At 54.7% G+C, this 62,322-nt stretch overlaps 1 protein-coding gene and 2 long non-coding RNA genes across 3 annotated transcripts; 2 read left to right on the plus strand and 1 right to left on the minus strand.

The window, feature by feature from the left end:
- Nucleotides 1–5,137: 5,137 nt before the first annotated feature.
- On the plus strand, nt 5,138–17,369 carry LOC135972330 (sialic acid-binding Ig-like lectin 15). Its single transcript, XM_065549926.1, has 4 exons — nt 5,138–5,440; nt 15,192–15,587; nt 16,116–16,463; nt 17,344–17,369. Exons 1-4 carry the CDS (start codon nt 5,401–5,403, stop codon nt 17,367–17,369), a joined length of 810 nt encoding a protein of 269 aa, XP_065405998.1. The 5' UTR covers nt 5,138–5,400.
- A 454-nt stretch (nt 17,370–17,823) lies between these two features.
- On the minus strand, nt 17,824–25,330 carry LOC135984170 (uncharacterized). The gene is made up of 2 exons (XR_010602066.1): nt 23,370–25,330; nt 17,824–20,634 (listed from the first exon to the last, which is right to left on the minus strand). It is a non-coding gene; the product is annotated as an uncharacterized LOC135984170 (long non-coding RNA).
- A 4,003-nt stretch (nt 25,331–29,333) lies between these two features.
- On the plus strand, nt 29,334–42,340 carry LOC103307243 (uncharacterized). The gene is made up of 4 exons (XR_010602061.1): nt 29,334–29,570; nt 32,095–32,295; nt 32,856–32,897; nt 34,177–42,340. It is a non-coding gene; the product is annotated as an uncharacterized LOC103307243 (long non-coding RNA).
- The last annotated feature ends 19,982 nt before the right edge of the window (nt 42,341–62,322 follow it).

A 62,322-nucleotide genomic window follows, 5' to 3' on the forward strand; every position in this document is an offset into this window, starting at 1 on the left:
GCGCTGGCCTGGGAGGGCCGTACCGCGGGAGGGGGCAGCTACCGGTGAGAGAGGAAGAGAGCTGCCCCACTACCTGCAGCCGCTGAGGGGATCCGGTGGTGAGCAGACACCCTTACGCTGCCTTCACCCAGACGGCGACCTGGAGACGAGCGCGGGGGGCTAGGACGAGGCCCGGGGAGGGCAGCCGTACGCACTGACAGCCCTCGTGGGGCCTGGATCGGAGTCCAGTGGAGCGGGAGGGTCCAGGCTCCCCTACCATCAACCCCCCGCACGTCACAGGCCTAAGCCCTGACCACTAGGTGACGCTACATGACCAACACCCCCCGAGCGAGGGGGCAGGGGGGGATTTTACCTGTGTACTCGGCGTTGGGGGACCGACCCTGGGCCCTGCGCCCAGGTCTGGTGCCCACGGCTCAAACAGGGTGTTGAGATTGGAGGGGGGCAGGAAAGAGCCACCAGGTGACTGGCCAGGCAGCGAGTGCGAGAGACAGACAGCCGCTGGCGAGGTGACGTGCTCAGGGTGTGACGCCGGCACAGCCAGAACCCCCGGCGCTGCCCTGGGCGCTTGTACCCAGCCGGGAAAGGCCGAGCTCGGCCCCATGGCCCAGGGCAGCTCAGCAGTGAGCGGTGGATTGGCAGGAGGGAGGCTGATGATCCCTGGGAACAGGCTGCCGGAGTCTCCGTCGCTTCTTACCTCCAGAGCCAGGCCGGAGCCGGCTTCAGCCACACACGAGTTCTGGGCGCGACGCAGCGGGGCCGGGAGGGGGGCAAGGGCCTGGGCTACCAGCAGACCAGACTGGGTGAGCTGCCGGCCCCTTCTGGCTCTGCCGGGGGACGGGGAGCTGCCCTGGACCCCAGGCTCTGCGGAGGGGGGGAGCGGCTCTGGCCCCCAGCATCTGTGAGGGGAGGGGTGTAACGAACTGGGCCTGTTCTTACTGTGGTGTGTGAATGCTGACAGGGGAGTGTGGCTAGAATAGTCTGCATTGGGGGATGGGAGTCTGAGTCTGCCCGAGGGCGAATACCTGAGCGTGTAACATGAGAACCCAGGAAGGGGTTGGAGGCCAGGTAACACCTTGGCCCGGGAAACTGAACAAAGGCTGTGGGAGGGGTCGCTGAAGGCAGAGTGCTGGAAGCGGGCTGGAGAGATGGCTGGGAGGCAGAGATGGCTCTGACCCCCCCCCAAAAGGGGGGTGGGCTGGGATGCCCTGGGACCCCAAGCTGGACCTAACTGAGGGGGGCCCTGTTGTCTGTGCCTGCAAGACCTGTCTTGGACTGTATTCCTGTCATCCAAATAAACCTTCTGCTTTACTGGCTGGCTGAAAGTCATGGTAAATCGCAGGAAGCCGGGGGTGCAGGGCCCTAAGTCCCCCAATACTCCGTGACAACTGGTGGCAGCGGCGGGATCTACTGCACCCCGTGGACGGCACTTCCTGCAGTAAGTGACTGGGGAGCAGTAAAACGAAGGGGGATTGACGGGAACCAGGCGTGCTAAAAAGTGAGAGAAAGACGGTTATTACCCCTGGAAGTGTGTGACCAGCAAGAAGAACTTTTGCAGTAACAGGGTCCCCCGGGGGGATCGCAGCGAGTGGTCCCAGGGGCGGAGAAGTCTGCAGCTCGATCCTGGCAGAGAGGTGGTGACCTTGAGAAGGGCTGGCACACTAGGGGTCTCCCTGGGAACTGTGGGGAACTGTGAGCACACAGGCCGGTGAGTGGCCAGCAGGAAGATGTATGCCAAGCGGCTTAAGAGCGACCTGGTGGAGCTGTGCAAGCAGAGGGGGCTGCGCACTGGGAGGCTCACCAAAGAACAGCTCATTGCCCGGCTGGAGGCGGAAGATCGCGCGAATGAACTGATCCCTGTGTCTCAGGGAAGCAGCCTGGCAAATGCAGCGCAGGCACCAGAGTCTGTCCCAGCTGGGAGTGGTCAGCCGGCTGCTGAGGGCTTCCCGAGACCCCTCCTTCCTATGCCTAGGGGAAGGGTGGGGAGGAGCCCAGCAAATACCGAAGGCGCCGTGACCCCCCCGGCCAGCAGGGGATCCTCCCGGCGAAGCTCGCCGGCCAGCAGAGGATCCTCCCGGCGACGTTCGGCATCCGTGGAGCGGAATTGGCTGGAATGGGAGAAAAAGCTAAAACTAAGAAAGCTGAAGGATCGTGAACAACAAAAACAGCGTCAGCATAAACGGAAAAAAAAAGAAAAACAAAGACAGCATAAACTGAAACTGGCAAAATTGAAGGGCAGCGAACCCCCGGCTGCGGTGAGTGAGGGGGGACCCAGGACTGCACAGAGCTTTGATAAGTGCATCCTGGCCCCACGCAAGGAGGGGGAGGACATGGATGACTTCCTGGAGGCCTTTAAGACGGCCTGCGAGCTGCACCGGGTTGATCCCGCGGACAGACTCCGGGTCCTTACCCCCTTACTGGACCCCAAAGCCGTGGCATTGTACCGCCAACTGGAGGAGGCAAAGAAAGGGGACTACGAACTATTCAAAAAGGCCCTGCTACGTAAGTTTGGGCTGACTCCTAAGATGTACCGGGAAAGGTTCCGGAGTCAGGATAAAACCCCTGAGATCTCATATCTGCAACTAGCCGTCCGCATGAAAGAATACGCCAGCAAGTGGGCTGATGGGGCCCAGACAAAGGAGAACCTGGTCAAACTGCTGGTACTGGAGCAACTGTATAAGCGGTGCCCATCCGACCTAAGGCTGTGGTTGGTGGACAAAAAGCCAGAGAACCCGCGACATGCAGGCCGGCTGGCCGATGAGTTTGTAAAGAGCCGGTCAGGAAATAAAAGGGAGGAGTCCCAAAGGAACAGTCCCACCACAACGCAAAAAAAGAGTCACCATGGAACCTCCCTGTGAAAAAATACAGAAAAACCCCATCAAAGGAAAACATCCGGCATCAGAACCATCCAACCCACTCAAGGGGACCCATGGGACATGGGCTGCTACCACTGTGGCCAAAAAGGCCACATACGGGCCCAGTGCCCCAGGCTCAGGGACAGACTGAGCAGACCGAACCCACAGAGGGTTGACTGGGTAGAGACCCAGCCAGGCGAGAGGCAGCATTCCCAGGGAAGGGGGGCTGGCAGAGTACCACCTGCTAAGGAGGGAGGAGAGCTCCAGGCCAGCTCCTCTAGGGGGCTGGATGCTCCAGACTCAGGGTTTTTGGTTTATACGGTGGGCGCGGGGCTATCCCTCCGGAGAGAGTACCTTGTTCCCCTGGAGGTGGATGGAAGGAAGGTCAATAAATACTGGGATACAGGCGCAGAGGTGACGCTGGCCCGGCCCGAGGTGGTGGCCCCAGATCAGGTGGTGCCCAACACCTACCTGACCCTGACGGGGGTGGGCAAAACACCAGTCAAAGTGCCCGTGGCAAGGGTACACCTGAAGTGGGGGGCCAAGGAGGGCCCCAAGGATGTGGGGGTACACCCGTATTTGCCCACTAAGGTATTGATGGGGGGACCTGAAGAACTGGCCAAGCAACCCCCAAAGGGCACTGGTTGTGACCCGCGGTCAAAGCCGGCAAGGGGCACTGCGCCCTGGCCTTGGGGGGGGTGCCTTGCCTGAGGCGCAGGACCCTAACCTGGTGGGGAGGGAACGCCCAGGGACGCGGCTCAGGGAGGCTGCAGCTTCAGCCCCAGCGGGCGAGGAAGAGCAGGTGGCCATCCCTGTCCCAGCTGCTGAGTTCCAGGCCGAGTTACAGAGAAATCCCTCCTTGCGAAAAATAAGGAACCTGGCTGACCTCAATGCGGTACAGACCATGGGACGAGGTGGCCGGAAAAGGTTCCTGTGGGAGAAGGGGTTCCTGTACCGAGAATGGGCTCCCCCAGGGAAAATGAAGTCAGGGGGAATCAGGAGGCAGCTGGTGGTACCCCAGAAGTATCGCCGCCAGCTGCTGTGCCGGGCCCATGACATTCCCCTCTCAGGGCACCAGGGAACCTGGCGTACCCAGCAAAGGCTGCTACGAAGCTTTTACTGGCCTGGGGTCTTTGTTACTGTCCGACAGTACTGCGGATCCTGTGACCCCTGTCAGAGTGGGAGAAAGGCCTGGAACAAGGGAAAAACAGCTTTAGGACCCTTGCCCAGCATAGAGGAGCCTTTCCGGAGGGTGGCCAAGGTTAAAAGGGCGGCTCTAAACCAAGAGAGCCCAAAGCACAGACCTCCAGACTGGAGCGCTGGAAAAAGACCACAGCCCAGTTGAAACCCCAGAGGTATGGGGGTGGGAAAAGGGCACAGGCCGCATAAACCTTCCCACATGCAAACTGCAAGGGCCATCAAGCACCCCCGACCTAAGGGGGGGTGTAAAACTGGAGGGGCCTGGTGTAATTCTCACCAAGGAATGGGAGGGATGCGGGGGCATCCATGGGAACGGGGGTAGGTTCGAACTTCCCCGGGTCACTGGCTAAAGTGACCCTGCTCAGTTCGGTCTCGAAGGGGGGAGATGTGACGAACTGGGCCTGTTCTCACTGTGGTCTGTGAATGCTGACAGGGGAGTGTGGCTGGATAGTCTGCATTGGAGGATGGGATCTGCCCGAGGGCGAATACCTGAGCGTGTAACATGAAAACCCAGGAGGGGGTTGGAGGCCAGGTGACACCTTGGCCCGGGAAACTGAACAAAGGCTGTGGGAGGGGTCGCTGAAGGCAGAGTGCTGGAAGCGAGCTGGAGAGATGGCTGGGAGGCAGAGATGGCTCTGACCTCCCAAGGGGGGCTGGGATGCCCTGGGACCCCCAGATGGACCTAACTGAGGGGGTCCCTGTTGTCTGTGCCTGCAAGACCTGTCTTGGACTGTATTCCTGTCATCCAAATAAACCTTCTGCTTTACTGGCTGGCTGAGAGTCATGGTGAATCGCAGGAAGCCGGGGGTGCAGGGCCCTGAGTCCCCCAATACTCCGTGACAAGGGGGAAAGCTGCCCTGGCCCCCAGGCTCTGCGTGGGGGGAGCTGCCCTGAGGCCGGAGACAATTCACGCCTGGTCACTGAGCGAGTGTTTCTGAGAAGCAGCAAAGAGTGAAAAAGGGAAGCACCCTCCCTCTCCGTCCCCCTGGGCCCCAGAGTGTAACACCCCCCCCACACAGAGCTCTGCCACGGGGATGGGGGGGGGCGTGCCCGGGGCCCCACCACGGCCTGCCTGTGCCCGCTCCTAGACCAGGGCTCGCGAGGCAGGGACAGGCTGCTCCTGCCTGGGTTGTGCGGTGGGGGCGGGCGTCTGTGCCCCTCCGTCTGTGGGCCTCTGGTTACCCCCTCCCCCTCTCGCGCTCCAGCCTCATTCCCCGAGAGTGAGACTGTGGTTTTGCTATCTCACGGGACAGGACATAATGAAATAACCAGTCAGGGACTTCCCTTTCCGTCTGAGCCCAGACCCTCCGGCGCCCGGAGCAGACAGCGCCCAGCCCCGCCCGGACCGATGGACCCCCGCTGCCTCTGGCTCTGGGGTCTGCTCACAGGTAGGTCCCACTCTCCCCCCGCCCGGAGCAATGGACCTGCTGCCTCTGGCTCTGGGGTCTGCTCAGAGGTGGGTCTGGCTGGTCCCTGTTCTGTCCCCGGGGGGTGCAGGCAGGTCAGTGCTGCGGGTGAGGCTGGCAGTGGGGAGCGAGGAAGGGTCTTGGGCAGTTCCAAGGTGCCCAGGGCAGGTGGCTCCTCTGGACGGGGGGGGGGGGGGATGACGGGGCCTTGTGCACACGCAGGACGTGAGGGTGGGAATTCGCACGCACGCTGGGGCAGGAGCGGAAGGGGCCTAGTGCAGGTAGCGCAGGCCTGACTGGTGCTCGGTCCAGTGCCCCTCGCAATGGGGGCTGGGGCCAGGCCGGGCCCTGCGACTTGGAACGAGGCTCCTTGTGCTTCTCTCTCCACCTCCCCCAGCCTCGGCTGAATTCGCATCAGTCTGCAGCTTGTCTCTGCTGAGGTGGCTGTGGCCGGGGGGTTGTACACTGTGTGGGTCCGCATTGTTGCCGGCACAGGGGCCTGAGGACAGCAACAGTGGGGTTCATTGCCCGGAGTGCTTCGCGTCAATAAACATCCCGAGGTGGAGAAACAATCAAAGTTTATTTGAGATCTCAAAGTGGTGCAAGGAGACAGGCAAGTCTCAAATCAAGGACACCAGAAAAACAGTTTCTCTCTTTGTCATAACTATAAAGGGAAGGGTAACAGCTGTCCTGTGTACAGTACTATAAAATCCCTCCTGGCCAGAGACTCCAAAATCCTTTTCCCTGTAAAGGGTTAAGAAGCTCAGGTAACCGGGCTGGCATCTGACCTAAAGGACCAATAAGGGGACAAGATACTTTCAAATCTTGGGGGGAGGGGGGGGAAGGCTGTTGTTTGTGTTCTTTGTTTGGGAGTGTGTTCGTTCTCGGGACTGAGAGGGACCAGACATCAATCCAGGTTCTCCACATCTTTCTAAACAAGTCTCTCCTATTTCAAACTTGTAAGTAAATAGCCAGGCAAGGCGTGTTAGTTTTCCTTTGTTTTCTCAACTTGTAAATGAACCTTTTACTAGAGTGTTTATCTTTGTTTGCTGTACTTTGAACCTGAGACTAGAGGGGAGTCCTCTGAGCTCTTTAAGTTTGATTACCCTGTAAGGTTAATTTCCATACTGATTTTACAGAGATGATTTTTACCTTTTTCTTTAATTAAAAACCTTCTTTTTAAGAACCTGATTGATTTTTCCTTGTTTTAAGATCCAAGGGGTTTGGATCTTGATTCACCAGGAGTTGGTGGGAGGAAGGAGGGGAATGGTTAATTTCTCCTTGTTTTAGATCCAAGGGGATTGGATCTGTGTTCACCAGGAGTTGGTGGGAGGAAGGAGGGGAATGGTTAATTTCTCCTTGTTTTAAAATCCAAGGGGTTTGGATCTGTATTCACCAGGGAATTGGTGAAGGTTTTTCAAGGCTTCTCAGAAAGGGAAAAATTGAAATGGTGGCAGCGGAACCAGATCTAAGCTGGTAGTTAAGCTTAGAAGTTTTCATGCAGGCCCCTACATTTGTACCCTAAAGTTCAAAGTGGGGATCCAGCCTTGACACTCTTCTTTATACATTTTACAACTAAGCCCCCCCTACTCCCCCTCCCCTCTCTACCGAAGGCATGTTTATACATTTAAGCAATTAAATCATTCTAGGGCTATAAATCTAGCTTGTTAGTAACACTCCTCTAAACAGTTATTTGGTCCTGTTTACCCTTAGTTTATTACCCCTTCCCCAGCTAGAAACATGCAAACCTCATCATTATCGTTTGGTACCTGGTATGAGCAAGGTCGTAATTGCTAACTGGCTCTTTACACATTCCAATTCCTGTCCTTGATTTTTGAGGTCGATTAGAGTTAAACATGGAAGGACAGAGTTTAAACATGGAAGAACTTTGGCTCAGGCAGGCCTAGTAACCCCAACAGCATTGTCTCTGGCTTTGTACTGGGTCTCCTTGCAAAAGTCCAGTCTCGTCAACTCCTCTGTTGAGTTCCTCCACCTTTCTCACTAGGCCCATCATGGCTGCCGCGCTGCGGCTGAGAAGGTTGTTGGGCTTTGATCCTTTCACCACATGCACAGTGAAGGCTTTGTCTCTGTAAGTTATCTCTGTGGTGAAGTGGCCCCTGCAGATCAGAAACCCTCCAGGGCGAGTCAGAGCTGGGCCAGGGAACGTCAGCTCTGGGAAGGTTGAAGGTGATTGTAAGTCCCCTATGAGAGCACTGTGACATCAGCTCCTGAGTCACTGTTAACGGTAATAATCTTGCCAGGATGTCACGGAGTCACAGACCAGATGCTCTGGGACTGCTCTGTTTGAATCCAGCCAGGACTCTGGGGCAGTGTCGCTCCCCTCAGGGCACACAATCCAGGGCAAAATTCCTCCTCAGCTGTGGCCTTCCTGGGTCTGACCTCGGAGCATTCAGCACCCCTGTCCTCACCGTGTGCATCCCGCAGCGGGTCTGCCCGGGCGGGGTCCTGGGGAAGCCAGAGGGCCCTGCACCCCAACTCCGCAGTCAGACGTGACTCTCAGCCAGCGTAAAATGGAAGGTTCATTAGTCGACAGGAATACATCTTGGAACAGAACTTGTTAGCACAGAAATCAGTGACTTTCAGCCAACTCCCTCTGGGGGAACCCCGGGCCAGATGCCCTGGACTCCCCCCTCTCCGAGTCCCCCACCGCAGACTGAACTGGACCCAGCTGCCTGGCCTCGGACACGCCCGTTGCCCATCCTCTGATCTTTGTCTGGCTTCCCGGGCAAAGTGTCACCTGGTCCATCCCCCTCCTGGTTCTCAGGTGACGAAGGGCATCGGCCATTACTTACATGGAGGCAGCTGGGCAGCCTCACCTGCCCCCAAGGGCCACAGCAAAAGTCACACCCCCTTATTCCCACCACCTAGGCATTGGTGCAGTACATGGGAAACTGAGGCACACACAGTAGTCATATACGATAGTAAGACTCACATACAACATAACAAGGGAAAACCTCACTTCGTCACATCGGAATATTCAGGTTCACTCTCCAGGCAGGCTCGGTGTCATCACACGTGATAGATCCCAGAAACAACAGCTCTTGATTGTTGGTAATAGCAGCCAACTCCCTGACGGCTTTGGTGTGGGAAACAGCTGGAGAACGTCCATATTTCCTGCGTTTATTACACCCTGTGCCTGTGGCTGGACATGCATCATCTCTTGGGACATGACTTTTTCCATCCCTTGTGCACATAAGCTGGAATTTGTCCCTTTTAGTCAGGGGAATTCTCTCTCCTTTCCTCAGGGTTTTATGATAATGACCTTTTACAAGTGTCTGTTTACAGTTTCTAAGCTAGTTTCAGGTGTTTCAAGTCGCTCTGGCCTTTTGTTCTGTTGTTGGACTAGTTCAGACTGCTTTGCTATGTGTAGAATCATAGAATCATAGAATCATAGAATATCAGAGTTGGAAGGGACCTCAAGAGGTCATCTAGTCCAACCCCCTGCTCAAAGCAGGACCAATTCCCAGCTAAATCATCCCAGCCAGGGCTTTGTCAAGCCGGGCCTTAAAAACCTCCAAGGAAGGAGACTCCACCACCTCCCTAGGTAACGCATTCCAGTGTTTCACCACCCTCCTAGTGAAATAGTTTTTCCTAATATCCAACCTGGACCTCCCCCACTGCAACTTGAGACCATTGCTCCTTGTTCTGTCATCTGCCACCACTGAGAACAGCCGAGCTCCATCCTCTTTGGAACCCCCTTCAGGTAGTTGAAGGCTGCTATCAAATCCCCCCTCATTCTTCTCTTCTGGAGACTAAACAATCCCAGTTCCCTCAGCCTCTCCTCATAAGTCATGTGCTCCAGACCCCTAATCATTTTTGTTGCCCTCCGCTGGACTCTTTCCAATTTTTCCACATCCTTCTTGTAGTGTGGGGACCAAAACTGGACACAGTACTCCAGATGAGGCCTCACCAATGTCGAATAAAGGGGAACGATCACGTTCCTCGATCTGCTGGCAATGCCCCTACTTATACAGCCCAAAATGCCGTTAGCCTTCTTGGCAACAAGAGCACACTGTTGACTCATATCCAGCTTCTCGTCCACTGTGACCCCTAGGTCCTTTTCTGCAGAACTGCTACCTAGCCATTCGGTCCCTAGTCTGTAGCAGTGCATGGGATTCTTCCGTCCTAAGTGCAGGACTCTGCACTTGTCCTTGTTGAACCTCATCAGGTTTTTTTCGGCCCAATCCTCTAATTTGTCTAGGTCCCTCTGTATCCGATCCCTACCCTCTAGTGTATCTACCACGCCTCCTAGTTTAGTGTCATCTGCAAACTTGCTGAGAGTGCAGTCCACACCATCCTCCAGATCATTAATAAAGATATTAAACAAAACCGGCCCCAGGACCGACCCTTGGGGCACTCCGCTTGAAACCGGCTGCCAACTAGACATGGAGCCATTGATCACTACCCGTTGAGCCCGACGATCTAGCCAGCTTTCTATCCACCTTACAGTCCATTCATCCAGCCCATACTTCTTTAACTTGGCGGCAAGAATACTGTGGGAGACCGTATCAAAAGCTTTGCTAAAGTCAAGGAATAACACATCCACTGCTTTCCCCTCATCCACAGAGCCAGTTATCTCATCATAGAAGGCAATTAGGTTAGTCAGGCACGACTTCCCCTTCATGAATCCATGCTGACTGTTCCTGATCACTTTCCTCTCCTCTAAATGTTTCATAATTGATTCCTTGAGGACCTGCTCCATGATTTTTCCAGGGACTGAGGTGAGGCTGACTGGCCTGTAGTTCCACGGATCCTCCTTCTTCCCTTTTTTAAAGATGGGCACTACATTAGCCTTTTTCCAGTCATCCGGGACCTCCCCCGATCACCATGAGTTTTCAAAAATAATGGCTAATGGCTCTGCAATCTCACCCGCCAACTCCTTTAGCACCCTCGGATGCAGCGCATCCGGCCCCATGGACTTGTGCACGTCCAGTTTTTCTAAATAGTCCCGAACCACTTCTTTCTCCACAGAGGGTTGGTCACCTTCTCCCCATGCTGTACTGCCCAGTGCAGCAATCTGGGAGCTGACCTTGTGCGTGAAGACAGAGGCAAAAAAATCATTGAGTACATTAGCTTTTTCCACATCCTCGGTCACTAGGTTGCCTCCCTCATTCAGTAAGGGGCCCACACTTTCCTTGATTTTCTTCTTGTTGCTAACATACCTGAAGAAACCCTTCTTGTTACTCTTAACATCTCTTGCTGGCTGCAACTCCAAGTGTGATTTGGCCTTCCTGATTTCACTCCTGCACGCCTGAGCAATATTTTTATACTCCTCCCTGGTCATTTGTCCAATCTTCCACTTCTTGTAAGCTTCTTTTTTGTGTTTAAGATCAGCAAGGATTTCACTGTTTAGCCAAGCTGGTCGCCTGCCATATTTACTATTCTTTCTACACATCGGGATGGTTTGTTCCTGCAACCTCAATAAGGATTCTTTAAAATACAGCCAGCTCTCCTGGACCCCTTTGCCCTTCATGTTATTCTCCCAGGGGATCCTGCCCATCTGTTCCCTGAGGGAGTCAAAGTCTGCTTTTCTGAAGTCCAGGGTCCGTATTCTGCTGCTCTCCTTTCTTCCTTGTGTCAGGATCCTGAACTCGACCATCTCATGGTCACTGCCTCCCAGGTTCCCAACCACTTTTGCTTCCCCTACTAGTTCTTCCCTGTTTGTGAGTAGCAGGTCAAGAAAAGCTTTGCCCCTAGTTGGTTCCTCCAGCACTTGCACCAGGAAATTGTCCCCTACACTTTACAAAAATTTCCTGGATTGCCTGTGCACCGCTGTATTGCTCTCCCAGCAGATATCAGGGTGATTAAAGTCTCCCATGAGAACCAGGGCCTGCGATCTAGCAACTTCTGCTAGTTGCCAGAAGAAAGCCTCGTCCACCTCATCCCCCTGGTCTGGTGGTCTATAGCAGACTCCGACCACGACATCACCCTTGTTGCTCCCACTTCTCAACTTTATCCAGAGACTCTCAGGTTTTTCTGCAGTTTCATACTGGAGCTCTGAGCAGTCATATTCCTCTCTTACATACAACGCAACTCCCCCACCTTTTCTGCCCTGCCTGTCCTTCCTGAACAGTTTATATCCATCCATGACAGTACTCCAGTCATGTGAGTTATCCCACCAAGTCTCTGTTATTCCAATCACATCATAGTTCCCTGACTGTGCCAGGACTTCCAGTTCTCCCTGCTTGTTTCCCAGGCTTCTTGCATTTGTGTATAGGCACTTAAGATAACTCATCGATCGTCCCTCTTTCTCAGCATGAGACAGAAGTCCTCCCCTCTTGCGCTCTCCTGCTTGTGCTTCCTCCCAGGATCCCATTTCCCCACTTACCTCAGGGCTTTGGTCTCCTTCCCCCGGTGAACCTAGTTTAAAGCCCTCCTCACTAAGTTAGCCAGCCTGCTGGCGAAGATGCTCTTCCCTCTCTTCGTTAGGTGGAGCCCGTCTCTGCCTAGCACTCCTCCTTCTTGGAACACCATCCCATGGTCAAAGAATCCAAAGCCTTCTCTCCAACACCACCTGCGTAGCCATTCGTTGACTTCCACGATTCGACGGTCTCTACCAGGCCTTTTCCTTGCACAGGGAGGATGGACGAGAACACCACTTGCGCCTCAAACTCCTTTATCCTTCTTCTCAGAGCCACGTAGTCTGCAGTGATCCGCTCAAGGTCATTCTTGGCAGTATCATTGGTGCCCACGTGGAGAAGCAGGAAGGGGTAGCGATCTGAGGGCTTGATGAGTCTTGGCAGTCTCTCCGTCACATCGTGTATCCTAGCTCCTGGCAAGCAGCAGACCTCTCAGTTTTCCCGGTCGGGGCGGCAGATAGATGACTCAGTCCCCCTGAGGAGGGAGTCCCCGACCACCACCACCCTCCTCCTCCTCTTGGGAGTGGTGGTCGTGGAACCCCCATCCCTAGGACAGTGCATCTTTTGCCTTCCAATCGGTGGAGTCTCCTTCTGCTCCCTTCCCTCAGATGGGTCATCTAGTCCACTCTCCGCATTAGTACCTGTAGAGAGAACATGGAAACGATTGCTCACCTGTATCTCCATTGCTGGTGCATGGACACTCCTCTTCCTCCTTCTGGAGGTCACATGCTGCCAAACCTCCTCACAATCCTTCTGTCCCTGCTGCGCCTGCTCTGAATCTTCAGAACATTGTGGCCGTAGAAGCATCTCCTGACGTCTGTCCAGGAAATCTTCATTTTCCCTTATGCAACGCAGAGTCGACACTCGTTTCTCCAGCCCTCGAACCTTCTCTTCCAACATGGAGACCAGCTTGCACTTTGTACAGACAAAGTCGCTTCTGTCCTGTGGAAGAAAGACAAACATGGCACAACCTGTGCAGGTTACAACAGCTGATGGCTCACCTTCCATATCACCGTCCTCTTAAGAGCTTCCTCAACCGCTGCGGGTACTACTCAGAGAAACCTGCAGATGAAAGCCTCAGTGCGCTCTTCCCACGCGAGCTCCCAGGCAAACTCCCGCTGTTAGCCTCTGCTGTTCGTACAGCTGTGGCGAGGTTTAAATCTCTGTTCAGCTGTCGCTGCTGTGAACGGTTTTTATCCGTTAACCCAGGAACCAGCCTGTCTCCAATATTGTCATGTTCTGCCGCCCCAAATCAGTTTTCAGCCAACGCACGCAGAGCTCTTATAAAACAGTCAACATTTTCCCCTGCTCCTTGAATTCTCTGGTGAAAACACACTCTTCATGGACCTCATTTCTCTGCAGTATAAAGTGCGCATCCAACACAGCCAGAACCCTTCCTAGCCATCTTTGTGACTGTCTTCAGTAAAGACAAAGGATTTAACTATCTGCTCTGCCTGCTTCCCCGTAGCACACATTAAAGTTGATACCGGTTTATCTCCGGTGTCTTTGTGGAGTTTAGTATCAGAGGGGTTCAAATTTGGTGACAATATATACCTCCAGACCAGTGGCACCGCTATGGGCACCCGCATGGCCCCACAATATGCCAACATTTTTATGGCTGACCTGGAACAACGCTTCCTCAGCTCCCGTCCACTCATGCCCCTTCTCTACCTACGCTATATTGATGACATCTTCATCATCTGGACCCATGGGAAGGAGACCCTTGAGGAATTCCACCATGATTTCAACAGCTTCCACCCCACCATCAACCTCAGCCTGGACCAATCTACACGGGAGGTCCACTTCCTGGACACCACCGTACAAATAAGCGATGGCCACATTAACACCACCCTATACCGAAAACCCACCGACCGCTACGCCTACCTTCATGCCTCCAGCTTCCACCCCGGTCACACCACATGATCCATTGTCTACAGCCAAGCACTGAGGTACAATCGCATCTGCTCCAACCCCTCAGACAGAGACCAACACCTACAAGATCTTCACCAAGCATTCTCAAAACTACGATACCCACACAAGGAAATAAAGAAACAAATCAACAGAGCCAGATGTGTACCCAGAAGCCTCCTGCTACAAGACAGGCCCAGAAGAGAAACCAACAGAACTCCACTGGCCATCACCTACAGTCCTCAGCTTAAACCTCTCCAATGCATCATCAGTGATCTACAACCCATCCTGGACAATGATCCCTCACTTTCACAGACCTTGGGAGGCAGGCCAGTCCTCACCCACAGACAACCTGCCAACCTTAAGCATATTCTCACCAGCAACCACGCACCGCACCATAACAACTCTAACTCAGGAACCAACCCATGCAACAAACCTCGATGCCAACTCTGCCCACATATCTACACCAGCAACACCATCACAGGACCTAACCAGATCAGCTACATCATCACCGGCTCATTCACCTGCACGTCCACCAATGTTATATATGCCATCATATGCCAGCAATGCCCCTCTGCTATGTACATTGGCCAAACTGGACAGTCACTACGCAAGAGGATAAATGGACACAAGTCAGATATCAGGAATGGCAATATACAAAAACCTGTAGGAGAACACTTCAACCTCCCTGGCCACACAATATCAGATGTAAAGGTAGCCATCTTACAGCAAAAAAACTTCAGGACCAGACTCCAAAGAGAAACTGCTGAGCTCCAGTTCATCTGCAAATTTGACACCATCAGATCAGGATTAAACAAAGACTGTGAATGGCTATCCAACTACAGAAGCAGTTTCTCCTCCCTTGGTGTTCACACCTCAACTGCTAGCAGAGCACCTCACCCTCCCTGATTGAACTAACCTCGTTATCTCCATACTGATTTATACCTGCCTCTGGAAATTTCCATTACTTGCATCTGAAGAAGTGAGGTTCTTACCCACGAAAGCTTATGCTCCCAATACTTCTGTTAGTCTCAAAGGTGCCACAGGACCCTCTGTTGCTTTTGTGGAGTTTGTTTGCAATTCAAACCTTGCAAAATATTCATCTCAAAGCCGAAGTTCTCTGGGTCATTGGCGAGTGGCACGTTGATTAGATCCCGCAGCGTTTGTTGCTTTGTTCCTTCTGTTCACAACCTCGCTGGTTGTTTTCTTTCCATCTCTGGTCTGAGTTTACTCCTGACACCATGTTCGTCTGTGCCAGATACGGGCTGGCTACAGAGCTTCCTTTCCAGAGAGACCCACCAGATGTGTTGATCGTAAGATCCTCTAATGCTCTGATAGGTAGGGCCCAGGTTAGCTTAGACAAGGTGTGTTACACTCAGCGCCCCAAGTGGCTGAACGGTGTAATACAGTTCACAGCCCATCACACCTTCTGTCTGTGTCTCTAGGGGGCGCGCTGCGGGGCGGCTGGGCACAGCGTGGCTGGTCCATGTATGTCCCCCCACGGATAACGGGGCTGAGAGGAGATTCCATTGTGCTGCCCTGCACCTTCACACACCCGATCCCCGACTACACGGGTGACATCCGGGTGATCTGGAAGCCCGATATTTTCCAATGCCTGGTGAGAAACAGCAGCACCGAGACCAGCAGCTTCGACAACTGCACGACGGGGCAGGGGCCGAGTGGGCGCTACCGCCTGGCCGGGGACCCCCGACGACACAACCTCTCCCTGCACATCGCAGGGCTGCAATACGAGGACAGCAGAGAGTACACGTGCCGCGTGATGATCCCACGTGTACCAGATGCCTACGAGAACAAGATTGGGATAATGCTCAACGTGGAAGGTACCGTGCCCAGGGTCAGGGGCTGAGCTCTTGGAGCCCGTCTAGGCAATCCCGGGGTCACGCAGTCTCTGCCAGCCAGGGCCCTGCTGCTGGCCGCAGCCTGGTGCAGGGGGGGAGGGATGTATGTGGTGCCGGGGGCCCTGGGCTCCGTTCGCTCCCAGAGGTGGGGCTGCTCCCCTCTGAGAATGGCCCCGTGCAGAGCCCCCATGGCCTGGAGCCGTCTGCGGGCAGAGCGCAGCATGGAGCTGTGTGAGGGCCCCACCCTCCTGACCCCTGCCTGCTGTGGGGCCAGACCGGCAGCCTCCCTGGCACCTGCCCCCCGTGCCCCTGTGCTGCGTGCCCGGGCAGGGCCTGCCCAGGGGATTGCTCTCTGCCATGGCTCAGCCACCCTGGGAGGCTCCAGGCCTTTTCCCTGCCCCAGTGGGGGTGTCTCCATAGTGCCCAGCCCCAAAGCAGATGGGGGGGGCGATCCCAGCCCCCCATGGGCTGCCTGCTCCCCCATCGGTGCCTCCTCTCCTCTCCCCACAGCGCGACCCAGCATCCTCAACCTCACGCTGCTCCCCGGGCCCCTCCCTGTGCGGGTGGCCTGCACGGCCGAGGGGATCCCCGTGCCCAACATCTCATGGCGGGGGCCGGCGGGGATCGAGGTGGTGCAGCTGCAGAACACTCCTGTGTCCCAGTACCAGACGACACAGGTGGTGTCAGTGAGCCAGAACGGGACCTACACCTGCCGGGCGGAGAACGTGCACTACTGGGCTGAGCGCTCGGTGCCCGTGGGGTCCACGGGGCCGCCCCTGCTGCTCATCGTCCTACTCCCAGCAGCCCTGCTCCTGCTCGCCGGCCTCCTGCTGCTCGTCCTCTGCTGCCGATGGAAAGGTAGGGGCGAGGCGCACCCGGGGCAGCCCCCACCCGCCTGGCACTGCAGCAGCCCCCGCAGCGGGCCCGGGCCAGGGCAGGCGTCGGCTGGAGTGGCTGCAGCGAGGGCCTCAGCTCAGCGCCACCCCCAGAGCCCCCAGCAAACCAGGCCACTCTGCAGTGAAGCCCTCCCTCCGCCCCATGGTGCATTGCCAGCGCAGGGCGACCCCCAGCAACCCCCACCCAGAGCGCAGTACCCGATGGGCGCTGCGGGCGTCCCAGAGCTGAGTGGGGAGGGGTCCTGATGGGCACTACGGGGGTCCCCAGGGCTGAGTGGGGGTGGTCCCGACGGGCGCTGCGGGGGTCCCAGGGCTGAGTGGGGAGGGGTCCCGACGGGCGCTGCGGGGGTCCCAGGGCTGAGTCGGGAGGGGTCCCGATGGGCGCTGCGGGGGTCCCAGGGCTGAGTGGGGAGGGGGTCCTGACGGGCGCTGCGGGGGTCCCAGGGCTGAGTGGGGAGGGGTCCCGACGGGCGCTGCGGGGGTCCCAGGGCTGAGTGGGGAGGGGTCCCGACGGGCGCTGCGGGGGTCCCAGGGCTGAGTGGGGAGGGGTCCCGACGGGCGCTGCGGGGGTCCCAGGGCTGAGGGGGGGGGGGTCCCGACGGGTGCTGCGGGGGGTCCCAGGGCTGAGGTATGGGGCTCCCTCCCCCAGCTACCCCCTGTGCCCCGGTGCTGTGGGGTGGGGGCGTATCCCTGGCACTGCCCCTTGCTCACAGCCATGTTTCTATGGCACCGGTCTCTGCAGTGCCGCAGGCTCCAGAACAGTGGGGTGGGCAGGGGGTGCAGGACGGGGCCCAGGCTGGCACCGGCACCATCTCTGATGTCTCCATTTTGTTCTCTTACAGGCCAGTGCCGGGTCCCAGGGAGGTGAGTGTCCTCACGATGCCTGTGTGTGTCAGTGGGTGTGCAAGGGCCGCGGGTGTGTCTAGGCGGGTGTGTCTGTGGGCTGTGTCTTGGTCGGTGTCCGAGGACATGGTGTGCATAGTGGGTGGGTGTGCAAGGTCTGCATGTGTGTGCCTGGGCGGGTGTGTGAGAGCAGGGTGTGTGTGTGTGTGTTTCTGGGTCGGTGTGCAAGGGCAGGATTTGTGTCAGTGGGGTTGTGTCTAGGTGGGTGTGTGAGGGCTGGGGGTGCATAGTAGGCAGGTGCGCAAGGCCTGGGGGGGAGTGTCAGGGGGTGGGTGTGCAAAGGCAGGGGCTGTGTCTGGGCAGGTAAGTTTAGGCAAGTGTGTGAGGGCAGGCTGTATGGAGTGTGTGTGTGTGTGTGTGAGGCCTGAGTGTGTGTCTCAGTAGGTGGGTGTTGTCGGAGAAAAACGGAGTTCTCACTATTTTGTTAGGTACAACAAGTCAGATGTTTTATTAACTCTCACATGTGCAGAGGGAGAGAACTAAACAGGTCTCTCAACAGGTAAACAATTACAGCAAGCATTTATACCTTTCATTACAAAAATAATGAGGGACAGCAGCATTTTTGTTTATACATAGGCCATCTTGATATCTCATTTCCTCAGTTGTTTTGACTCTTGCCAACATACAATTATTTTCTATTCCTTATCTACACAAGGTCTTCTACACTTTATCTATGCTGAGGTCATCATGACTTCTTACACAGTTCTTTCTCACCCGCCTCACACAATCCTCGCTTCTACAAATCTCGCGTTAACAGGGTTACAGTTAGCCTAACTCTTGCTAACAAACGTCATGCATTGCAGTTTCCTTCTGTCAGTTCTTTTCTCTGCTTCCACAACCCCCCCTTTTGTACTTCTAGTACAACAAACATTCTCAAATCTCTATTTGCATCAAGTCCTGGACTTCTGATTCTAAATCAGATGCTTCAACCTTAGGGGTTTGATTGGATGTAATGACAATGCATGATTAGCATGAACATGAAAGGTATTACTATTATTACATCTTTTACAACAACAATAACATAATCCTAAGCTAACTAATAACAATACAAGCAATAACATTCCCATAGCAATACTATAATGGGGTTGTTGTACAGCCTTTGTCATAAAGCACAATACATCATATTTAGTACATAAGGTAGATACTCTATAAGCTGTCTGAAAGGCATACTTTTTAACTTGATACATATTTTGAAGCATGTGAATTTGCCCTTGTACCTCAGAGATTTTCTGGATCTCAGGTAACAATGAAAGCAAATTTTGAAATCTATCAGATAGTAAGCTAGTCCAATTAAAGGGTATCTGGAACCTAAGGGCTATTTGAAAAACTCTATCTGCAGGCCAGTAAATAATATGATTACCTGCAGTGGTAATGAGATTAAAATGTATGTCTTGCAATGTGGTGGCTTTAACATACACACAGCTATCATTAGCTTAAAAAAATAAGTGTCCTGTCAGGGTAGTTCCTTGTCCCCTACCCTCCCAGCAAACGTAGTCATGAAGAGTAACAACTCCTCCTGGCTTCAGTTTACGGATACACTGAAGCTGTGGGGGTTGTAACAGCCAAAATGTCCATTGACTCCCTAACCCCATCCAAATGTCAGATGTAATCCCAGGAGCACTGACTAAAAATCGATTGGGCATACCAGGTGGTCTGATTTCCCAGATGTCTCGGTGAATTACCCAATCCCACATGCATCCTCCCCATGGACCCGGCAGGATTCGGTATGTGGGAGCCCACACCCCCTGAACCGGTCCATATGCTTGGAAGGAGCACTGAGAACGTCCACACTTCCACCCAGAAAGTTTCCAAGTATGTCTCCATGGCCACAGATCAGATGGTACTCCTGACGTGTCTGTAAGGGCAGTGGGCCAAGCCTGGTGCTCTAGATCATTCCGAATGGCCATTAGCTGGTCATTCAAAAAATCCTGAATCTCTGAGCATGCTAGATCCCACTGCAATGCCTTCCCAGCCTCAGTGATATTCAATACCATCTCTATCAGCAACTTCTGGGTCATAGAACTAAGGGCGGAGATAACATGTAACTCATCAACTCCAGCCTGTACCTGGGTTAGTTGTGCTCCAGAAACAAGGCCAATGGCCTTCTCTAGTTGCCCCAATTTCTCATCATGTTCTTGGTTCTTAAAAATATTCCAAACTGCTGCTGCATTACTGGCCCCATCCCAAAGGGATCCGGTCAAGTCTCTCTTCTTTCTAGAGGAAATAACCCGAGCCCTCTGTTGTGCTAATCTAATGGCAGCCCCCTGTGAGCAATTATAAATTCTTGGGGTTCACTGGTAGTGATATCATATACTTTTATCTCCACTGATCCATTCAATTGTTCGCTTATATGGGATATCCTGAACCTTAAAAATATATTTTTTCAAACAATATTTAAATAAATCACTAAAGTGTGAAGGCCTTAGTCATTGGTTTTATCAAATATATGGCATTGTCTGTATTTGAATGTGTTACAGGGGTAATAGTGTAATGGAGGAGATGGCAGGGGCAATGGCAACAAGGTGCCTTTGGTACTTATCATTTAAAATCCAATTAGGGAGGGCAATACATGCTGAAGGACTTATCCAAAACACAGGGCGCAGCCTGTAGAATAAACCCCAAAATTCAATCAATACCACGTTCCCAAGCATGGGTCCCACAAGTTTCTTCCTGCCAGTGTATAATTCTTTGTTTCTTCACCAGGGTCAGTTCTTAATGTCTCTTGTAGTCAGGAATCCCTGGACTTTGTGGTTTCAATTAAGCAAGTGTTCCTTCTTCTCTTTTCCTGAAACAGTGTGGTTTAGCATCATACAGGGGAGAGGTTACTAGCACATCACCCTGTAATGGTTTTGCTTCTTCTAGAAAAATCCAGAGGCACAGTAGGTCTGTCAGTGGACAAGGGAGAGGTTACTAGCACTTCACCTTGTCTTTTTTTCTTTCTTTCTTTTTCCTGCTGTCCAGAAGACACAGCAGAGCTAGAAGGAGAAATAGGCTTATCATCAGTCGGAGAGTCCTCCCGAGGTGGAGGGGTCTTTTTACAGTGAGAAGCATGGGTCCAGGCAGGTAGTCCTTGGCACTTCACAGCGGTGTTGGTGGTTAACAGGACTTGGAAAGGGCCTTTCCAGTGTGGAGCCAAAGCAGTCTTTCGTTGATGGACTTTACATAGACTCAGTCTCCTGGTTTCAATGAATGGCAGGGCTGCTAGGGTCTTTGGGTAGCACTTCTTTTATCTGTGAGAAAAGAAACCTAACACATTTCATTAATGCCTGGCAGTGTTTTTCAGATCTCATAGTTGCTTGGGCACATTCAGGCCCCCCTTTTCTTGGCTATCAGCCAAGTCTTAGCTGTGGGCAGTGTCCTTGGATGGTGCCAGCATCTTATCTTTGGACTGAGCTTGCTAGCTATTTTTCCTCAGTTAACTCATTCTGTTCTTTTTCCTTCTCCCCTTCTTGGCTTCTTTTAACCTACAAAGGAAACTTCCACTCTTCACTCATACACCTTTTCCCAACAATGAACACATACACATTGCCATTATACAGTACATTAGTCTTATTATTCAATGTATGCCATGTACACCCTTCCAGTAAAATAACTTTATTACAGAGCTTTGGAGCAACAAACCAGGACAAGCACACCCACTTTTGAGGAGTCCACTCGGTACAACCTCAGGTGTCCAATAGCTTTCCTCCCTCCCCAGCCCTCTGGCTAGAAATCTGAAGTAGCCAGAAGGATCCCATGGGCAATATGGGGAGTGGGTTAACCTTCCATGTCCTTGCTTCCAAAGACTGTTGGTATGCAAATTTTAACAACAATTTTTTTCAATTAAAAAAAAATCTGGCCAATGAAGTTTCTTTTTCTTACTTAAGCAACTGTATTAGACTTTAGTATATCACATTTTCCTGATTTATCCAAACACTTTTTGTATTCCAAGTTGAATAAAAACAAGTATCTGCTTTTTGATTTAACCCTTCTATTTAATTTTGAACTAGACGGTCTTATGAAAATATTAAACCCAACAATTTTGGCCACAAGACAAACACCACAAGACAGGACAAAGAACACAAAAATAATTCCTATTGTACCAGTAAATGCATGGTACATTGAATGCTGTTCAGCTGGCATCCGTTTTCTCTGATGATCTGAAAGACAAAAGAACAGAGGTCTACCCCTTCTGGGTAGTCAGTCATTGCTTAAAATATTTCCTTTATGTACACATACTCTTGTTGATTTTAGACAAAACAGAGGAATTATCCCATATTTCCTTGTATTTGTTTCATAGGCAGCCCAGGTTTCAGTGGCTTCTACCTTATTAGTTAGAAAATTGCATTAATACAGATGCTTTCTGGCTTGCTTCCAGATTCAAAGCTATCCACAGCTTAAAAATTCTTATGTAAAAAGGGACACAATTAACTTTCCCAGACTTTTGATTGCCTTTTACTTCTAACTCCTGCTTTCAAACACCCAGTGATCTGAAAAGAGACAACACAACCTATATTGGTAGGTTTGCATTTCTTTTACCTCTGCTACAATATACACTGCACATGTTCTGGGGAAAATGCACATCCTATCCACAATTCAATTTCCACAACACTAGCCACATCAATTTCTACACAAGGTATAACTGTTTCTTTTGTGCTTACAAAATCTCCATGCACCCCTAGTAAAGTGACAGCTCGACCACACAGAGCCAGGGGCACTGTCCTTCTCTCTCTTTTTACCAGATCTTTTATCTGCTATTTTGTTACCCAAAAACAAATTCAAATCTTTATTCTTTCCTGAACAATGGGTAAAAGCCATTTACTTAACATATAATTCAAAGGGCTATCCTTAGAGGGTTTTACCAGAGACCCACCCATCTGCCTGCTGACACTCTAACAGAGAATTACACAGAGAACAGAGGGAATTATGGCCTAATAGGATCCTATTACAGGAATTTCTACTAATACTGACCGCTACAGGGGACGGGACAGAAGGATCCCAATTCAACCTCAGAGCTTCATTGCACGCGATGGCTTCCACTCTGAGGAATTACGAATGAGAGGCTCAGTTCCATCCACACACCTAACACCTAAATGTATAAGACAGAAATTCATTAACCGGAGTCGCCAGTAACTGTCACCAAAATATCGGGTCCACCTAGCTGAGAGCCAATAACAGCCAGACAGGGATAAGGAAGAGTTGCTTTATTCAGCAGAAGAAAGGAGAGCCTTGCACCTTGGTACAAAGACTCTGTCTTACACATATTTTACCATTTCAATTATTATCCTGGGGATTTGAAATCCCCCATGCTTATAATTACTTACTCCTTTCCTTCCACTATGCCCTCAAAGTTTCCAACCTGTTCTCCAATCTCTCTATCTATTGCCTGCCCGCTTGGGCCCGATCCTGCTTTTCTCGCTGAACCGTCCCTTCCATGGGCACCAGCTTTTTCACTACCAATTTAGATAGGAGGGTGGGCTTCTCAACTAGCCTTCCTGGTCTCTTCTCTTAAACATTCTTACTCACAAGGCTACCCGAGTCCTCCCTCGTGAGGCTTGCCACTTGGGCAAAACGCATGACCCATTGGCATTTAACTATTCAATTTTCTCTTGTGGCAAACACACTGCTCTTACAGCATATGCAAACACAAATGGTTAAATTCTGACAAGTCCCTGAAGGACCGGTACTTGCTTAGCCAGTGCTTCCTTTTCTGCCTGGAAGTCCTGTCTCAAGGCTTGCAACTTGCCCTGGGCGTAGGTTTGAGTTGCTGCCTGGTTCATGATCTATGCTCTTAATTGCTCAATTCTAGTTATCAAGTAAACAATTCTTCCCTTTTCTCCAACTTCTCTATTGCCCAGTCCTGCTACGACTGGGGTAGATCCACCTGACACCCTTCCCGGTCAGCCGGGGTGGAAAGAGGAATGCTAAATCCCTCTCCGGTTCTCAGACTTACTGCGGCTGAGAGTAGGCACACTTTCATACTCACACACGTACGTCCAGACTGGCCACGTCTGTGTATAACGTTCAGAGAAGGTGCTGTGCAATCTCCAACTTGCTTCCTCTCTTGGGGGGGCAGTTCTTTTACACCCTGAGGTCTCCTGGGGCGTCTTTTCAGTGATTCCAGTCCAGGCCGGCTGCCTGTGGTTTCTTCAGCTTCCCCAAACCACGCCGGCTCCAGGGTCGCAAAGGCAGACTGTTGGATCTCACTGGACAGTTAAGCTTTGCAAATGTAATCTCAGCACTGTAACTTGTATTGCCTTTGGTTTGACTATGTCTATATTTTTTCACAGTCAGCTGGGGCCGAAAGCAGTTTTTCTTTGTACTTAGCCTGGTCTGCATTGATTCTTGACCTTGAACGCAGATTAACTTTCTCTTTATCTCTGGACCAAGCTGAATTTCAAATTAACCCGTTCCTTTCCTCAATAGACAAATTGCTCCCATTGTGTGTCAGAGGCTTTTTTGTGATTAAAAGCTCCTCTGAGATGTATGATCTTATCTAGATTGAAGGTACCTTCTAGTGGGCATTGTTTAGATGAATTTTCACGCGTGTAATGATTTCAATTCTCTAAATACCTGCAGGTTTTAGTACCATAATGTACGTACATAAAATAAGCTGGGGTACCCTTAGGGGGTGAGAGGGAAGACTTAGACTGTCCCCCACCCATTTTTCCAATCACACACTCAAAGGGGAAGGATGCCCTGTCCGCGCTAGCGGTTCATAAACTAAGGATTCTCCCTACAGGGTATTCACACAGGAGTGACTAACGAGGATAGCCATGACCCCCTACACCTCCCTTCAGCAAAGAGCGTCGGCTAATCTCAGAGAGAAAGCGCCGCTTACTCTGTTGCATCCAGTGAGATGGTCAGACTGTCAGTGGCTCACACGGAGAGGAAAAGGGGAGGGAAGATGGGTGCACACACTCCTAGACCCAGGTAGCCTCCTCGCCGGACGATGCCAGGCCGAGTCAACCTACATGGGTCGGATCTCCTAAAAGATCCTCTAGTTACCGGGCTTGCGTTAGAGTAGTTCTGGTCACGAGCCAAAAGACTTCGCAGAGTACTCTGGGCGTCTTCCGGTAACACTCAATTCACACTGTGTACACACACACACACAGACCACACACACACCAAGGCCTTATACCAGGTACTACTCCTGAGTACCTCCAGGTACTATTCCCAAGTACCTTGATGCATCACTTGAGGCGGTAACAACCCCTCAACACAGGTGCAAACCCTATGCACCTAGCATATGCTTACAGGGGGCGGCAAACAATTCCCCTATTACGCCGCTCAGCATCTGACCTTGCTGCACAGTCAATAAGTTCGGATGGCGTGAGCCCAACAGGGGCAGACGGCCCCACGGACAGTCCTCCTCCGACACCCCAATAGAGATTTCAAAAGGTCTCCTACCTCTATTGTGGCGCCATGGGGTTCGAAGGGGAACGATCCGTAGCAGCTGCCGTTGCCTCAGTGGGCGTTGCCATCCCGGACGAGCCCCCAAATTGTCGGAGAAAAACGGAGTTCTCACTATTTTGTTAGGTACAACAAGTCAGATGTTTTATTAACTCTCACATGTGCAGAGGGAGAGAACTAAACAGGTCTCTCAACAGGTAAACAATTACAGCAAGCATTTATACCTTTCATTACAAAAATAATGAGGGACAGCAGCATTTTTGTTTATACATAGGCCATCTTGATATCTCATTTCCTCAGTTGTTTTGACTCTTGCCAACATACAATTATTTTCTATTCCTTATCTACACAAGGTCTTCTACACTTTATCTATGCTGAGGTCATCATGACTTCTTACACAGTTCTTTCTCACCCGCCTCACACAATCCTCGCTTCTACAAATCTCGCGTTAACAGGGTTACAGTTAGCCTGACTCTTGCTAACAAACGTCATGCATTGCAGTTTCCTTCTGTCAGTTCTTTTCTCTGCTTCCACAGTGTGCTAGGGCAGGGGGTGTCAGTAGGTGCCTGTGTCAGTGAGTGGTTGTGTGTGGGCACGTGCATATAGGTAGGTGTATCTGGGCAGGCATTCAAGGGCAGGGTGCATGTCTGGGTGCCTGTGCGAGGGCAGGGCGTATCAGTGGATGCTTGTGTGTGTGTCTCGGCAGGTGTGCAAGGACAGGGGGTGTCAACAGGTGTCTGTGTCAGTAGGTGGTTGTGTGTGGGAAGTGCATATTGGTAAGTGTGTCTGGGTGGGTATGTGAGGGCACGGTGTGTGTGTGGGCAGGTGTGCGAGGAAAGGGTGTGTATCTGGGTGCATGTGCGAGGACACGGGGTATAAGTGGGTGGTTGTGTGTGTCTGGGCAAGTATGTAAGGGCAGCGTGTATGTCTGGGGAGGTGTGTGTCTGGGCAGGTGTGCAAGGGCAGGTGTGTCTGGGTGGGTGTGCAAGGACAGGTGGTGTCAGTGGGTGGCTCTGTGTGTCTGTGTGGGTGTGCAAGGACAGAGGGCGTGTCTGGGTGTGTGTGCAAGGGAAGAGTGTGTGTTCGTGGATGTGCACGGGCAGGTTGTGTGTGAGAGCGGGTGTGTGAGGTCAGAGGGTGTCAAAGGGTGGTTGTGTGTGTCTGGATGCATGGGTATGCAGGGGTAGAGGGTGTGTCTCGGTGGCCGTGCAAGGGCAAGGTTTGAGTGTGAGCGGGTGTGTGAGAACAGTGTGTGTGTGAGAGTGGGTATGTGAGGGCAGGGGGTGTCAATGGGTGGTTGTGTGTGTCTGGGTGGGTGGGTGTGCAGGGGCAGAGGAAGTGTCTGGGTGTGAGTGTAAGGGAAGGGTGTGAGTGTGAGCGGGTGTGTGAGGGCAGAGGGTGTCAATGGGTGGTTGTGTGTGTTTTGGTGCGTGGGTATGCAGGGGCAGATGGTGTGTCTGGCTGTGAGTGTAAGGGAAGGTTGTGAGTGTGAGTGGGTGTGTGAGAACAGTGTGTGTGTGAGATTCATAGATTCATAGATTCTAGGACTGGAAGGGACCTCGAGAGGTCATCGAGTCCAGTCCCCTGCCCGCATGGCAGGACCAAATACTGTCTAGACCATCCCTGATAGACATTTATCTAACCTACTCTTAAATATCTCCAGAGATGGAGATTCCACAACCTCCCTAGGCAGTTTATTCCAGTGTTTAACCACCCTGACAGTTAGGAACTTTTTCCTAATGTCCAACCTAGACCTCCCTTGCTGCAGTTTAAGCCCATTGCTTCTTGTTCTATCCTTAGAGGCTAAGGTGAACAAGTTTTCTCCCTCCTCCTTATGACACCCTTTTAGATACCTGAAAACTGCTATCATGTTCCCTCTCAGTCTTCTCTTTTCCAAACTAAACAAACCCAATTCTTTCAGCCTTCCTTCATAGGTCATGTTCTCAAGACCTTTAATCATTCTTGTTGTTCTTCTTTGGACCCTTTCCAATTTCTCCACATCTTTCTTAAAATGCGGTGCCCAGAACTGGACACAATACTCCAGTTGAGGCCTAACCAGAGCAGAGTAGAGCGGAAGAATGACTTCTTGTGTCTTGCTCACAACACACCTGTTAATGCATCCCAGAATCATGTTTGCTTTTTTTGCAATAGCATCACACTGTTGACTCATATTTAGCTTGTGGTCAACTATAGCCCCTAGATCCCTTTCTGCCGTACTCCTTCCTAGACAGTCTCTTCCCATTCTGTATGTGTGAAACTGATTGTTCCTTCCTGAGTGGAGCACTTTGCATTTGTCTTTGTTAAACTTCATCCTGTTTAACTCAGACCATTTCTCCAATTTGTCCAGATCATTTTGAATTATGACCCTGTCCTCCAAAGCAGTTGCAATCCCTCCCAGTTTGGTATCATCCGCAAACTTAATAAGCGTACTTTCTATGCCAATATCTAAGTCGTTGATGAAGATATTGAACAGAGCCGGTCCCAAAACAGACCCCTGCGGTACCCCACTCGTTACGCCTTTCCAGCAGGATTGGGAACCATTAATAACAACTCTCTGAGTACGGTTATCCAGCCAGTTATGCACCCACCTTATAGTAGCCCCATCTAAATTGTATTTGCCTAGTTTATCGATAAGAATATCATGCGAGACCGTATCAAATGCCTTACTAAAGTCTAGGTATACCACATCCACAGCTTCACCCTTATCCACAAGGCTCGTTATCCTATCAAAGAAAGCTATCAGATTGGTTTGACACGATTTATTCTTTACAAATCCATGCTGGCTGTTCCCTATCACCTTACCACCTTCCAAGTGTTTGCAGATGATTTCCTTAATTACTTGCTCCATTATCTTCCCTGGCACAGAAGTTAAACTAACTGGTCTGTAGTTTCCTGGGTTGTTTTTATTTCCCTTTTTATAGATGGTGTCACAGAGTGTGGGGGACACAAGGCCCTGCACCCCCGGCTTCCTGCGATTCACCGTGACTCTCAGCCAGCCAGTAAAGCAGAAGGTTTATTGGATAACAGGAACACAGTCTACAGCAGAGCTCGTAGATACGACCAGGACCCCTCAATCAAGTCCTCTTGGGGAGTGCAGGGAGCTTAGACCCCAGCTTGGGGTTCCCTGCGTTGCACCTCCCAGCCCAAAACTGAAAACTCCCAAATCCCTCCAGCAGCTCTCCCCTCTCCCCTCTGCTCCTCCTCTCCTTTGTTCCCTCTCCCGGGCAGAAGGTGTCACCTCTCCCCCCACCCCCCTCCTGGCTCAGGTTACAGCTCAGGTAGCTCAATGTAACTCCCAGGCTCCATTCCCAGGTCAAATCTGCCCTGCTCCCTGCTCCGTCACAGATGGGCACTAGATTTGCCCTTTTCCAGTCTTCTGGAATCTCTCCCGTCTCCCATGATTTTCCAAAGATAATAGCTAGAGGCTCAGACACCTCCTCTATTAGCTCCTTGAGTATTCTAGGATGCATTTCATCAGGCCCGGGTGACTTGCAGGCATCTAACTTTTCTAAGTGATTTTTAACTTGTTCCTTTTTTATTTTATCTGCTAAACCTACCCCCTTCCCATTAGCATTCACTAGGTTAGGCATTCCTTCAGACTTCTCGGTGAAGACCGAAACAAAGAAGTCATTAAGCATCTCTGCCATTTCCAAGTTTCCTGTTACTGTTTCTCCCTCTTCACTAAGCAGTGGGCCTACCCTGTCTTTGGTCTTCCTCTTGCTTCTAATGTATGGATAAAAAGTCTTCTTGTTTCCTTTTATTCCCATAGCTAGTTTGAGCTCATTTTGTGCCTTTGCCTTTCTAATCTTGCCCCTGCATTCCTGTGTTGTTTGCCTATATTCATCCTTTGTAATCTGTCCTAGTTTCCATTTTTTATATGACTCCTTTTTATTTTTTAGATCATGCAAGATCTCGTGGTTAAGCCAAGGTGGTCTTTTGCCACATTTCTATCTTTCCTAACCGGCGGAATAGCTTGCTTTTGGGCCCTTAATAGTGTCCCTTTGAAAAACTGCCAACTCTCCTCAGTTGTTTTTCCCCTCAGTCTTGATTCCCTTGGGACCTTACCTATCAGCTCTCTGAGCTTACCAAAATCCGCGGGTATGTGAGGGCAGTGGGTGTCAATGGGTGGTGGTGTGTGTCTGGGCGGGTGTGCAGGGGCAGAGGGAGTGTCTAGGTGTGAGTGTAAGGGAAGGGTGTGAGTGTGAACGGGTGTGTGTAAGGGAAGAGTGTGTGTGAGAGTGGGTATGTGAGGGCAGGGGGTGTCAATGGGTGGTCGTGTGTGTCTGGGCCAGTGTGCAGGGGCAGAGGGTGTGTCTGGGTGGGTGTGTGAGGGCAAGGTGTGTGTGTGAGCGGGTGTGCGAGGGCGGGGGGGTCTGTGACACCATGTTCTCTGCACCACTCTGTGCTGCTCACCCACTCATTTCCTCGTGCCCCGCGCTGGTGCTGCCCCCGCAGACTGGCTCTTCGCACCCTGATCACAGCAGGGTGGGGGGCTGAGCTGGGGACTTTGCTCTGCTCATGGCTGGAAGGAGACGAAATGCCCCCTCCCCCCCCCGCCCCAGCGGGCTTGTGGGGCCAGGCCGGTCGGTCTGTCTGGCTCTGCAGCTGGGCTGGCCTGGTGGCGCCCCAGAGCATGTGCCAGGGATGGTGCTATGGGGGGGCCGGGCAGGGTCTCTCCCTGGGCAGTCAGGCCTAGCTCCCGTGTCTAACCCGCTTCCTTCTCCCAGGGAGCCGGCAGCCCCGGCGGGCCCCACCCAGGATGCACCTTGCACAGGTAGGAGCCGGGCATGGCCCTGGGCCAGCTGCACGGGGCGGGGGCGGGGGGGGGGCTCAGGGTAGGTGCAGCACAGGCAGCGTTCCAGGCCAACGGCACCTCGCCGCGCCTCTCGTGTGGGCATGTGGGGGGCTGGGGAGGGCATGTGGGACATTGGGGGGGGGCATACCAAGTATCTGCCAATTTCCCCCCCCCCAGAAGTACCAAAAATTAGTAACTTTAAAAAAACAAAATATTTTGGCATCAAAACTTGCTGCCTTTCCCCCCCCCCCCCAATCTGAATGAGCCAGGCAGGCCCAGCCCCCTGCATCGCCCCCGACCCCCAGCCCAAGTCGAAAGGGCCTTCACCAAACCCAGCGGGTTTGACCAGCTGCCCCATTGCCATGTGCGTGTCGTGCATCCCTGGGGACTGCATGGAGCCAGGTGTCACCTCCCTGCCGCCCCAGGGTGCAAAGGGCTGCCCAGCCCTGCCCTCCCCCCACCCCCAAATTCAGCCATTCCCTGCCTGTACATAAGAATGGCCACACTGGGTCAGACCAACGGTCCATTTAGCACAGTATCCTGTCTGCCAACAGTGGCCAATGCCAGGTGCCCCAAAGGGAATGAACAGAACAGGGAATCAGCAAGTGATCCATCCCCTGTCGCCCATTCCCAATTTCACAGCAGTCAGAGGTTTTAGGGACACCCAGAGCATGGGGTTGAATTCCTGACCACCTTGCCTAGTAGCCATTGATGGATCTGTCCTCCAGGAACTTAGTCTTTTATTAACCCAGTTTACATTCGGCCTTCACAACATCCTCTGGCAATGAGTTCCACTGGTTGACCGTGTGAAATATTTCCTTATGTTTGTTCTAAGCCTGCTGCCTACTAATTTCATTGGGTGATCCCTGGTTCTAGTGTTATGAGAAGGAGTAAATAATACTTCCCTACTCACTTTCTCCACACCAGTCATGATATTATAGACCTCAATCATATCCCCCCCCCCAGTCGTCTCTTTTCCAAGCTGAAAAGTCCCAGTTTTATTAATCTCTCCTCATACAGAAGAAGTTCCAAACCCCTAATCATTTTTGTTGCCTTTTCTGAACCCTTTCCAATTCCAATATATCTTTTTTGAAATGGGATGACCAGAACTGCACACAGTATTCAAGATGTGGGCGTACCATGGATTTATATAGAGGCAATATGATATTTTCTGTCTTATTATCTCTCCCTTTCTTAATGATGCCCAACATTCTGTTCGTTTTTTTGACTGCCGCTGCACATTGAGTGGATGTTTTCAGAGAACTCTCCACAATGACTCCAAGATCTCTTTTTTAAGTGGTAACAGCTAATATATGTATAGTTGGGATTATGTTTTCCAATGTGCATTATTTTGCATTTATCAACATTGAATTTCATCTGCCATTTTGTTGCCCAGTCACCCAGTTTTGAGAGATCCTTTTGTAGCTCTTCGCAGCCTGCCTGGGACTTAACTATCTTGAGTAGTTTTGTATCATCTGCAAATTTTGCCACCTCACTGTTTACCCCTTTCTCCAGATCATTTACGAATTGTTTGAACAGCAGGGGTCCCAGTACAGATCCCTAGGGGGCCCTGCTATTTATCTCTCTCCACTGTGAAAACTGTCCATTTTTCCTACCCTTTGTTTCCTGCCTTTTAACCAGTTAGTGATCCCTGAGAGAACCTTCCTCTTATCCCATGACAGCTTCCTTTGCTTAAGAGCCTTTGGTGAGAGACCTTGTCAGAGGCTTTCTCAAAATCCAAGTACGCTGTATCGACCCTGGTCCACATGGTTGACCCCTCAATGAATTATAATAGCTTGGTGAGGCGTGATTTCCCTTCACAAGAACCATGTTGACTCTTCCCCCAACAAATCACGTTCATCTCTGTGTCTGATCATTCCATTCTTTGCTAAAGCTTCAACCAATTTGCCCGGTACTGAAGTCAGGCTTACCGGCCTGTAATTGCCGGGATCGCCTCTGGAGCCTTTTTAAAAAGTCATTTGTTACTTTAGCTATCCACCAGTCACCGGGTACAGAAGCTGATTTAAATGATAGGTTACAAACCACAGTTCGTAGTTCTGCAATTTCACATTTGAGTTTCTTCAGAACTCTTGGGTGATACCACCAGGTCCTGGTGACTTGTTGCGGTTTAATTTATCCATTTGTTCCAAAACCTCCTCTTCTGACACCTCAGTCTGGGGCAGTGCCTCAGATTTGTTACCTAAAGAATGGCTCAGGTGTGGGATTCTCCCCCCCATGCTCTGCAGTGGAGACGGATGCAAAGAATTCATTCAGCTTCTCCGCAATGGCCTTGTCTTCCCTGAGTGCTCCGCTAGCACCTCCAGCGGCCAGGGGCCCCACTGATAGCTTGCCAGGCTTCCTGCTTCTGATGGACTTACGAAATTTTCGGCTGTTAGTTTTTGTGTCTTTAGCTCGATGCTCATCACTTGCTTTCTTGGCCTCGTTACACTTACACACGTGCCTTCCCGGAGTCCATGCTCCTTTCTCTTTTCCTCGCCAGGAGGACGGGAGAGCGTAGGGAGAGCTCAGCCTCGTGTGGCCGATACCTGCGCTCCCTGCCAGGCAGCGGCTCACGCCAATGGGCTGCCTCCTGCCCAGGCCCTGCCCCAGCCTGGGCTCAGCTCCGCTGTGTCTCCAGCAGAGAAGCCGGACAGCTGCACCTACGCAGATCTGACCTTCCCCAGCGCTGGGGCCGGCAGGAGAGGTGAGTGGACGAGCCGGGCTGGGGAAGGATCCCAGACTATCTCTGCTCCGTGCCAGGCTGCAGGGGATGGTTCCCCACCCAGCCCCACAGCCCCGTGCTCCATAGGACACAGCCCCCCAGCCCAGCCTGCTCCTCCTGCGGCCCCAGACCAGGGCGTGCTGCAGCGGTGCTGACCTGGCACCGGCCCCATGCCCTGCACACCCCTCCCCTGGCTGTATCAGCGCTGGCCCCTCCTGACCCAGCCATGCGCTATCTGTGCCCACGGCCCACGCCCAGAGCACGATCCCTCGCTAGGCCAGGGCTGGCAGACACTGGCATGGAGCTGAGCGTGGGGCTGGGTGTCGGAGGGGATCCCGCCTCCCCTGCGGTGCCGGGGCCCAGGCCCTGTGAGCGCGGGGGGCCGGAGGCGCAGCAGCTGGCAAGGCAGTGTTTGCTTCTCCCACAGTGGGGCCCAGGTGGGGGCTCATTGGGGCAGCATGGGGGGGGCACCCAGAGGGGGGCAGGGTGTGTGGGGCCTTTCCCTGGCGCCCGTCCTGCTAACCGCGACTCCTCTGCCTCAGGTCCCCAGCCCGCAGCCCAGAGCCCCCCAGCGCCAGCAGAAGGTAAGTGGCGCTTCTGGCCACGGTGGACTGGCCTGATGGGGACGCCCGGAGACGAGTGTCCCCCGGGGGGAGAGCCCGGCCAGCGGCCTGGGTCACGCTGAGCCACCCCCAGGGCCCCACTGCAGGAGAGTCGCTGGTTTCCTGTGGCCCTGCTGGGCACCGCCCACTCGCCACGCGTTACCAGCGGGAGCTCTGCCCACCATCCGAACGACCCCACACCCCATGGGGGGAAGGGACACCCACCGCCACCAGGGCCGGCTCCAGGCGCCAGCCGAACAAGCTGGTGCTTGGGGCGGCAGCTTGGAGGAGGCGGCATTCGGCCCAAACCTAGGGCGGCACGGCCGCTTTTTGTTGTTGTTGTTCCGCTCTGGCCGCCCTGTAGGGGGCGGTAGCGCGGGGGACGGACACGCCCTGCAGCAAGCCCGGCAGGGTAGCCCGTGTCCTTCGCTCCCACCCGACCACGGTGCAGAGCCCTCCCGGCAGGGGGCACGGTGGGAGGGGCCGCGCGGCAGTGCCCCGCTGAAGCCCTGGCTGCCCCCCTTCTCTCTCTCCCCCCAGATCCCTCCCCCACCCCCCGCTAGCCGGGGCACGTCCGCAGGGCAGGGAGTCCCCCTGCACCCTGGCTCCGGCCGCGCCGCAGGTTTTTTTTGCTTTGCCGTTCTGGCCGCCCCGTTGTTTTTTTGTTGTTTTTTTTTGCTTGGGGCGGCCAAAAAGCCAGAGCCGGCCCTGACCGCCATGGCCTGACAGACGCCTCCTTCCCCACACCACAGGCCTGGTGGGAGGCAGCCCCAGCGAGTCACCCCACGGGGTCGGGGGAAGCTGTGGTTCAGGGTTGCTGTGTGCTTATTAAACACCAGAGGCGGCTGGGTGAGGGATCCCTGCATAAACAACCCCTGTGCCCCACCCCAGAGGGGCCGCATCTCCGCACTGAGGGGTCCCTGTATAAACAGCCCCTGGTGTCCCACCCCAGAGGGGCCGCATCTCCGCACCGGGCGAGTGGTCCCTGCATAAACAGCCCCTGGTGTCCCACCCCAGAGGGGCCGCATCTCCGCACCGGGTGAGGGGTCCCTGTATAAACAGCCTGTGTCCCACCCCAGAGGGGCCGCATCTCCGCCGTGGGTGAGGAGTCCTTGTGTAAGCCTCCCTGGTGCCCCCACCCCAGAGGCAGGCGCATCTCTGTGCCAGGCGGGTCCCTGTATAAGCAGCCCTGGTGCCCTCACCCCAGCATTGGGCGAGGGGTCCCAGGACCCTTTTCTAACTCATTCAGGTCTCTCTGCAGAGGTCACCTATTCTGAGCTGACGCCATACAGGGGACCCAGGTGAGCTGTCCATCCCGGCACCCTCCCTGCCCCGTTCCCTCTGGAGTCACCGCACAAGGCACTGGAGCCCGGAGCAACCCACCTCAGCGAAGCGACACTCAGCAGCCTTTCCTGGGGCTGTGAGCGCAGCTACCCTCCCTCCCTGACATGTTCTTCTGTCCCAGACACGGGCCAGCTACAGCGCTTGCTTCTGCACCAGCTGTGTTCAGCATCAGGTCCTTTGCTCTGCCAGGGATCGCTGAGGGTAGCTGCAATAAGGTGTGATGCACACCGCCACTTACTGACTGGACAGTACAACGCAGTTTAGCATCCGCTCACATCTCCTCCTTCCAGTTCTACGTTCCTCTCATTCACCGTAGTTACAGGATCGCGCTGTCTGTGAAGTTCAGGACGGATCAGTCTGTGAAGCGTCTCTGAATCGTCCTGGTTCTCTGATTCCATGACTCGAACACATGGCGGCTCGCTCGGCAGGCTGTCCATTAGTTACAGTGAGCGGCTGTGGCCGGTTTGGAATCCTTGTTCTGCATCCGCCATCTGCTGTGCTGACTGTTCTTTCTGCGGAACAAACTGCAGCGGTCGACGGTTCCTGTTGGACTCTGCACTTGGGCCTTGGTCTCACATGAGCTGGGCACTGAATTCTCTGTCTTTACGGCAGCTGGAGTTGCCCATCCGTTTTCCCCATCCCGTTTGACATGGACACAGCCACTAGGTGCTAGACCCGGCAGCTCTGTAACTGAATGATGTGTGTTGTAACGTGTTCGTAAGTCCTTCTAGCCTTTTTAGCCGATTTGGCTGCTCTCTGCATGTCTGGTCACTTCAGAGATAGATTCCCCCCCTCACCGAAAAAAGCTGGAACGTTGTCTTCCTATCAGGAGTTGTGCTATTGGTGTTGATCTGTAACTCAGAGGAGCAAGGAGTGCATCTTCCTGCTGCAGGGTTTTCTTGGCTGTCTGTCCAGCTCTCTCAGCCTCTCCAGTCGCTTGTGAAGAATGTGGGCTGCTAGTAACAAGATCAAAATCCTATTTTGTTCCAAATGACTTAGATCCCGCTGCAGTGCACTGTGGCCTGTTGTCCGTCACAAGTTGTTCTGGAATATCGAATGAGCACAAGTGCACTTCAATGTCAGCAACCGTGACATGGGATGTCTTTCAAGTACATTATTTCCATATACCTGGAAAAACAGGCCACTATGACCAGATAGGGATGTCCTCTGAACTTGCATAATCCGCAGCTAGTCTCTTCCAAGGTCTCTCGGGTAGGGATGTTTGTACACGCTGTGGTTCATTGTCTCTTAGCGGTGATTTGTACTGGGTCTCCTTTCAAAAATCCAATCTCATCAAATCCTCCATCAAGTTCTTCCACCTTTCTCACTAGGCCCATCATGGCTGCCGCGTTGCGGCTGAGAAGGTTGTTGGGCTTTGATCCCTTGACCACATGCACCGTGAATGTGCCGCCTTTGTCTCTAAGGTGAAGTGGCCCCTGCAGAACACCCCAGGGCTAGTCAGAGCTGGGCCAGGAGATGTCAGCTCTGGGAAGGTTGAAGGTGATTGTAAGTCCCTTCTCAGAGGAGTGTGACATCAGCTCCTGAGTCACTTTTAAAGTCAATAGTCTTGCCAGGAATATTCAGGTTCACTCTCCAGGCAGGCTCAGCGTCATCACAAGTGATAGATCCCAGAAACAACAGCTCTGGATTGCCAGTAATACCAGCCAACTCCCCGACGGCTTTGGTGCAGCAAACAGCTGCAGAACGTCCATATTCCATGCTTTTATTACACCGGGTGCCTGTGGCTGGACATGCATCATCACTTGGGATGGGATGTTTTCCACCCCTTTTGCACGTAGGCTGGAATTTGTCCCTCTTAGCAGGGAGTTCTCGCTCCTTACTCGGGGGGTTTATAATAACTTTTAACACTGAAGTGCTTTTTATAGCTTTTAAGCTAGTTTCAGGTGTTTCAAGTCGCTCCGACCTTTTGTTCTGTTGTTGGACTAGTTCAGACGGCTTTGCTGTCTTGTTTTGTGTGTAGGGTTAAATCCCTGTTCAGCTGTAGCTGCTGTGAACGGTTTTTATCTGTTAACCCAGGAACCAGCCTGTCTCCGATATTTTCATGTTTTGCTTTTCCCAAATCAGTTTTCAGCCAATGCTTGCAGAGCTCTTATAAAACTGTCAACATTTCCCCCGATCCTTGAAGCCTGTGGTGAAAATACTGTGATGGGTTGGATCACAGAAACCCCCTTGGGAGCTGCCACCCGATGTGCAAAGACTACCCCTGCTTCTGTTTTCCCTGCCAGCTCAGGACTCCAGCCCCGTCTTGCTGAGCCAGACACTCCCGTCTGCTCCAACAAAGACCCAGAGTCTGAATCATTTGCCCCAAAGCTGCAAGTTTACCTGAAAACAGCTCACAGAAGTGTGCTTGTCTTTAGCACTCAGATGCCCAACTCCCAATGGGGTCTAAACCCAGATAAATCCGTTTTACCCTGTATAAAGCTTATGCAGGGTAAACTCATAAATTGTTCGCCCTCTAGAACACTGATAGAGAGATATGCACAGTTGTTTGCTCCCCCAGGTATTAATACATCCTCTGAGTGATTTTATTAAATACAGAAAGTAGGATTTAAGTGGTTCCAAGTAGTAACAGACAGAATAAAGTAAGTCACCAAGTAAAATAAAATAAAATGCGCAAATCTATGCCTAATCAAACTAAATACAGATAATTTCCTCACCAGTTCCAGAGCACTCCCTTTTACAGGCTAATCTCCTTTTAGCCTGGGTCCAGCAATCACTCACACCCCCTGTAGTTACTGTCGTTTGTTCCAGTTCCCTTCAAGTATCCTGGGGGGGTGGAGAGGCTCCTTCCTTAGCCAGCTGAAGACCCCATGGAGGGGTCTCCCACGGGTTTAAATAGACTCTCTCTTGTGGGTGGAGACCCCCCTCCTCCCTCCTATGCAAAGTCCAGCTCCAAGATGGAGTTCTGGAGTCACCTGGGCAAGTCACATGCCCCTGCATGACTCAGTCTTTACAGGCCGAAGCCATTGTCCACATGGTATCTTGCATGTCTCCAGGAAGACTTCTCATGTGGATTGGAGCATTCCAAGATGCATTGTTCCCCAAGTGCTTCCTGATCGGGTCCTTAACCTGGCGAATTCCTTCCTAAAGAAGCTGACCAAATGCCTCCCAAAGCTTACTTAGAAACCAAGCCAGCATACAGCCCATATTCTTAACCTCAAGTAGAAAATGATCTATATGTACAAATCGGATGAATAGATATAGTAGACCAGAACCTTGACGGAGATATGTTACATGGCACAGGCAGCACAAAACATATTCCAGTTATGTCATACATACATTTATAAGCACCCCCCCATAAAGCCTTATGGGGTACACTGTCACACCCTCCCCCTGAACTTACTGCCAGAGACTTGGACACTGTCCATGGCGGAGGCAGTACCTGTAAAATTTCTGTTTGTTTCTGGTCACACTTCCTTTCAGTACCTTGAAACCATATGATGTTACTCCTAGGGGTTCCTAGCCCATTTTGGGGTTCCTGGTCCCCAGATGCTTGCAAACAGGTTGGGATGTAGTATTGCTAATGGAATGCAGGCAGCAACACCCGTTAAAGTGGAGGTGTCTTGGCATTTAGCCACCAATGTCATGAGGCGGCGTGCCTCAGTTTCCCCTTCTACACAGCAGCATGGGCCTGTTATGCGTTTGCTGCTTTTTACAGGTCTGGGCTGTAAAGTAACATGCTGGTGGGGCTGTCTTGTCACCATTCCCAGCATGTATAACAGCTTATTCCACAAATTAGGTGTGTCCCACATCTTTAAAGGGTTTACCACTAGTGTGAATTCTTTTGTTTTATCCCATAGGTGAATTAGCAAAAGACACAAGGTTAACAGCAAATCTACAGTGGACAGGCTTCGTTCACTCAATTTGACTTGTTTAGCATCCATTGCATTTTCCCAGTTCTCTGTGCCCTCTGGTAGACCCTCTGATGCAGATTCCTCTGCCTCTTTGGGGAAGACTTCTAGTTCGGGCATGTGCTTGGGTCTTTGGCCAGGAATGGGTGTACTACAACCATGCCTGCCCTCGGCCCCTCCCTCTGGAGTTTCTCTGGGCTGGGCCCCCCTCCCTTGTGAAGTTCCTCCCATGCAGAGATTCTCCGCCCCCCCCCCTTGGAGAGAGAGTTTTATCTCTTGCAAGTGTAGCAAGAACAACATCTTTCCCCAGGGTGCTCTGGTCCCCTTTGGGCACCCCACTTTCTGTTCTCAACATGTCAGCTGGATGGACCCCCTCATCCCGGAGCCCCGACCCCCAGGTTTCCCTTAAAACCTGATCCCCAGGAGAGGGGGCTGGCATTTCGAATGCAGACTTTTCACCCTCCTCCTGGGAAAGCCCCTCCCTACAAAAGGTGGGCGGACTCTCTGACCCCCCCCCACCCCCGACCTTCCATCTGGGCTTCCCTCTTTGGGCTCCCCTCTGGGTCCGACACTCTTGTGTCCCCTGAAAGGGAAGGTGATCCTGCCCCAGCTGTGGACTCACAGCTACCAGCTACGACAGACCCATCACTGACCAGCAAAATCCCCCCCCTTCCACTCGGGTTGGGCTGGCACTCAGCTACAGAGTCCTTGGGGCCTGTTCCCACCACAGCGGTCCCCAGGACCCCAACTTCCACCTTTGGGACACACGCCTCTGTGCACCCCAGGGCAGGCCCAGCCCCTGCTGACCTGCAACTTCCTGGCAGTCAGCAGCTGTGGTGGCCTCCTTGCTACAAGGTGGTACATCCCCCTCCCCCGGGGAGATGATTACAGGACAGGAGCTATAGCCCCGGGGCTATAGGAACCGGCTACAACCAGCCCTGCCCCCGAAGCTGCATCCTTTACTGCTGCCGAGGAATCTAAGACAGGTTTCAGAGTAGCAGCCGTGTTAGTCTGTATCCGCAAAAAGAACAGGAGTACTTGTGGCACCTTAGAGACTAACAAATTTATTAGAGCATAAGCTTTCGTGGACTACAGCCCACTTCTTCGGAGGAATCTAAGAGACACTCTCCTATTCCCCCAGCAGTCCGTGTGACTTCGCCCCCCCCTCTGGGGCTTTTAGCACAAGATTCCTTCTCACTGCTCACCAACCCTGGGACAGATTCTGCCACACTGAAGAAATCATTCCCCAGTAGAAACGGTGCAAAATTGTGTGCCACCGTGGCAACAGTCAGCTCAGCCTGCAAATCCCGAGTTTGCATGTGTACTTTAGCTAAAGGTGCTAGGACTTTGTAACCCCCGACCAGCTCTAATTCTGCCATTTTACCTGGCAACAGATCCTTCTCCTGGATTAGGTCCCTCCTGACCACAGAAATCTCAGCACCCGTGTCCCTTAATCCAAGAAGCATCTGACCATTCAATTTAACAGCATGCATATGCTCATTGCTTGGTTGTGTGGAAGCAAGCTTTACAAATCCTGTGTGGAAAGAGGCCACAGCCTGGCTCTGAGAAGCCGCAGCGTCACTCAGTAAGGGACACTTATTCCTCAGGTGCTCAGTGGACTTACAATGATAGCACCTCTTGGGCTCCTCTGCTTGCACAGGAAATTTGGGACGAGTACCAGGGGAATGGGGGGGTGACCGCCCAGCCTCCTTTTTCCCAGACCCAGGGGTAAAACGGTGATTCTGCTTTCCCCCAACCTTATACCCTTCTGCCAGTGGTTTGTGTTTGATTGCAGCTTGTACTTGTTCATAAGAGTCTGCATACCCAGCTAATTCACCCACTGCATTTACCTTTTTGTCCCACAAATACTGTTTTACCTCATCGCTGCACATATTCAGGAAATGTTCCTGAGTAACTAGATCACACATCCCTTCAAAGCTGGTAATGCCTCTCCCCCGCACCCATTTATCTACCAAATCTCTCATTTCATTGGCATAAGCCACATTACTTAATCCAGATCCCCTCTTAAGGCCCCTGTAGGTTTCAGGTGTAACCTGAAACTGTTTCAAAACCAGTTCCTTAAATTTACCATAGTTTGAAGCATCATCAATAGGCATCTTATTGAATATGTCCAGAGCTCTGCCAGTCAATTTTGCTATCAATGTGGTCATCCTCTGATCTTCAGGGATGGCATGGAGGGGGCACAGTCTCTCAAAGGTGATGAAATATTCGGCGATATCGCTGGACTCGTCATACTGTGGACATAGCCGCTCCCATTTGTGGATTTTTGGGGAAGTGGAGCCAGCAGGGGGAGGGTTTTGTCTCCTCGACTCCATAACAGCCAGTTCATGCTTCTGGGCCTCCCTCTGGGCCTCCATAGCCCTCTCGTGGGCAGCTGTCTCTGCCTTCGCCGCCGCTCGCGCCCTCGCTGCCTCCCTTGCTGCCTCTGCCTCCACTCTCGCTGCCGCCCTCGCTGCCTCTGCCTCCGCCCTCGCTGCCTCGACCTCCATAGCTCTCTTGTGGGCAGCCTCTTCCCTTGCATGTTCTGCCTCCAGGGCACTAATTTCTAATTGTCTTAGTTCCAGCCGTCTCTTATGTTCATTTTCTCTCTCTTTTGCTTCCAGCCTGGCCAGCTTTAGTTTATTAGCAGCATCACTAGTACTCATTGTCCTGCTCTCTTGTGCTGAGCCACAACCCCTCTGCAGTTCACTGAAACTGAGATGCACTCAGCTCAGGGGATTCTTAGTTAACAGAGACTTTCACAGTGCCCAGCGTTCAGCTTTTCTGGGCAATTTGTACCCTGTGCAGTTTTAGTTTCTTCTGATCTTCCGTCTTACTTATTTTGCTTCCTTTTCTGTCCCTTCTTCCCTTGCCCAAAATAAGCAAACAGAAAATAACAAACCAGTAACCACTTTGTCTCTTCTCCAGCCACCACACTTCAAACTCACTTAAAATCACTACCAGTATCTCAAAGCAATCAGCTGTGCACAGACCCTGCTCGACTACGCCACTGTGACGGGTTGGATCACAGAAACCCCCTTGGGAGCTGCCACCCGATGTGCAAAGACTACCCCTGCTTCTGTTTTCCATGCCAGCTCAGGACTCCAGCACCCTGTCTTGCTGAGCCAGACACTCCCGTCTGCTCCAACACAGACCCAGGGTCTGAATCACTTGCCCCAAAGCTGCAAGTTACCTGAAAACAGCTCACAGAAGTGTGCTTGTCTTTAGCACTCAGATGCCCAACTCCCAATGGGGTCTAAACCCAGATAAATCCGTTTGCCCTGGATAAAGCTTATGCAGGGCAAACTCATAAATTGTTCGCTCTCTATAACACTGATAGAGAGATATGGACAGCTGTTTGCTCCCCCAGGTATTAATACATACTCTGAGTAAATTACTAAATAAAAAGTGATTTTATTAAATACAGACAGTAGGATTTAAGTGGTTCCAAGTAGTAACAGACAGAACAAAGTAAGTCACCAAGTAAAATAAAATAAAATGCGCAATCTGGGACCATATAGATCATTGTTGCAACCAAGGTCCTGTAGTGGCACCAAATCTTGTATAAAGGGTGTCAAATGGGGTGTCTAAGACAAGGTTATGGTTTACTGGTTATGATTATGCTGTCTATATGTGTGTATCAATTGTGTAGTTGAAGTTATGAGTATTGGCTCTATACTGTCTGTACTTCAAACTTATGCTATGCTTCTGGGGGACATCCCAGACAAGCTGAGATTAGCTCTGCCTAGCCTGCTTGATGGCCCATTAAGGACCATCAGCTATACAATGGACCCATTGAGAGAAGGCAAATATGCCTTGAGACTCAGCAAAGTATGCAGGGACTGGCCCATGTGACTCCAGACTCCATTTTGCTGTAATTTTCCACAGTAAGAACAAAGAGATGTTCTTACACCTGGAAAAGACTATATAAGGCTGATGCCTCATCTCCAACTTGTCTTCAATCCTGCTTCTTACCTCTGGAGGAACTTTGCTACAAGCTGAAGCTTTGAACAAAGGACTGAGGACCCATCCCAGCGGGGGATGTATTCCAGAGACTTGATTTGAACCTGCAGTTTATTTTATCGCTGCTGCAAGCCTGAACCAAGAACTTTGCCATTACTGTATGTAATTGATTCCATTTAACCAATTCTAACTCTCATCTCTATCTTTTTCCTTTTGTGAATAAACCTTTAGATTTTAGATTCTAAAGGATTGGCAACAGCGTGATTTGTGGGTAAGATCTGATTTGTATATTGACCTGGGTCTGGGGCTTGGTCCTTTGGGATCAGGAGAGCCTTTTTCTTTTACTGGGGTATTGGTTTTCATAACCATGTGTCCCCATAACGAGTGGCACTGGTGGTAATACTGGGAAACTGGAGTGTCTAAGGAGATTGCTTGTGAGACTTGCGGTTAGCCAGTGGGGTGAGACCGAAGTCCTCCTAGTCTGGCTGGTTTGGTTTGCCTTAGAGGTGGAAAAAACCCCATCCTTGGGCTGTAACTGCCCTGTTTGAGCAATTTGTCCTGAGTTGGCACTCTCAGTCGGGTTCCGCCAGAACCGCATTGTCACACCAGCGTTCAGCTTTTCTGGGCAATTTGTACCCTGTGCAGTTTTAGTTTCTTCTGATCTTCTGTCTTACTTATTTTGCTTCCTTTTCTGTCCCTACTTCCCTTGCCCGAAATAAGCAAACAGAAAATAACAAACCAGTAACCACTTTGTCTCTTCTCCAGCAACCACACTTAAAACTCACTTAAAATCACTACCAGTATCTCAAAGCAATCAGCTGCGCACAGACCCTGCTCAACTACTCCACTGTGACAGGTTGGATCACAGAAACCCCCTTGGGAGCTGCCACTTGATGTGCAAAAGACTACCCCTGCTTCTGTTTTCCCTGCCAGCTCAGGACTCCAGCCCCGTCTTGCTGAGCCAGACACTCCCATCTGCTCCAACACAGACCCAGGGTCTGAATCACTTGTCCCAAAGCTGCAAGTTACCTGAAAACAGCTCCCAGAAGTGTGCTTGTCTTTAGCACTCAGATGCCCAACTCCCAATGGGGTCTAAACCCAAATAAATCCGTTTTACCCTGTATAAAGCTTATGCAGGGCAAACTCATAAATTGTTCGCCCTCTAGAACACTGATAGAGAGATATGCACAGTTGTTTGCTCCCCCAGGTATTAATACATACTCTGAGTAAATTACTAAATAAAAAGTGATTTTATTAAATACAGACAGTAGGATTTAAGTGGTTCCAAGTAGTAACAGACAGAACAAAGTAAGTCACCAAGCAAAATAAAATAAAATGCGCAAATCTATGTCTTATCAAACTAAATACAGATAATTTCCTCACCAGTTCCAGAGCACTCCCTTTTACAGACTAATCTCCTTTTAGCCTGGGTCCAGCAATCACTCACACCCCCTGTAGTTACTGTCATTTGTTTCAGTTCCCTTCAAGTATCCTGGGGGGATGGAGAGGCTCCTTCCTTAGCCAGCTGAAGACCAAAATGGAGGGGTCTCCCATGGGTTTAAATAGACTCTCTCTTGTGGGTGGAGACCCCCCTCCTCCCTCCTATGCAAAGTCCAGCTCCAAGATGGAGTTCTGGAGTCACCTGGGCAAGTCACATGTCCCTGCATGACTCAGTCTTTACAGGCCGAAGCCATTGTCCACATGGTATCTTGCATGTCTCCAGGAAGACTTCTTATGTGGATTGGAGCATTCCAAGATGCATTGTTCCCCAAGTGTTTCCTGATCAGGTACTTAACCTTGCGAATTCCTTCCTACAGAAGCTGACCAAATGCCTCACAAAGCTTACTTAGAAACCAAGCCAGCATACAGCCCATATTCTTAAGCTCGAGTAGAAAATGATATATATGTACCAATAGGATGAATAGATATAGTAGATCATAACCTTTACGGAGATATGTTACATGGCACAGGCAGCACAAAACATATTCCAGTTATGTCATACATACATTTATAAACACCCCCCCCATAAAGCCTTATGGGGTACACTGTCACACATACTCTTTCATAGACCACATTTCTCTGCAGTATAAAGTATGAATCAAACATAGCAGGAATCTTTTCATAGTCATCTTTGTAACTGTCTTCAGTAAAGTCAAAGGATTTAAAGACGTCCTTTGCAGGCTTCCCCATAGCATAAATTTTAAAAGATACCTGTATATCTTCAAAAGAACAGGAGTACTTGTGGCACCTTAGAGACTAACAAATTTATTAGAGCATAAGCTTTCGTGGGCTACAGCCCACTTCTTCGGATGCAAACCAAGTGGGCTGTAGTCCACGAAAGCTTATGCTCTAATAAATTTGTTAGTCTCTAAGGTGCCATAAGTCCTCCTGTTCTTTTTACGGATACAGACTAACACGGCTGCTACTCTGAAACCTGTCTATCTTCAGTGTTTTGGTGGAGTTTGTTTGCAGTTCAGAATCTTGCAATATATGGCATCCAGTCTGTCCATTGGGAAGGTTTGTCAAAGCTGAAGTTCTGGAGCACTGAAAAGTGGCCTGTTGATGAGATCCTGCAACCTTTGTTCCTGTTCTTAGTTTACTCCTGACACCACGCCATGTTCCTCTGTCCCAGATACCGGCTGGCGACAGGGCTTCCCTACAGACCAGATGTGTTAGTCTGTATCCGCAAAAAGAAGAACAGGAGTACTTGTGGCACCTTAGAGACTAACAAATTTATTAGAGCATAAGCTTTCGTGGACTACAGCCCACTTCTTCGGATGCATATAGCTGTGTTCCTCATGAGATCCTTTAATGCCTGGCCAGGTAAGGCTGAGCATCATTTAAATAAGGCATTATATACACAGCACCACCTGGTGGCTGAACACTATAATGCAGTTTAGCATCCTATTTCACTCCTGCGACCAAAACACCCTTGTATTCACACCCTGCACACCACTGTGAACATCTGCGTATGACATATACCTTGGGGGTAGCATTTGAAAACCAATAACCTGCTGGTCAATAATATCATGGAGAAATGTCTGTAGCACCAGTATATGAATTCCCCTTGTACGATGTTATTAGCACATGTTCAAACCAGGCCGCCCTGCCAAGGCAAAGGTTGTCAAACTGGCCTATCCCCGACGAAGGAATGTGTGTTTACCGCCATTGACATATGTAGTGAACAGGGTCTTCCAGACAGCAGGGGTAGGAGAGGGCTGGGAACGGAACAATCTGCATTTCAGCAAACTCAAGTAAGGGAAGAAATAGTACAGAGCTCCCTTCCCCACCAGACTCCATGTTGCCTTCCTCACAGCTTGAATGAACTTTACTTTGAGGGTAACCTGCAGAAGAATCCACTTCATAGGTTCACTGAATGATAAAAGCAGGAGGCAGAGAACCCCCAGTTCTCTCTCTTTCACCTAAGAAGAAAAAGGCCCCAGCACTTTTGGTTTCCTGGGAGAGATCTGGAGTGAGGAGCAGGTCCATCACCATCTTCCTGGAAGACGGCGGGGGGGAGGGGGGGGAACCAGCTTAAACAAAGCCTGGAGCCAAAACTTGCTAGGTTACGTTTCAGACTGTCAGATGCATGTTTTCACTTTTATTTGCTGGTAACCATCTCTAACTTTAGCTCTTAGACTTGAATTCACTTCAGATCCTGTCTTCTTTTGTTTTGTTTTGAATCCAAACCAGCCCGGTGCTGTGTTTGAACTGAACTGTTTGGTAGTTCCAGTTAAAGTAATTGTCATATACATACAGATAAGGGTACCATAAAATCCCTCCTGGGTAGCTGTACTGAATCTTTACCTGTAAGGGGATAAGAAGCTCAAATAACCTGGTTGGCACCTGACCAAAAGGACCAATAAGGAAAGAAGATACTTTCTGTGACGGAGCAGGGAGCGGGGCGGATTTGACCTGGGAATGGAGCCTGGGAGTTACATTGAGCTACCTGAGCTGTAACCTGAGCCAGGAGGGGGGGTGGGAGAGGTGACACCTTCTGACCGGGCCACTGAACAAAGGAGAGGAGGAGCAGAGGGGAGGGGGGAGAGCTGCTGGAGGGATTTGGGAGTTTTCAGTTTTGGGCCGGGAGGTGCAACGCAGGGAACCCCAAGCTGGGTCTAAGCTCCCTGCGCTCCCCAAGAGGACTTGATTGAGGGGTCCTGGTTGTATCTACAAGCTCTGCTGTAGACTGTGTTCCTGTTACCCAATAAACCTTCCACTTTACTGGCTGGCTGAGAGTCACGGTGAATCGCAGGAAGCCGGGGGTGCAGGGCCCTGAGTCCCCCACACTCCGTGACACCTGGTGGCAGAGGTGGGATCTACTGCACCCCGTGGACGATGCTTCCTGCAGTAAGTGACTGGGGAGCAGTAAAACGAAGGGGAATCGACGGGGACCAGGTCGGCTGAAGAGTCGGAGAGAGACAGTTTCAGGGGGCGATTAACCCCTGGGAGTGTGTGACCAGAGAGAGGGACTGTTGCAGTAACAGGGTCCCCCGGGGGGTCGCAGCGAGCGGTCCCGGGGCGGAGGAGTCTGCAGCTCGACCCTGGCAGAGAGGGGGTGACCTGAAGAAGGGCTGGCACACTAGGGGTCCCCCTGGAACGGTGGAAAGCGGAGAGCACAGGCCGGCGAGTGGCCAGCAGGAGGATGGATACTAAACGCCTTAAGAGCGACCTGGTGGAGCTGTGCAGTCAGAGGGGGCTGCGCATTGGGAGGTCCACCAAAGAACAGCTCATTGCCCAGCTGGAGGAGGGGGATCGCTTGGATGAACCGAGCCCTGTCCCTGAGAGAAGCCACCCGGCGGATGCAGCGTGGGCCCCAGGGCCTGACATGGCTGGGGGGAGGGGTCAGATTGCTGCCGAGGACATCCCGAGACCCTGCCTACCTATACCTAGGGGAGGGGTTGGGGGAAGCCCAGCGAATACCGAGGGCACCCTTACCCCGGCGGCCAGCAGGGGATCGTCCCGGCGGAGCTCCCCATCCTGGGAGCGGATGCGACTGGAATATGACAGGGAGCTGAGACTGAAAGAGCTCGAGTTAAGGCAGCAAGAACTGATGCAGGAGCGGGAAGAGAAGGAAAAACAGCATCAGCATGAGCTGGAACTGGCCAGGCTGAGGAGCAGTGGGGCCCCGGCTGCGGTGAGCGAGGGGGGACCCAAGACTGCAAAGAGCTTTGATAAGTGCTTCCTGGCCCAGCGTAAGGAGGGGGAGGACATGGATACCTTCCTGACGGCCTTTGAGAATACCTGCGAGCTGCTCCAGGTTGACCCTGCAGAGAGGCTCCAGTTTCTCATCCCCTCACTGGACCCCACAGCCAGGGAGGTGTACAGCCGACTGAAAGGGGCGGAGACAGGGGACTACGAACTGTTCAAAAAGGCCCTGCTCCGCGAGTTTGGGCTGACTCCTGAGACGTACCGGAAAAGGTTCCGGAGTCAGCGTAAAACCCGTGAGGTCACATACCTACAACCCTTGCGGGCGCAGGGGTATGCCCGCAAGTGGACAGCTGGGGCCCAAACTAAAGAGGACCAGCTTGACCTAGTCGTACTGGAGCATGTGTATGAGCAGTGCCCATCCAACCTGAGGCGATGGTTGATGGACCAAAAGCCAGAGAACCCGCAGCACCCAGACCAGCTGGCCGACGAGTTTGTGAACAGTCGGGCAGGGGATAACAGGGAGAAGTCCCAAAGGAACAGTCCCGCCACAACGCAGAGAGAGAGTCACCATGGGACCTCCCAGCGGGGAAATATGGAGAACCCCCACCAAACGGGAACATCCAGCGTCAGGTCCATCCGACCCACTCAAGGGGACCCCTGGGACATGGGCTGCTATCACTGTGGCCAGAGAGGCCACATACGGGCCCAGTGCCCCAGGCTCAGGGACAGGCTGAGCAGACCGAACCCACATAGGGTTGACTGGGTAGAGACCCAGCCCGGCGAGAGGCAGCATTCCCAGGGAAGGGGGGCTGGCAGAGTACCACCTGCTAAGGAGGGAGGAGAGCTCCAGGCCAGCTCCTCTGGGTGGCTGGATGCTCCAGACTCAGGAGAGGGCTGGACATTTTAGAACACACGTTTTGGGGAAAACTCGGGCTGGCAAGGGCGTGGAGTCACCTCAGTTGTTAACCCCGGCTGGTGGAAGCCAGTGGGAATCTGGTATTGCAGCAGGCTCTGGGATCCAAAGCCTAGGACCAGGGCTGCCCGGTAGGCAGAGTGACGCCTGGTGTAGGCTGTGGGCATCCCAGGCAGAGCCACAGTGGCACAGCACTGAGAGGCGCTCGGGGTCACAGGGTAATAGGTGCCACAGCCCCTCACTGGTCTGGGCTGCACCCCAGAATGTGACCACTCCCCATTACACCTCATCCCAGCTCAGAGAGGGACCGAGGGACCCGCCGCTGAATTGCTGCCGAAGAGCCGGATGTGCCGCCCCTTTCCGTTGGCCGCTCCAGGCACCTGTTTGCTGCGCTGGTGCCTGGAGCCAGCCCTGACCGTGGCTCCCAGGATGCGGCCACCAGGTCCCTGCAGCACCAAGCGGTGATGCATGTGTGGCCAGGGAGGCGCCGCATGCTGCCCTGGTGCCTGCAGGCACCGCCCCTGCAGCTCCCATTGGTCGCAGTTCCCAGCCAATGGCAGCTGTGGAGCTGGCACTAGGGGCGGGGGCAGCACATGGAGCCTCCCTGGCCGTCCATGTGCCTAGGGGCCGCAAGGACCTGGCAGCCGCTTTGGGGACCGGCGTGGAGCTAGGGCAGGCAGGGAGCCAGCCTGAGCCCCGGGTCCCTGTGGCGCTGCAGACCGGACTTTTACCGGCCTGGTCAGCAGTACCAACTGGAGCTGCCAGGGTCCCTTTTCCACTGGGCGTTCCAGTCAAAAACCGGACTCCTGGCAACCCTGCCGATGCTGGAGCCGAGGGCCCCACGGGGAGTGGGAGGGGGCAGCCCGAGCTGTACCACTGAGAGGCCACTGAGCACAGGATCTGCTGGGCCAGGGACCAAGGGGTCTGCCCCCCTGTGACGTTATGAGTGTAATATAATATTTCATTGGAAGGTGACAGGGCCAGAAAGAGTTAATTAACTCAGACTGACCTGACCCATGGGTGAACCTTAAGGACTGGTTAAGAAGATCTGTAAATGAATAGAGCTTTGAAATATAAGTCTGCATTGTTAGAGATCTCAAGGGTAGATGTTTGCTCAGGTCTTGTGATGTCAGCAAACAAGTCTTGTCTATTGCTATAACTTTAATTCAAAGATCAAAAAAGGAGTATTAATATTTAGGAAGACACTTGAGGGGAATAGTATTATTGTCTCTATGTCTCTTTGAAGGTTGCGGTAACCTGTATCTGAACTGTTGAATGGATAAATTACCCTGTGCTAATTGCCAGGATGTTTGGAAGGCGCATTAAGTCTATTGTTTTCTCAGGCCGAAAGGCTGCTGGAAATGTATAAGAACCCTGGGACATGATCCTACTTCATCTCAGATCTGCTTTGGTTTTCAAGAGGGGGAAACCTTAAGCCATAAGGATTGAGATCCCCAGTCACTGACTGGAGTCACCCTGAATATGGACATTGGACTATAATCTCTGGACTATTTCTAAAAGGAATTTTGGCAACTACAAGCTCATCTCTGCTATGTATCTGAACCTCAAGAATTGAATTCAAGTCTGTCTGTAGATTGATCTTTTAACCAACACTCTCTCTCTTTTCTTTTTTAATACATTTTAGCTTAGTTAATAAGAATTGGCTATAGCGTGTATTTTGGATAAGATCTAAGTTATAATTGAACCTGGGTGTGTGGCTGACCCTTTGGGATTGGAAGAACCTTTTCTTTTATATGATGAGAGAAGATTTTCAGTAATCATCATATCTGACGGGTGTGTCTGGACGGAGGCCTGAGGCCGGGCACTTTAAGGGAACTGCGTTGTTTGGACTCTGAGTAACCAGTGAGGTACTATAGAAGCTGTTTTGTGCTGGTTGGTAAATCTAAGTATTGGAATAACCACCAGCGTTTGGGGTTTGTCTGCTCCGTTTTATTTGCAGTTCACCCTTATTGAATGACCTCAGTTGGCTCCTATGGGCAGCACCGTCACACCCCCACCTCCACGCAGGTGTCTCTGGCCGTCCCGCTGAGGCCCAGGGTTCCTCCCATGGGGCAGTTGGGGGCTGCAGAGCGAGGGGGGGTGCAGGGATCCCTGGCACAGGGGGCGCCTGGGCTGAGGCATGAGATGGGGGAGCCGGCTCCCAGTCCCTCTCTGCCAGCCGGCCAGGGGATACCTGGGGGAGTGGCTGGCTGGCGGCCAGGAGCAGTGAGGTGCAGGGTGTCATGGACCCCCAGCACTCGTACTCTCTCCTGGCTCCATATGGTCCCTCGGGGGAACCCCCTTCAGTGTGACAGCCCTTTCCCAGGGGTCCGCTCGCTCTCAAGGGTTAGGCGCCTCCACGTCCTGGAGCCGCACCTCTCTGAGCCTTAGCACGTCTGTCTCTGCCGTGGGCCCCCTCAGCGAGTCCCCTCGCTCTGGGCTCCCGGGGCCTCCACCCCGAGGGAATAATGCCCCCCCCCCATTCTCTAGCCCGGAGCGACTCTCAGGGGTTATTGAATGTCTGAACCCAGCACAGGAAACTCTCCAGGCCTCAGGCCTGGCCTCCCCCAGCCCAGCACATCTAGGTCTGTCCAGCTCTGGCGCTTTCCCCTCCCATTCTCCAGGCCGGTCGCTGACCCTCGGTAACAACAACTCCCTCTCCCATCACCTCGTTAAACCAGTAACACCGAGGGAAACTGAGTCGCACCCCACTGCCTGCAAACCAGGGAAAACAAGAAGAACCCCCCCCCCCGGCTTCGTCACCCGGCCCCAGGCTGCTCCTGCCGCCGGGGCTGGTGGGGCAGGGATGGGGGGCACCGGGCGGGCGGGATCCCCAGCAGAGCCACGCCCGGCTCGCGCCCGGGGCCCCCTGACTCCCCCGCCCTGCCTGTGACCCGGGGGCTGAGCTGCCTGGCTCATCGGGGGCGGGGCCTGCGCCCGAGGCCCCGCCCAGCTCGTGCCCCAGGCAGGGGGCGGGGTCTCCCCTCCGGCCGCCAGGGGGCGCGATGGCTGGAGCCTGCCGGCCCCGGCGGCGCCGCTCTAGCCGCTCCCGCCGCTCTATGGTCCCCGCCGGGCGCTGATTGGTGGAGCCGGGGGGGCGGGGCTCTGTGGTCCCCCGTGTCCCCCCCCGGCGCGGCGCATGGAGTTCCCGGGGTCCCTGTTCCCCGCCTTCTGCAGCGCCGGGCCCCCCCGCGACCCCCCCGGCCCCGGCCCCGCCCCGCTCGCGGGCTGGGGGGGCTACGGGCACGTGCAGGGGCCCGGCCCGAGCCAGGTGCGTCCCCCCCGCCCCCCGCAGCCCCGGAGCCCGGCCAGAGCGGGGGGGGCCGCTGAGCTGCGTCTGGAGCCGCCCGGGGCGGGTCGGGAGTGAGGGGCACCGGCGCTGGGGGGGGCAGGGCTGGGCTAGCAGGGGCTGCGGGTCGGGAGTGAGGGGCACCGGCAGAGCTGGGGGGGCAGGGCTGGGCTAGCAGGGGCTGCGGGTCGGGAGTGAGGGGCACCGGCAGAGCGGGGAGGGGGCAGGGCCGGGTGAGCGGGGGCTGCAGGTCGGGAGTGAGGGGCACCGGCAGAGCGGGGAGGGGGCAGGGCCGGGTGAGCGGGGGCTGCAGGTCGGGAGTGAGGGGCACCGGCAGAGCGGGGGAGGGGGCAGGGCCGGGTGAGTGGGGGCTGCGGGTCGGGAGTGAGGGGCACCGGCAGAGCGGGGAGGGGGCAGGGCCGGGTGAGCGGGGGCTGCAGGTCGGGAGTGAGGGGTACCGGCAGAGCGGGGGGGCAGGGCCGGGTGAGCGGGGGCTGCGGGTCGGGAGTGAGGGGCACCGGCAGAGCGGGGGAGGGGGCAGGGCCGGGTGAGCGGGGGCTGCGGGTCGGGAGTGAGGGGCACTGGCAGAGCGGGGAGGGGGCAGGGCCGGGTGAGCGGGGGCTGCGGGTCGGGAGTGAGGGGCACCGGCAGAGCTGGGGGTGGCAGGGCTGGGGTAGCAGGGGCTGCAGATCGGGAGTGAGGGGCACTGGCAGAGCGGGGAGGGGGCAGGGTCGGGTGAGCGGGGGCTGCGGGTCGGGAGTGAGGGGCACCAGCAGAGCGGGGGAGGGGGCAGGGCCGGGTGAGCGGGGGCTGCTGGTCGGGAGTGAGGGGCAGCAGCAGAGCGGGGGAGGGGGCAGGGCCGGGTGAGCGGGGGCTGCGGGTCGGAAGTGAGGGGCACTGGCAGAGCTGCGGGGGGATCCCAGCTGTGGGTCGGGGTGAAGTGGCCTTGGCCGGGCTGTGTGGCGGGAGCTCGGGGTGCGTCGTGCGGGCCGGGTGGGGGGTTGTATTAACCTCTCTGCGTTCTGCCCCTCAGCCCCAGGAGAGATTTATTCCGCTTCACAGCAAGAAGGGCGAGAGCTGGGCCCCTGCCGAGGCGTGTGCGGTGCCGTTCCTGCCCCCCAACGCGAGTGAGAGCTCACCCGGCCAGGCCCCGAGCGGAGGGGGGTTGGGGGCCCTACCAGGGAGGGGCCCAGCTGGCCCTGAGCCAGGCACCACGGGACCCATTTGTTAATTAGTGTCTGTGTGGGGTGGGGCGGGGCCTGTGTCATGAGTTTACCCTGGGGCCCCTGATCTCTTCCTCCCCGTAAGTCCCTGGGGGCGGGGTAGCAATGGGAGGGCAGGGGGCTTCCCAGCAGTGCCCCAGCCCACCTCATGGGGGGCGTATGCCTGGCTCTCCCCCCACTGTCCAGGGCTGCGGTAACCACCTCGCCCTGCCCTTCTCTCACGCAGGCTGCCGTGTCCCCACGCTGACACCCCACGACATCCTCTACGTGGGGCAGATTCAAAGGAAGCACCAGGCCGGCAAGACTGGGGGGGCTGCACTGGACTTCACAGGGCAGGTAATCCCACAGGTGGCGGTGTGGCACGGGGGTCTCCCTGCCGTCCCCGCTCCCTGGCAGGCGGGGTCCCCGTGGGCCCGCCCAGCAACTCCTGACAGGCCCTGCCTGACGGCTGGACTCCAGGGGCGCGGGGCTCAGGCAGGGAGCAGCCCCGGGGAGGGTGATGCAAGGCACCTCTCACCACAGAGAGGGCATCTGGGAGCTCCCCAGGGGCGTGGGGCAGAGCGAGAGGTGCTGGCCGATCTCAGTGAGACGTGCTGGCTCCTCGGGCCCTTCCCCACCACAGCCCCGCGGCTGCACCCCGAGGAATCCAGGGCAGGGCCCATGCCCCAGCTCTGCCCAGCCGGGCGCTCCAGGGAGCTGCCTCTGTCGGTGATGGCTCCGCAGGGCCTGTGCTAAGCCCCAGCTTGTAAACAGGCTCTAGGAGGATCCCTTCTGTGGGCTAGGCCCCCACGGGGGCCACTCTTCCTGCAGGGTCAGCCACGCAGCCCCGAAACTGACCCCTGGGCTCCCGCCCATGAGTCCCCCTGAGCCAGGGTCCCCGCCGCAGGGACCGACGCCCCCCGCTGGTGCCCAGCCCTTCCAGCCGGAGCAGGGTTTGTCTGGAGCCTGGCCCCGGACGCCGGTAGGGCAGCCCAGGGAGGCAAAGGTGAAGACAGCTCGGTCTGGCCCCTGTCAAGGCCCCACCCCGCCAACTGCTGTAGGATCCCCGCCCGTCTGTCCCGGGTGAGAGCCGTATGTCTCTCCACAGGCCCTGGCACCTTTCCCCTTTGCTCTCCTGCCCGGGCTTTGGGCAAAACCGCCCTCTTCTGGGTGGTTGGTTTCAGGTGTGATGGTCCCGGCCCCTGGCGCTCCCCTGTCTGACCCTCCAGTGAGCCGCCCAGACGGCCCCTGCTCTGTCTGGGAGCCGCTTTACCCCTCTGTGCCCACGGGGAGCAGCCCCCTGGCAGGCGCAGAGTTCAGACAAGTATCACGTGGGCCCAGCATGCCCTGCTCCACAGACTGGCCCCATTGCATGCTGGGCGCTGTCGTCTCTGCGCAGCACATCCCTAATGGGGCTGGGTTGGGAGGTTCCCCGTCCCCATTGACAGTGTCCTACTCCGGTGTCCAAGCCTCCTGGCCATTCCCATAGCGCCCCCGCTGGTGCGGCAGGGCAGGACAGGGCTGTCGTAGATGCCAAGGCTGAGGGGTCACTGGGGCCAGCTAGTCTGAGCCCTGCCCCCCAGGAATCCCCGGCTGAGCGCGAGGGAGCTGCTAGGAGACCTGCCCATCTGGATGTGCAGATGGAGAATCCCCCAGCCCCGGCCATTTGCTCTGTGGTTAGTCTCTCGCCATTCAATGCTGACGCCCCATCGCCGGGCTGAGCTTGTCTGGCTCCAGCTCCCAGCCCCCGGGTCGGGTCAGCCGTGCTCTGCCCAGCTCCGTACCCACGTGCTGCAGCGCCGGGGGCAGAGCCCAGGGACGGGGCCAAGGTCCCGCGGGGAGCTGGCCGAGCCGGGCACGGAACGTGGTCCCCCCAGGCCAAGCCTGTCGCACTGACCCTGCCTCTCTCCCCGGCAGCTGGCTCGCTTCTTCCTGGATCACCCCGAGGAGGCCTTTGGCGCCATGGGGCGGCTTCTTCAGGAGAACTTCTACCTGGGGGAGGCGCGGCTGCGGGTGAGCGTCCCTCGCCGGGGCACGGCCCCCCCCGACTCCTCTGGTCCCTGCTGTGCCTGACCCAGAGCTGGGATGGGGCAGCACCCACTGCGCTGTGTCTGCTCCATGGGGAGCCACCGCGACTCCCAGCCCCTGATCCCAGCTGTGGGAATAGCCCCCCTTCCCCCCCACACCGAGGGGCCCCACCGCACTGGGTGCTGCGCGGACGCAGAACAAAGGCACTGCCCCCCCACTCCTCCCAGGGCTCTCACTCAAAGATGAGCCGGGGGCGCCGAGGAGACAGTGGGGCAGCATGGCGGGTAGGGCTCCTGCTGGCATGTGTGCCCTCCGCCCACCCCAGCAGGCCCGCCTTCCCTGCCCCCACCTCGTGTGCCCTCTGCCTGCCCCAGCACCATTGTTCCCCTCCCTCACCTTGTTTGCCCTCCACTCATCCCGTGCTCTCATTCCTTTTCCCCCAGCACGTGTGCCCCTCCCCCAGCGCGTGTGCCCTTTCCCCCCCCTCCCCCAGTGCCCTAGTACCCCTCCCCCAGCGCGTGTGCTCTTCCCCCGTTGTTGCGGATTGTGGGGGAGTTAGGGCCCTGCACCCCTCTTCCCGAGATTCACTGCGACTCTCAACCAGCCAGTAAAGCAGAAGGTTTATTTAAGGACAGGAACACAGTCTCAAGCAGAGCGTGTAGGTACGACCAGCCCCCTCAATTAGGTCCCTCTGGGAGGTTCAGGGAGCTTAGACCCCAGCTTGGGGTTCCCTGCGTTGCACCACCCAGCCCAAACCGAAACTAAACTCCAAACTCCTCCCGCTGCTCCTCTCCTTTGTTCAGTCTCCCGGGCAGAAGGTGTTAATTCTCCCCACCCCCGTTCCTGGCTCAGGTTACAGCTCAGGTAGCTTCCTTCAAGGGAAGTCCCACATCCCCACTGCAATCCCCCTGCAACATTCCCAGGTCAAATCTGCCCTGCTCCCAGCTCCGTCACATCTCTCCCCCCTTCGAGACTGAACTGAGCGGGGTCACTCTGACCAGTGACCTGGGGAAGTTCAGGGCTCCCTCTCCGGGACAATGCGTCCGCTATTAGGTTGTCACGTCCCTTCACATGGACCACGTCCATGTCATAATCCTGCAGGAGCAGGCTCCATCTCAGGAGCTTGGCGTTGGCTCCTTTCATCTGGTGCAGCCAGGTCAGGGGAGAGTGGTCGGTGTGCACGGTGAAGTGACGCCCAAAGAGATATGGCTCTAGTTTCTTGAGGGCCCACACCATGGCCAGGCATTCCTTCTCGATGGCCGCGTAGTTCTGCTCCCGGGGTAGCAACTTCTTGCTCAGGTACACGATGGGGTGTCTCTCCCCCTTTTCATCCTCCTGCATTAACACCGCCCCCAGTCCTGTGTCTGAGGCGTCGGTGAACACCATAAAGGGCTTGTCAAAGTCTGGGTTTGCCAGAACTGGGCCACTGACCAGAGCCTCCTTCAGCGCCCGGAGAGCCTCCTGGCACTCCTCGGTCCAGACCACTTTGTCTGGCTTCCCCTTCTTGCACAGCTCAGTGATGGGGGCGGCTATGGCGCTAAAGTGGGGCACGAACCTCCGATAGTACCCTGCCATCCCAATAAAGGCTTGGACCTGCTTTTTGGTTTGAGGAGCGGGCCAGTCTCTGATCACCTCCACTTTGGCTGGTTCCGGCTTTAGGCAGCCGCTTCCCACCCGGTGGCCTAGGTAGGATACCTCAGCCATCCCCACCTTGCACTTCTCCGGTTTTACGGTCAGCCCAGCCTTCTGGAGTCGGTCCAGCACTTGTCTAACCTGGGATATGTGGTCCTCCCAGGTCTGGCTAAAGACACAGATGTCATCGATATACGCCACGGCAAAACTCTCCATCCCCCTCAGTAGCTGATCCACCAGGCGCTGGAAGGTGGCCGGCGCTCCCTTGAGGCCGAAGGGCAGGGTCAGGAACTCATAGAGCCCCAGAGGGGTGACAAAGGCCGATTTCAGCCTGGCATCTGCATCCAGCGGCACTTGCCAATAGCCCTTTGTAAGATCCATGGTGGTAAGGTACCGAGCACCTCCCAGCTTGTCTAGGAGCTCGTCCGGCCTGGGCATGGGGTAGGCATCGGCTACAGTGATGGCATTGAGCTTCCGATAGTCCACACAGAACCGGATCGACCCGTCCTTTTTGGGGACCAGCACCACCGGCGAGGCCCAAGGGCTGGAAGACGGCTGGATCACCCCCAAAGCCAGCATGTCATTGACCTCTCTTTCCAGGTCCTGAGCAGTTTTCCCTGTGGCTCGGAAGGGGGAGCATTTTATAGGCGGGTGCGATCCTGTCTGCACCCGGTGGACAGTCAGATTAGTGCGTCCAGGCTGGTTGGAAAACAGCTGTTGGTACAGATGCAGCACCCCTCCGATCTCAGCTCGCTGGGCAGGGGTTAGCCGATCAGAGAGGGGAATTGCTTCCAGGGGGAAGCCAACTCTTGTCCCAGGGAATAGATCTACTAAAGGGTCATCTCCCTGCCCCTCCCACTGTCCACACACGGCCAACACCATATTCCCCCTGTCATAATATGGCTTCATCATATTCACATGGTACACCCGGTGGTGGTGCGCCCGGTTCGACAGCTCCACCACATAGTTTACCTCGTTTAGTTGCTTCACAACCTTGAAGGGCCCTTCCCAGGCGGCCTGGAGTTTGTTTTTCCTCACGGGGATGAGGACCATCACCTGATCCCCAGTGGCGAAGGCGCGGGCCCGTGCTGTGCGGTCATACCAGACCTTCTGCTTCCTCTGGGCTCTGGCCAGATTCTCCCTGGCCAGGCCCATGAGCTCGGCAAGTCGTTCCCGGAAGGTCAGGACATACTCCACCACCGACTCTCCGTCAGGAGTGGCCTTCCCCTCCCATTCGTCTCTCATCAGGTCCAGGGGCCCCCTTACCCGCCTTCCATATAGCAGTTCAAAAGGCGAAAACCCGGTAGACTCCTGGGGTACCTCCCTGTACGCAAACAGCAGGTGAGGTAAGTACTTGTCCCAGTCCTGCGGGTGCTGATTCATAAATGTTTTCAGCATCATTTTTAGCGTCCCATTGAACCTCTCCACCAGCCCGTTGGATTGGGGGTGATATGCTGAGGCCCAGTTGTGCCGGACCCCACATCTCTCCCACAAGCACCGGAGTAGGGCCGACATGAAGTTGGACCCTTGGTCCGTCAAGACTTCCTTGGGGAACCCCACTCGGCTGAAAATGGTCAGCAGCGCATCCGCCACAGTGTCTGCTTCAATGGACGATAAGGGCACTGCCTCGGGGTAGCGGGTGGCGAAATCGACCACCACCAGGATGTATTTCTTCCCAGACCGGGTCGTCTTGCTGAGAGGTCCCACTATGTCCATGGCCACCTTCTGGAAAGGCTCCTCTATGATGGGCAAAGGTCTCAATGCTGCCTTCCCCTTGTCCCGGGCCTTCCCCACCCTCTGGCAGGGGTCACAGGATCGGCAGTACTGCCGGACGTTGGTGAAGACCCCGGGCCAGTAAAAGTTCTGTAGCAGCCTCTGCCTGGTGCGCCGGATCCCCTGGTGCCCTGCGAGAGGGATGTCATGGGCCAGGTACAGTAGCTTGTGGCGAAACTTCTGGGGAACCACCAGCTGCCTCCTGATCCCCCACGACTCCACTTCCCCCGGGGGAGCCCACTCTCGGTACAGGAACCCCTTCTCCCACAGGAACCTCTCCTTGCATCCTCTCCTCATGGTCTGTACCGCACTGAGGTCAGCCAGGCCCCTTAGCTTCCGCAGGGAGGGGTCCTTCTGCAACTCGGCCTGGAACTCGGCGGCTGGGGAAGGGATGGGGACCTGCTCCCTCTCGTCGGCTGGGTCGGAAGCCCCAGCCACCCCGCGGCCCGTCCTTGGGTGTTCCCTCCCCACCCGGGAAGGGTTCGGTGCCTCCGGTGGGACATCCTTCCCAAGGTCAGGGCGTAGTGCCCCTCGCCGGCTCTGGCTACGGGTCACGACTAAGGCGGTCTGGGGGCTGCTTGGCCAGTCCTCTAGGTCCCCCCCCATCAGCACCTCAGTGGGCAAATGGTGGTGCACTCCCACGTCCTTGGGGCCCTCCTTGGTCCCCCATTTCAGGTGTACCCTCGCTACGGGAACCTTGAATGGGGTCCCGCCCACCCCGGTCAGGGTCAGGAAGGTGTTGGGCACCACCCGATCTGGGGCCACCACCTCGGGCCGGGCCAGTGTCACCTCTGCGCCCGTGTCCCAGTATCCATAAACTTTCTTCCCATCCACCTCCAGGGGAACAAGGCACTCGCTCCGCAGGGACAGCCCCGCGCCAACCCTGTAAACGGAGAACTTTGAATCCGGAGCATCTGGCCCCCCAGAGAAGCTGGCCGGGGGCCCTTCTCTCTCTTGAGCAGTTGATAAGCTGCCAGCCCCTCTTGCGTGGGAAGCCTGCCCCTCGTCCGTCTGGGCCTCTACCAAGTTAACCCGGTGCGGGTTCGGTCTGCTCAGTCTGTCTTTGAGCTTGGGGCACTGGGCCCGAACGTGGCCTCTTCGGCCGCAGTAATAGCAGCTCAGGTCCCGTGGGTCCCCTCGAGCCGGTCGGTTGTCCCTGATGCTGGGCATTCCCCGTGGGAGGGGATTCCCCATATTCCCCCTTTGGGAGGTCCCAGGGTGACTCTCTCTCTGCATCGCGGCGGGCCTGTTCCTTTGGGGCTCCTCCCTGCCACCCCCTGACCGGCTCTTTACAAACTCATCAGCCAGCTGCCCGGCGTGTCGCGGGTTCTCTGGCTTTCTGTCCACCAACCACAGCCTCAGGTCGGATGGGCACCGCTCATACAGTTGCTCCAGTACCAGCAGTTTAATCAGGTCCTCCTTCGTCTGGGCCCCACCAGCCCACTTGCTGGCGTATCTTTCCATGCGGCCGGCTAGTTGCAGATATGAGATCTCAGGGGTTTTATCCTGACTCCGGAACCTTTCCCGGTACATCTCAGGAGTCAGCCCAAACTCACGTAGCAGGGCCTTTTTGAATAGTTCGTAGTCCCCTTTCTCTGTCTCTCCCAGTTGGCGGTACAATGCCACGGATTTGGGGTCCAGTAAGGGGGTAAGGACCCGGAGTCTGTCCGCGGGATCAACCCGGTGCAGCTCGCAGGCCGTCTCAAAGGCCTCCAGGAAGTCATCCATGTCCTCCCCCTCCTTGTATGGGGCCATGATGCACTTATCAAAGCTCCGTGCAGTCCTGGGTCCCCCCTCACTCACCGCAGCCGGGGGTTCGCTGCCCTTCAATCTCGCCAGTTCCAGGTCATGCTGACGCTGTCTCTCATTCTCCTGTCTCTGTCTCTCATTCTCCTCCCGTTCACGCTGATGCTGTCTCTCTTTCTCCTCCCGTTCATGCTGACGCTGTCTCTCTTCATGCTGTCTCTGTTGTTCACGATCCTCCAGCTCTCTCAGTTTTAGCTCTTTCTCCCATTCCAGCCAATTCCGCTCCCCGGATGCCGAACGTCGCCGGGAGGGTCCTCTGCTGGCCGGCGAGCTTCGCCGGGGGGATCCCCTGCTGGCCGGGGGGGTCACGGCGCCTTCGGTATTTGCTGGGCTCCTCCCCACCCTTCCCCTAGGCATAGGAAGGAGGGGTCTCGGGAAGCCCTCAGCAGCCGGCTGACCACTCCCAGCTGGGACAGACACTGGGGCCTGCGCTGCATTTGCCAGGCTGCTTCCCTGAGACACAGGGATCAGTTCATTCGCGCGATCTTCCGCCTCCAGCTGGGCAATGAGCTGTTCTTTGGTGAGCCTCCCAATGCGCAGCCGCCTCTGCTTGCACAGCTCCACCAGGTCGCTCTTAAGCCGCTTGGCATACATCTTCCTGCTGGCCACTCACCGGCCTGTGTGCTCACAGCTCCCCACAGTTCCCAGGGGGACCCCTAGTGTGCCAGCCCTTCTCGAGGTCACCACCTCTCTGCCAGGGTCGAGCTGCAGACTCCTCCGCCCCTGGGACCACTCGCTGCGATCCCCCCGGGGGACCCTGTTACTGCAAAAGTCCTTCTCGCTGGTCACACACTCCCAGGGGTAATAACCGTCTCTCTCCCACTCTTCAGCAGGCCTGGTCCCCGTCAATCCCCCTTCGTTTTACTGCTCCCCAGTCACTTACTGCAGGAAGCGCCGTCCACGGGGTGCAGTAGATCCCACCGCTGCCACCAGTTGTTGCGGATTGTGGGGGAGTTAGGGCCCTGCACCCCTCTTCCCGAGATTCACTGCGACTCTCAACCAGCCAGTAAAGCAGAAGGTTTATTTAAGGACAGGAACACAGTCTCAAGCAGAGCGTGTAGGTACGACCAGCCCCCTCAATTAGGTCCCTCTGGGAGGTTCAGGGAGCTTAGACCCCAGCTTGGGGTTCCCTGCGTTGCACCACCCAGCCCAAACCGAAACTAAACTCCAAACTCCTCCCGCTGCTCCTCTCCTTTGTTCAGTCTCCCGGGCAGAAGGTGTTAATTCTCCCCACCCCCGTTCCTGGCTCAGGTTACAGCTCAGGTAGCTTCCTTCAAGGGAAGTCCCACATCCCCACTGCAATCCCCCTGCAACATTCCCAGGTCAAATCTGCCCTGCTCCCAGCTCCGTCACACCCCCCCCCTCCCCCGTGCCCTGGTACCCCTCCCCCAGCACATGTTCCCTGACCTCGGCCTGTCCCCTCCCTCCCTGCAGAGCAAGGCGCGGGAAAACGCCATCTCGGTGAAGACCCTGGTGCAGGAGCTTGGCCGGAGGGAGGGCAGGCGGTGAGTGGTGCCCGGCCTGGGCGGGCCCTGGAGCCCCAGGGACTGCAATCTCCCCTCCGCTCCGGGTGCCGTGGGCACAGCCGGGGGCAAGGGGTGCAGAGCCGGGTGCAGCGCAGGGCTCAGCCTCCAGACACCATGTGTCGGGCATGGACAGCACAGACCCTGCATGCCAGCGCCCCCGGCCAGCGCAGGTCTGAGTGCTGCTCCCCAGGGCGGCTGGGAGACCCCCCAGAAAGTCTGGCCTGCAGGGTAGCAGGGGAGAGGCCGGGGGCTGTTCCCAGGGCCTAGACTTCCCCTGCCTCTGGTGCCCAGCCCCAGTGGGGACGGTTTGTCTGTTACACAGTCTGGGCGGGGGGGCTGCGGGCCGGGCCCAGCAGGGGGCTGGGGAGGAGCTGTTTGGGGGCCCCTCCCTGCACGTCTGTCCTGTGCAGCGCCCTCCCCGCTGCCAGGCTGGCCGGGAGCTGACGGGGGGCAGGGCTGAGCTGTCCCTGCTGCCAGGCTGGCTGGGGGCAGGGCTGAGCTGTCCCTGCTGCCAGGCTGGCTGGGGGCAGGGCTGAGCTGTCCCTGCTGCCAGGCTGGCTGGGGGCAGGGCTGAGCTGTCCCTGCTGCCAGGCTGGCTGGGGGCTGACGGGGGGCAGGGCTGAGCTGTCCCTGCTGCCAGGCTGGCTGGGGGCTGACGGGGGGCAGGGCTGAGCTGTCCCTGATGCCAGGCTGGCTGGGGGCTGACGGGGGGCAGGGCTGAGCTGTCCCTGATGCCCGGCTGCCCCACAGTCACTGCCCCCAGGTCCAGCCCAGCCCGCGGCTGCGCTGGTTCTCCTGCCTGTCCCGGGACTGGCTGTTCGAGGTGCCCCCGGGCCTGCTGGCCGAGTGCGTCCACGAGGAGCTGGCGCTGCAGTGGGCGAAGCTGCTGTTCGACGACGCCCCGACTG

The sequence above is a fragment of the Chrysemys picta genome, chromosome 6 (genome assembly GCF_011386835.1).
Source record: "Chrysemys picta bellii isolate R12L10 chromosome 6, ASM1138683v2, whole genome shotgun sequence".
NCBI classification, from domain to species: domain Eukaryota; kingdom Metazoa; phylum Chordata; order Testudines; family Emydidae; genus Chrysemys; species Chrysemys picta.

What these genes read in the sequence shown, in the direction of transcription:
- LOC135972330 (XM_065549926.1), top strand. Translation starts at nt 5,401, where the DNA reads ATGGACCCCCGCTGCCTCTGGCTCTGGGGTCTGCTCACAG. An exon ending in GCTCTGGGGTCTGCTCACAG is followed by an intron (nt 5,441 to 15,191) that starts GTAGGTCCCACT and finishes CTGTGTCTCTAG; the next exon opens with GGGGCGCGCTGCGGGGCGGC. An exon ending in CCTCTGCTGCCGATGGAAAG is followed by an intron (nt 16,464 to 17,343) that starts GTAGGGGCGAGG and finishes GTTCTCTTACAG; the next exon opens with GCCAGTGCCGGGTCCCAGGG.